General features: G+C 51.6%; 4 protein-coding genes across 6 annotated transcripts; 2 read left to right on the top strand and 2 right to left on the bottom strand.

Annotated features, from left to right (window-relative positions):
• Positions 1 to 10451: 10451 nt before the first annotated feature.
• MPST (mercaptopyruvate sulfurtransferase) lies at positions 10452 to 14971 on the bottom strand. The gene is made up of 2 exons (XM_038756415.1): positions 14169 to 14971; positions 10452 to 10957 (listed from the first exon to the last, which is right to left on the bottom strand). The coding sequence occupies exons 1-2, from the start codon at positions 14821 to 14823 to the stop codon at positions 10659 to 10661; spliced, it is 954 nt and encodes a 317-aa protein (XP_038612343.1). The 5' UTR covers positions 14824 to 14971; the 3' UTR covers positions 10452 to 10658.
• On the top strand, positions 14732 to 36617 carry TST (thiosulfate sulfurtransferase). 3 transcript variants are annotated; one of them, XM_038756412.1, is made up of 3 exons: positions 14732 to 14849; positions 21847 to 22512; positions 36106 to 36617. In XM_038756412.1, exons 1-3 carry the CDS (start codon positions 14822 to 14824, stop codon positions 36402 to 36404), a joined length of 993 nt encoding a protein of 330 aa, XP_038612340.1. In that variant the 5' UTR covers positions 14732 to 14821; the 3' UTR covers positions 36405 to 36617. The 3 variants fall into 3 exon arrangements, with proteins under 3 accessions (XP_038612340.1, XP_038612342.1, XP_038612341.1); XM_038756414.1 differs by lacking the exon at positions 14732 to 14849 and adding an exon at positions 14972 to 15067; XM_038756413.1 differs by lacking the exon at positions 14732 to 14849 and adding an exon at positions 18979 to 19022.
• Positions 36618 to 37453: 836 nt separating this feature from the next.
• TEX33 (testis expressed 33) lies at positions 37454 to 45282 on the top strand. The gene is made up of 6 exons (XM_038756812.1): positions 37454 to 37573; positions 40837 to 40912; positions 41613 to 42112; positions 43024 to 43168; positions 44892 to 45002; positions 45120 to 45282. The coding sequence occupies exons 1-6, from the start codon at positions 37553 to 37555 to the stop codon at positions 45212 to 45214; spliced, it is 948 nt and encodes a 315-aa protein (XP_038612740.1). The 5' UTR covers positions 37454 to 37552; the 3' UTR covers positions 45215 to 45282.
• Positions 45283 to 48789: 3507 nt separating this feature from the next.
• On the bottom strand, positions 48790 to 68057 carry CSF2RB (colony stimulating factor 2 receptor subunit beta). Its single transcript, XM_038756077.1, has 15 exons — positions 67997 to 68057; positions 63368 to 63482; positions 63022 to 63110; positions 62152 to 62275; positions 60795 to 60985; positions 58255 to 58397; positions 57326 to 57494; positions 56331 to 56466; positions 56004 to 56170; positions 54281 to 54420; positions 53023 to 53194; positions 52695 to 52785; positions 52276 to 52345; positions 51433 to 51536; positions 48790 to 50824 (listed from the first exon to the last, which is right to left on the bottom strand). Exons 1-15 carry the CDS (start codon positions 68055 to 68057, stop codon positions 49726 to 49728), a joined length of 2871 nt encoding a protein of 956 aa, XP_038612005.1. The 3' UTR covers positions 48790 to 49725.
• Positions 68058 to 69413: the final 1356 nt, after the last annotated feature.

Genomic DNA, 69413 nt, shown 5'->3' with positions numbered 1-69413 from the left:
TGGGAAGTCCAAGTCGCCAGCATCTAGAGACGGTCCCTACCCAACAGCGGGCTCACAGTCTAGAAGGGGGAGACAGACAAGACAAAACATATTAACAAAATAAAATAAATAGAATAAATATGTACAAATAAAATAGAGTAATATAAATAAATAGAGTAATATTAGTCCTGGGTCCTAATCCCTATTCCGCCACTTACTTGCTGTGTGACCTTGGGCAAGTCACTTAAATTCTCTGTGTCTCAATTCCTCATCTGAAAAATGGGGATGAAATACCCATTCTCTCTCCCTCTTTGATTGTGAGCCCTATCTGGGGACAGGGGCCGTGGCCAGTGTGATTACCTTGTATCATCATCAATCGTATTTATTGAGCGCTTACTGTGTGCAGAGCACTGTACTAAGCGCTTGGGAAGTACAAGTTAGCAACATATACCACAGCAGTATCAGCTCCAGTGCTTAGCACAGTGTTTGGCATATAGTAAGCGCATAATAATAATGATACTTGCTATAATAATGGCATTTATTAAGCGCTTACTACGTGCAAAGCACTGTTCTAAGTGCTGGGGAGGTTACAAGGTGATCAGGTTGTCCCTCATGGGGCTCACAGTCTTAATCCCCATTTTACAGTTGAGGTAACTGAGGCCCAGAGACGTTAAGCGACTTGCCCGAAGTCACACAGCTAAGTGGCAGAGTCGGGATTTGAACCCACGACCTCCGACTCCAAAGCCCGGGCTCTTTCCTACTGAGCCACGCTACTTGTTAAGCACTTATTATGTGCCAAGCACTGTTCTAAGTGCTGGGGTAGATAAAAGTTAATCAGGTTGGACATAGTCCCTGTCCCACATTGGGCTCACACTCTTAATCTCCATTTTTTACTGATGAGGTGAACTGAGGCACAGAGAAGTTAAGCAACTTGCCCAAGGTCACCCAGCAGGCACGTGGTGGAGCCGGGACTAGAACTCGTGAACGTCTAACTCTTTGGTCCGGGCTGTATCCGCTACGCCATGCTGCTTACTAAATATTATGGTTATTATCATCACTGTTACCTCAGGGCCCGGGCAGAAGAAGGGCAGGTGGAGGGGAGGTTCCAGGGTCAGCGGGTAGAGAAGCAGCGTGGCTCGGTGGAAAGAGCACGGGTTTGGGAGTCAGAGGTCATGGGTTCAAATCCCAGCTCTGCCAATTGTCAGCTGTGTGACCTTGGGCAAGTCACTTCACTTCTCTGTGCTTCAGTTACCTCATCTGTCAAATGGGGATTAAGACTGTGAGCCCCACGTGGGACAACCTCATCACCTTGTATCCTCCCTAGCGCTTAGAACAGTGCTTTGCACATAGTAAGCGCTTAACAGATGCCATTATTATTATTATTATTATTATTACACGTGGGGTGGTGTCTACAGTCTCCCTCTGGGCCCGAAGCGGGCAGGACGCCACCCCTGCTTTCCTATCAGCGCCCGGCATGGCTGCTGGCTATCGGGGCAGAAACCTTGAAACTCCGTGGCAGTAGCCAGTCCCGGCATATTTTGGTTTTTAAAATAATAATAATAATGGCATTTGTTAAGCGCTTACTCTGTAAAATGATCTCTGACTCCAAAGCCCGTGCTCTTTCCACTGAGCCACTCTGCTTCTGTATTTGTTAAGCACTTACTACTATAATAATAATAATAATGATGGCATTTGCTCTCCCCCTTTTAGACTGCGAGCCCACTGTTGGGTAGGGACTGTCTCTATATGTTGCCAACTTGTACTTCCCAAGCGCTTAGTACAGTGCTCTGCAGACAGTAAGTGCTCAATAAATACGATTGATTGATTAAGCGCTTACTATTTGCAAAGCACTGTTCTAAGCGCTGGGGAGGGGAAACAAGGTAACGAGGTTGTCCCATGTGGGGCTCACAGTCTTAATCCCCATTTTGCAGATGAGGTAGCTGAGGCTCAGAGAAGTAAAGTGACTTACCCAAGGTCACACAGCAGACATGTGGTGGAGCCGGGATTCGAACCTATGATCTCTGACTCCAAAGCCCGGGCTCTTTCCACTGAACCACGCTGCTTCTGTATTTGTTAAGCACTTACTACTATAATAATAATAATAATGATGGCATTTGTTAAGCGCTTACTATGTAAAATGATCTCTGACTCCAAAGCCCGGGCTCTTTCCACTGAGCCACGCTGCTTCTGTATTTGTTAAGCACTTACTACTATAATAATAATAATAATAATGATGGCATTTGTTAAGCACTTACTATGTAAAATGATCTCTGACTCCAAAGCCCGGGCTCTTTCCACTGAACCACGCTGCTTCTGCATTTGTTAAGCACTTACTACTATAATAATAATAATAATGGCATTTGTTAAGCGCTTACTATGTGCAAAGCACTGTTCTAAGCGCTAGGGAGGTTACAAGGTGATCAGGTTGTCCCACGGTGGGGCTCACAGTCTTTCATCCTCATTTTCCAGATGAGGTAACTGAGGCCCAGAGAAGTGAAGTGACTTGCCCAACGTCACACAGCTGACAATTGGCGGAGCTGGGGTTTGAACCCATGACCTCTGACTCCAAAGCCTGGGCTCTTTCCATTGAGCCACTCTGCTTCCGCTTCCCTGCTTCTACTTCTTCTATAGTACTTGATAAGCACTTACTAGGTGCCAAACACTGTTCTAGACACCGGGATAGATACAATAATAATAATAATAATAATAATAGCATTTATTAAGCACTTACTATGTGCAAAGCACTGTTCTAAGCACTGGGAAGGTTACAAGGTGATCAAGTTGTCCCTCGGGGGGCTCACAGTCTTAATCCCCATTTTACAGATGAGGTAACTGAGGCACAGAGAAGTTGTGACGTGACTTGCCCAAAGTCACACAGCTGACAATTGGCGGAGCCGAGGTTTGAACCCATGATCTCTGACTCCAAAGCCCGGGCTCTTTCCACTGAGCCACGCTGCTTCTCTAGTTAAGTTAATCGGGTTGGACAAAGTCCCTGTCCCACACGGGGTTCACACTCTTATTCCCCATTTTACAGATGAGGTAACTGAGGCCCAGAATGATGATGATGAGAATGGCATTTGTTAAGCGCTTACTAGGTGCCAAGCACTGTTCTAAGCGCTGGAGTAATAATGATGGCATTTATTAAGCGCTTACTATGTGCAAAGCACTGTTCTAACCGCTGGGGAGGTAAAAAGGAGATCAGGTTGTCCCACAGGGGGCTCACAGTCTTCAACCCCATTTTACAGATGAGGTAACTGAGGCCCAGAGAAGTGAAGTCACTTGCCCAAAGTCACACAACAGACAATTGGCAGAGTTGGGATTTGAACCCGTGACCTCTGACTCCAAAGCCCGAGCTCTTTCCACTGAGCCACGCTGCTTCTCTATGGAGTAGATAGAAGGTAATCAGGTTGTCCCACTTGGGGCTCCCAGTCTTCATCCCCATTTTACAGATGAGGTAGTGAGGCCCAGAGAAGTGAAGTGACTTGCCCAAAGTCACACAGCTGACAAGTGAGGGAGTCGGGATTAGAACCCACGACCAAGCTAAGTGACTTGCCCAAGGTCACACAGCAGGCAAGCGGCGGAGCCGGGATTAGGACATTCTGGTAACGGAGCGGCCAGTGGTGGCCCGTGGCGACAGACCCACTCGGGCCGTACTATGCAGCACGTTGGACACAGTCCTTGTCCCGCGTGGGGTTCACAGTCCCAATCCCCATTTTTCAGATGAGGTAACCGAGGAACAGAGAAGTGAAGTGACTTGTCTAAGGTCACCCAGCAGATAAGTGGCGGAGCCGAGATTAGAACCCCACTCCTGAGCCCTACTGAGAGCTCACCTCCTCCAGGAGGCCTTCCCAGACCGAGCCCCCTCCTTCCTCTCCCCATCCCCCTGCCTTACCTCCTTCCCCACAGCGCCTGTATATATGTATATATGTTTGTACGGATTTATTACTCTATTTATTTATTTCATTTGTACATATTTATTCTATTTATTTTATTTTGTTAATATGTTTGGTTTTGTTCTCTGTCTCCCCCTTCTAGACTGTGAGCCCGCTGTTGGGTAGGGACCGTCTCTATACGTTGCCAACTTGTACTTCCCAAGCGCTTAGTACAGTGCTCTGCACACAGTAAGCGCTCAATAAATACAATTGAATGACAGAATGAATAAATGTTCTCTGTCCACCAAGCCACGGGTCTGCTTCCCCCAGATCTTTCCTCCCCTCAGAATGGGGAACCAGGGGGATTGAAAAGTGGAAGGAGTGTGGGCCTGGGACTCGGAGGACCTGGGTTCTAATCCTGCCTCCAACTACCTACCTGTTGTGTGATTTAGGGCAAATCACTCAACATCTCTGTGCCTCAGTTCCCTCATCTGCAAAATGGGGTTTCAATATGTCTTCTCCCTCCTGCTGAGAATGTGAGCCCTAGGGGGAAACTGATGACCTTGTATCCACCCCAGAGCTTTAGTTCAGTACTCGGCACATAGTAAGCACTTAGCAAATGCCAATCAATCAGTGGTATTTATTGAGCACTTAATAATAATAATAATAATGATGGCATTTATTAAGCACTTACTATGTGCAAAGCACTGTTCTAAGCACTGGGGAGGTTAGCAGGTAATCAGGTTGTCCCACGGAGGGCTCACAGTCTTCATGCCCATTTTACAGATGAGGTAACTGAGGCACAGAGAAGTGAAGTGACTTGCCCAAAGTCCCACAAATGCATGCAGAGCACTGTGCTAAGCGCTTGGGAGAGCGCTATACAATAGAGCTGGTACATACAATCTCTGCCCACGAGGAGCTTACAATCTAGGAGCAGCGTGGCCTAGGGGCAAGAACCCGGGCTTGGAAGTCAGAGGTTGTGGGTTCTAATCCCGCCTCTGCCACTTGTCTGCTGTGTGACCATGGGCAAGCCACTTAACTTCTCTGTGCCTCAGTTACCTCATCTGTAAAATGGGGGTTGAGACTGTGAGCCCCATGTGGGACAGGGATTGTGTTCAGCTTGATTACCTTGTATCTTTCCCAGCACTTATATCAGTACATAGTAAGCGTTTAACAAATACCATAATAATAAGTATTATTATTATCTAGTGGAGGAGCTCATCAGTTCCTAGAGCTGATCTACGATCTACCTGATTTACCATCTGTAAAATGGGGATGAAGACTGTGAGCCCCACGTGGGATAACCTGATCACCTTGTAACTCCCTCAGCACTTAGAACAGTGCTTGGCACATAGTAAGCACTTACAAATGCCATCATCATCATTATTATTATTATTATTATCAGTTAGCGACATCTGCATCTGCCTGGGCATCCTAAGGACTCTGATGGTCATATACTACAGTTTCCTTAAGGGCTGTGGTGTAGTATACCACAGTCCCCATTCTGGTCGATTGGAGGGTGATGATGTGAATAATAATAATAATAATGATAGCATTTATTAAGCTCTTACTATGGGCAGTCCCCATTCTGGTTGATTGGAGGGTGATGATGTGACTAATAATAATAATGATAGCATTTATTAAGCTCTTACTGTGGGCAGTCCCCATTCTGGTCGATTGGAGGGTGATAATGTGAATAATAATAATAATGATAGCATTTATTAAGCTCTCACTATGGGCAAAGCACTGTTCTAAGCACTGGGGAGGCTACAAGGTGATGAGGTTGTCCCACGGGGGGCTCACAGTCTTCATCCCCATTTTCCAGATGAGGGAACTGAGGCCCAGAGAAGTTAAGTAACTTGCCCAAAGTCACCCAGCTGACAAGTGGCGGAGCCGGGATTTGAACCCATGGCCTCTGACTCCAAAGCCCGGGCTCTTTCCACTGAGCCACGCTGCTTCTCTGCCCCCGTAAATGCCCCCGTCCCGGGCTCCGTCTGGGCATGGAGCCTACCGTATGGTGGGAGCCGGGCAGCGTGGCTCAGTGGAAAGAGCCCAAGCTTGGGAGTCAGAGGTCATGGGTTCAAATCCCGGCTCCGCCAATTGTCAGCTGTGTGACTTTGGGCAAGTCACTTCACTTCTCTGGGCCTCATCTGGAAAATGGGGGTTAAGACTGTGAGCGCCCCGTGGGACAACCTGATCGCCTTGTAACCTCCCCAGCGCTTAGAACTGTGCTTTGCACATAGTAAGCGCTTAATAAATGCCATTATTACTACCTTGAGTTGTTCCTTAACATGTTGTTCGTTAACATGGGCAAAGCCTGTGAGAGTTAATGATTCTGTGAGCAGAATTGGCCTCTCCTTGGGAGCAGCGAGCAGGTTGGAGCCAGTTTGATCGCCCTATTGCCAAACCACTAGACATTGGCCCGTCCTGCCGGAGAATCATTCATTCAATCGTATTTATTGAGCGCTTACTGTGTGCAGAGCACTGTACTAAGCGCTTGGGAAGTCCAAGTTGGCAACATCTAGAGACGGTCCCTACCCAACAGCGGGCTCACAGTCTAGAAGGGGGAGACAGACAACAAAACATATTAACAAAATAAAATAAATAGAATATGTACAAGTAAAATGGAGTAGTAAATACATACAAACATATATATATATATATATATATTCATTCATTCAATCGTATTTATTGAGCGCTTACTGTGTGCAGAGCACTGGACTAGAATCCTTGAAAGAATTACAAGTAGAAGCAGCCTGGCCGAGTGGAGAGCGCACGGGTCTGGGCATCAGAAGGACCTGGGTTCTCATACCAGCTCCTCCATTAAAGAAGCAGCGTGGCTCAGTGGAAAGAGCCCGGGCTTGGGAGTCAGAGGTCATGGGTTCAAATCCCGGCTCCGCCGCTCGTCAGCTGGGTGACTTTGGACAAGTCACTTCTCTGGGCCTCAGTGACCTCATCTGGGAAACGGGGATTAAGATTGTGAGCCCCACATGGGACAACCTGATCACTTTGTATCCTCCCCAGCGCTTAGAACAGTGCTTGGCACATAGTAAGCGCTTAACAAATTCCAAAATTATTATTATTGTCTACTATGGGACCTTGGGCAAGTCATTTCATCTGTGCCTTATCTGTAAAATGGGGCTGAAGAGTGTGAACCCCATGTGGAACCGGAATGTGTTCAACCTAATTAGCTTGCATCCATCCTAGCGTGTAGTACAGTGCCTGGCAGTGTGGCTCAGTGGAAAGAGCCCGGGCTTGGGAGTCAGAGGTCATGGGTTCAAATCTCAGCTCCGCCACTCATCAGCTGTGTGACTTTGGGCAAGTCATTTTACTTCTCTGTGCCTCAGTCACCTCATCTGTAAAATGGGGATTGACTGTGAGCCCCACGTGGGACAACCTGATCACCTTGTATCCTCCCCAGGGCTTAGAACAGTGCTTTGCACATAGTAAGCGCTTAACAAATGTTTTCAAAAACGAAAGCGGTCCATCTTCTAGACTGTGAGCCCACTGTTGGGTAGGGACCGGCTCTATATGTTGCCAACTTGTACTTCCTAAGCGCTTAGCACGGTGCTCTGCACACAGTAAGTGCTCAATAAATACGATTGTATGAATCCCCCTGCCTCCAGGTAGCAGATCAGTGCAGTGCTTGGCACATAGTAAGTGCTTAAATGCCGTCATTATTATTATTTGGGTGACTCTGCTGTTCTTAAAGGCCTCCAGGGGCCCCACCCAGAGCTTGGCCCTGGTAATATTATGGAGTTGAGACCACTAGACTATAAGCTCTATGTGGGCATATCTACTAACTCTATTGTCTTCTCCCAAGCGCTGATTGAGTGCTTCACTGTGTGCAGAGCACTGCAGCGTGGCTCAGTGGAAAGAGCATGGGCTTTGGAGTCAGAGGTCATGGGTTCAAATCCCGGCCCCGCCAACTGTCAGCTGTGTGACTTTGGGCAAGTCACTTAACTTCTCTGGGCCTCAGTTCCCTCATCTGTAAAATGGGGATTAAGACTGTGAGCCCCCTGCGGGACAACCTGATCTCCTTGTAACCTCCCCAGCGCTTAGCACATAGTAAGCACTTAATAAATGCCATTATTATTATTATTACTAAGTGCTTAAGAGAATACAAGAGTTGGTAGACCTGTTCCCTGCCCCCAAAGAACTTACAGTCTAGAGAGAGCAAACAGTCTGTTGTACTCTTCAATGCTCTATACACAGTACATGCTCAATAAATACCACTGATGGATTGATTGATTGTACTAAGCTCTGGTTACAAGATAATCTAGTCAGTCACATTCCCCGTCCCACGCAGGGCTCACAGTCTAAAGGCGGGAGAACAGGTATTGAATTCCCATTTTACAGATGAGGAAACTGAGGCACGTATAACAGTAACAGCAATGATGGCATTTGTTAAGTGCTTGCTATGTGCAAAGCACTGTTCTAAGTGCTGGGGGGGATATAAGGTGATCGGGTTGTTCCACGTGAGGCTCACGCCTGTCCCACCGTCAAACCCTGTCCCACGGCCCTCCCTCCTCAAATCTGCCAATCACACTTTCCCCCCTTCAAAGCCCTACTGAAGGCCCACCTCCTCCAAGAGGCCTTCCCAGGCTAAGCCTCCCTTTTCCTCAGCTCCCCCATCACCCCAACTTACTCCCTTTGCTCTATTGCCCCACAGCACTTGTATATCTATGTACAGATCTATAATTCTATGTATTTATATTAATGTGTTTACTTGTTTTGATGTGCATATATCTATAATTGTTTATATTGATGCCTGTTTACCAGTTTTGATGTCTGTCTCCCCCCATCTAGACGGTGAGCCCGTCTTGGGCAGGGATTGCTTAATTGCTTAAAGTGACTTGCCCTTATTGCTGAATTGTACTTTCCAAGTGCTTAGTACAGTGCTCTGCCCACAGTAAGCGCTCAATAAGTACGACTGAATGAATGAATGGGCTATGCCCTCCCCGGGTCTTGGGTTCACCTCTGGTCCCAAGTAGTCCAGATGACAGCAAAGGTGCTGGGAACCCCGGGAAGGCTTGGGGGTCACTTTATACATTCGATCGTATTTATTGAGCTCTTACTGTGTGCAAAGCACTGTACTAAGAACTTAACTGAGCATCCCACCAGCCCCCGACTTTTCCTTTGGCCCAGGGAAGGATAGGAGAGAAGCAGCGTGGCTCAGTGAAAAGAACCCGGGCTTTGGAGTCAGAGGTCATGGGTTCAAATCCCTGCTCCGCCGTCAGCTGTGTGACTTTGGGCAAGTCATTTAATAATAATGATGGTATTTATTAAGCGCTTACTATGTGCAAAGCGCTGTTCTAAGCGCTGGGGGGATACAAGGTAGGCAGGTTGTCCCACAGGGGGCTCAGTCTTAATCCCCATTTTACAGATGAGGTAACTGAGGCACAGAGAAGTTAAGTGACTCGCCCAGTCACACAGCTGACAATTGGCAGAGGCGGGATTTGAACCCCTGATCTCTGACTCCAAAGCCTGGGCTCTTTCCACTGAGCCACACTGCTTCCCTCCCCCCCAAAAAAATTTATTAAGCGCTTACTATATGCAAAGCACTGTTCTAAGCGCTGGGGAGGTTACAAGGTGATCAGGTTGTCCCACGGGGGGGGCTCACAGTCTTAATCCCCATTTTACAGATGAGGGAACTGAGGCACAGAGAAGTCAAGTGACTTGCCCAAGGTCACACAGCAGACATGTGGCGGAGCCAGGATTCGAACCCATGACCTCCAAAGCCCGGGCTCTTTCCACTGAGCCACACTGCTCTCTGGGCCTCAGTTACCTCATCTGGAAAATGGGGATGAAGACCGTGAGCCCCCCGTGGGACAACCTGATCACCTTGTAACCTCCCCAGAGCTTAGCAGTGCTTTGCACGTAGTAAGCGCTTAATAAATGCCGTCATTATTATTATTATAGGTTGCCTCCCTTCCCACCAACATCCCGCCCCAACACACACCAAGGTTGTCAAGAGCCACGTGCAGAACATGGCATTTATTGTCGCGGCAGTGTGAAGTATGAAGCGTGGCTGGAACAAGCTGTGGTCCAACAAAGCCCACCCCAAAAAGCAACCCAAGCCGTTTCGCCGCCCTGCTTCCCCTCCCACCCCCGTCTCATATGAAGCAGCCTGGCTCCCTCCCGTCCTGCCCCTATCCCAGTGACCCTGCACTGACAGGCTCCACAGCATCTTCTACGTAATCTTCTAGAGAAGCAGCAAGGCTTAATGGGCAGAGCACGGCCCTGGGCATCGGAAGGACCTGAGTTCTAATCCCGGCTCCGCCACTTGTCTGCTGTGTGACCTTGGGCAAGTCGCTTCACTTCTCCGGGCCTCATCAGTAAAATGGAGATTAAGAGCGTGGGCCTCATGTGGGACAGGGACTGTGTCCAACCTGATTATTTTGTATCTGCCCCAGCACTTAGAACAGTACTTGGCACACAGTAAGTGCTTAACAAGTACCATAATTAATATTGTTATCTTCTTCCCTCGGAGGTCGCTTTATCTTCTATTTATTTTGTTAATATGTTCTGTTCTCTGTCTCTCCCTTCCAGACTGTAAGCCCACTGTTGGGTAGGGACCGCCTCTATATGTTGCCAACTTGTACTTCCCAAGCGCTTAGTCCAGTGCTCTGCACACAGTAAGCTCTCAATAAATACGATTGATTGACTGATTATCCTGAGGATGGAAGGTAGTGGTCCCAGGCAGTGGGGGAGAATGCCGCAGTCGGAAGGCAAAGGACTGGAATCCAAAGCTTTGGCCTTGCAGAAGAAGAGAATTTGAAAACCCAGCCCAGCTGACCCCCACCCTCAGAGGGTCTTGCCCCTGCCCTCCGAGACCACGTCTTCGGGCCGGGCCCGCATGAACCACTCCACCCAGGCCCCGTCGTAGATGGCCACGTCCGGCTTCCCGCACAGGTAGGCGGCCAGGGCCACGTGGCAGGCGGTCACCCCCGAGCCGCAGGTGGCCACCAGCGGCTGGGAGAGGTCCACCTTCTTCTCCCGGAACAGGCCGCGGAGCTCCTCTGGGCTCTTCTCCAGGCCCTGCTCCGTGAGGAAGTCCGTGAAGGGCATGTTGAGGCTGCCGGGGATGTGGCCCGGTTCTATCCCTGGAGAGGGGCAAGAAGGAGGGGAGACAGCGGGAGGGGAGGGAGGGGCAAGGAAAAGGAGAGACTGAGTTCGATTCCCTCTGGACCCTAAGCTCCTTGTGGGCAGAGAACCCGTCTTCCACCTCTTACGTTGTCCTCCCCCAAGCGCTTAGTCGAGTAAGTGCTCAATAAGTGCAGAACGAATGATTGATTCCCATAATAATAATAATAATGACAGCATTTGTTAAGCGCTTACTACGTGCAAAGCACTGTTCTAAGCGCTGGGGAGGATACAAGGTGATCAGGTTGTCCCACTTGGGGCTCACAGTCTTAATCCCCATTTTACAGATGAGGTAACTAAGGCACAGAGAAGTTAAGGGACTTGCCCAAAGTCACACAGCAGACATGTGGGGGAGCTGGGATTTGAACCCATGACCTCTGACTCCAAAGCCTGTGCTTTTTCCATTGAGCCATGCTGCTTCTCTATGTCTCCTGGGTTGTCCCAGCTCACCCTCCTAATATAATAGTATTTGTTAAGTGCTTAATATGTGCCAGTAAGTGGGCCAGCCAGCTTAGGGGGGCCACCAGGGCCCAGGAGGACGCTCCAGTTCGGCAGCGGGAACCCAGGCGGGAGTCCCGGCTCCCAACCTTCCCCCTCCCCATCGCCCCCGCCTTACCTCCTTCCCCTCCCCACAGCACCTGTCTACACTGTGAGCCCACTGTTGGGTAGGGACCATCTCTATACGTTGCCAACTTGTACTTCCCAAGCACTTAGGACAGTGCTCTGCACTCAGTAAGCGCTCAATAAATACGACAATGAATGAATGTATATATATATGCTTGTACATATCTATTACTCTATTTTACTTGTACATATTCTATTCATTTTATTTTGTTAATATGTTTTGTTTAGTCGTCTGTCTCCCCCTTCTAGACTGTGAGCCCACTGTTGGGTAGGGACCATCTCTATATGTTGCCAACTTGTACTTCCCAAGCACTTAGTACAGTTCTCTGCACACAGTAAGCGCTCAATAAATACAATTGAATGAATGAATGCATACATATATGTATATATGTACATATTTATTACTCTATTTTACTTGTACATATTTATTCTATTCATTTTATTTTGTTAATGTTTTGTTTAGTCATCTGTCTCCCCCTTCTAGACTGTGAGCCCGCTGTTGGGTAGGGACCATCTTTATATGTTGCCAACTTGTACTTCCCAAGCGCTTAGTAGTGCTCTGCACACAGTAAGCGCTCAATAAATACGATTGAATGAATGAATGTGTATATATATGTATATATGTTTGTAGATATTTATTACTCTATTTTACTTGTACATATTTATTCTATTCATTTTATTTTGTTTATATGTTTTGTTTAGTCGTCTGTCTCCCCCTTCTAGACTGTGAGCCCGCTGTTGGGTAGGGACCGTCTCTATATGTTGCCGACTTGTACTTCCCAAGCACTTAGTCCAGGGCTCTGCACACAGTAAGCGCTCAATAAATACGACTGAATGAATGAATGAATGCCAGGCACTGTACTAAGTGCTGGAGTGGATACAAGCAAATCGGGCTGGACGAAGTCCCTGTCCCACATGGGGCTCCCAGTCTCAATCCCCATTTTACAGATGAGGTAACTGAGGCCAAGAGAAGTGAAGTGACTTGCCCAAGGTCACACAGCAGACAGGTGGCAGAGCTGGAATTTGAACCCATGACCTTCTGACTCCTGGGACTGGGTTCTAGCCACTATGCCATGCTGCCCAGGAGAGCCCCAAAGGCTGATTCCCCCTGCAGTGCCACCCCAGATGAGAGGGCACGAGCCCAGAAGGCTGCAGTCAATCGATCCATCATATTTAGAGAGCGCTTACCATGTGCAGAGCATTGTATTAAGCACTTGGGAGAGTCCACTATAACAGAGTTGGTAGACACGTCCCCTGACCACACTGCATGTGGAGCGCGGGCCTCGGAGTCAGAAGGACCTGGGTTCTAATCCTGGCTCTGCCACAGGTCTGCTTTGTGACCCCGGGCAAGTCACTTAACAGAGAAGAAGCGTGGCTCGGTGGAAAGAGCACGGGCATTGGAGTCGGAGGTCATGGGTTCAAATCCTGACTCCGCCAACTGTCAGCTGTGGGACTGTGGGCAAGTCACTTCACTTCTCTGGGCCTCAGTTACCTCATCTGTAAAATGGGGATTTAAGACTGTGAGCCCCCCGTGGGACAACCTGATCACCTTGTAACCTCCCCAGCTCTTAGAACAGTGTTTTGCACATAGTAAGCGCTTAGTAAATGCCATCGTTATTATTATTATTCTCTGGGCTTCAGCTCCATCATCTGTAAAATGGGGAGTAAGACTCTGAGCCCCATGTGGGACAGGGACTGTGTCCAACCTGATTGGCTTGTCTCTACCCCAGCGCTTCGTACAGTGCCTGGCACAGAGTGAGCGCTCTCCCCCTCTCTGTCCCCCCCGCCTTACCTCCTTCCCCTCCTCACAGCACGTGTATATATGTATATATGTTTGTATGTATGTATTACTCTATTTTATTTGTACGTATTTATTCTATTCATTTTATTTTGTTAATATGTTTGGTTTTGTTCTCTGTCATCCCCCGGGCCTGGAATGCCCTCCCTCTGCCCATCCGCCAAGCTAGCTCTCTTCCTCCCTTCAAGGCCCTACTGAGAGCTCACCTCCTCCAGGAGGCCTTCCCAGACTGAGCCCCTTCCTTCCTCTCCCCCTCGTCCCCCTCTCCACCCCCCCGATCTTACCTCCTTCCTTTCCCCACAGCACCTGTATATATGTATATATGTTTGTACATATTTATCACCCTATTTATTTATTTATTTTACCTGTACATGTCTATTCTATTTATTTTATTTTGTTAGTATGTTTGGTTTTGTTCTCCGTCTCCCCCTTTAAGACTGTGAGCCCACTGTTGGGTAGGGACTGTCTCTATGGGTTGCCAATTTGTACTTCCCAAGCGCTTAGTACAGTGCTCTGCACATAGTAAGCGCTCAATAAATACGATTGATGATGATGATGATGATGTCTCCCCCTTCTAGACTGTGAGCCCACTGTTGGGTAGGGACCGTCTCTATATGTTGCCAACCTGTACTTCCCAAGCGCTTAGTGCTTTGCACACAGTAAGGCTCAATAAATACGATTAAAGTACCATAAAAAAAAGAATGGTGCAGACAAGGGGGGGCCCAGCAGTAGTCTCGGCTGCGGGTTACCTTCTCGGGGCTCCGCCTCCGTCCCCCTGAACCGCCCCGAGGCCCGGGCATCCACCACCTGGAACTGGCGAGATTCCACGTTCTCCTTGATGTCCTCGTAGCTCTTCACGAACGCGGGGTCCAGGGTGGCGTGGAACTCGGCGGGCACCGGGCGGCCCCGGCCCGAGCCCAGCGGGCGCCCCTCTCGCTGCCAGTTCCGCAGCCCGCCGTCCAACAGGGAGACGGCCCGGTGCCCGAAGGCCCGGAACATCCACCAGACCCTCGGGGCGGAGAAGAGGCCCTGCTCGCTGGCGTCGTACACCACCACGTGCGTGTCTCCGCCCACGCCCAGCTTGCCCGCGTACTCGGCGAAGCTCTGGGCGGTGGGCAGCATGTGGTCGTAAGGAGAGGTCCGGTCGCTGCACAGGTCGATGTCGAAGAAGGCCGCGCCGGGGATGTGCCGGTCCTCGAACTCCTTCTGGGGGTCGCGCTTCAGCTTCGGCAGGTACCAGGAGGCGTCCAGCAGCTGCACCCGCTGCCCCGTCCCGGGAGACCTCAAGGCCTCCGCCACCCACTTAGCCGACACCAGGGCCCGGAAGAGGAGCTGGGAGGCCATGGCGTCGGGGCCCCGCCGGGTTGACTGACAGCGGGGATGCCGGGCCCCTCCGGGCTGCATGAGGAAGAGCCGTGCGGCGGGCACAGGTGGGGTTATCGGCCCGGGACGGCAGAGATTCCAAGGGCGGAGGCGGGGGAGGAATGGGACACGGAAAGAGAGAGAGGTCAGAGTCCACCCAAAATACCACACCGCTAACAACGGCCCTCGGTGGACCGAGTGAACCCAACTAGGAAAAACAATCTCTTCTCTGGCCGGGCCTTAGGTACATATACAAGGTTCAGAGATCCTGCACCCACTGGGAGAGGTAAGTGGCTTCTCCCGTCAGCTGGGTGGGAGGGAAGGGAAAGCCACAGAATCCATGAGGGCCGAGGGAGCAACACCCTGGTGCCCCTGTGCCAATAAGACCATCATCGCGGCGAAACCGTTGACGGTCGGGGCGCCCCACGACCCCTGACCCCTGGGGAGGGAGAGGGGCTGGAGGCCGGTCCTGAAAGGCTGGGGGAGAGTTAGGCTCTTAAGAATAATAATGGTGATAATGATGATAATGATAAGATGTCCCATCTTACCTCCTTCCCTTCCCCACAGCACCTGTATATATGTATATATGGTTGTACATATTTATTACTCTATTTATTTATTTTACTTGTACATTTCTATCCTATTTATTTTATTTTGTTGGTATGTTTGGTTCTGTTCTCTGTCTCCCCCTTTTAGACTGTGAGCCCACTGTTGGGTAGGGACTGTCTCTATGTGTTGCCAATTTGTACTTCCCAAGCCGCTTAGTACAGTGCTCTGCACATAGTAAGCGCTCAATAAATACGATTGATTGATTGATTGATTGGTATTTGTTAAGTGCTTACTCTGTGCCAGCTTCTTGCCCTGTCCGGAGTTAGTGACGTGGCCCTGGGGGTCGCAGGCCCAACTGGACCACCTCCAACCCCCACCGGGCCACCCCGGGGTGGACGCCGACCTCCACCTGCAATCCCCCTCCCCCGGACGAAGCCCACCAGCCTGCGGAGGGGTGGCTGGGCGACCGTCCCTGGACCTGCGGGCTCCGTGGAGGGAGGCGGCCGTGCCCTCAATCGTTTTTACTGGGCACTTACTGGGTGCTGAGCGCTCATAGGGAGTAATAATAATAATTATGGTATTTGTTCAAGCGCTTACTATGTGCCAAGCTCTGTTCTAAGCACTAGGATAGACACAAAGTTATCAGGTGTCCCACGTGGGGCTCACAGTCTTCATTCCCGTTTTACAGATGAGGTCACTAAGGCAGAGGGAGTAATAATATTATGGTTTTGGTTAAGCGCTTACTATGTGCCAAGCTCTGTTCTAAGCACTGGGATAGACACAAAGTTATCAGGTGTCCCACGTGGGGCTCACAGTCTTCATTCCCGTTTTACAGATGAGGTCACTAAGGCAGAGGGAGTAATAATATTATGGTTTTGGTTAAGCGCTTACTATGTGCCAAGCTCTGTTCTAAGCACTGGGGTAGACACAAAGTTATCAGGTGTCCCACGTGGGGCTCACAGTCTTCATTCCCGTTTTACAGATGAGGTCACTAAGGCAGAGGGAGTAATAATATTATGGTTTTTGTTAAGCGCTTACTATGCGCCAAGCTCTGTTCTAAGCACTGGGATAGACACAAAGTTATCAGGTTGTCCCACGTGGGGCTCACAGTCTTCACCCCCAGTTTACTGATGAGGTCACTGAGGCCCAGAGAAGGGAAGTGACTTGGCCAAGGTCACACGGCTGAAGCAGCGTGGCTCAGTGGAAAGAGCCTGGGTTTAGGAGTCAGAGGTCATGGGTTCTAATCCCGGCTCCGCCACTTGTCAGCTGTGTGACTTTGGGCAAATCGCTTAACTTCTCTTAACTTGCTTAACATCAGTTACCTCATGTGCAAAATGGGGATTAAGATTTTGTGCCCCATGTGGGACAACCTGATTACCTTGTGTCTCCTCCAGCGCTTGGAACAGTGCTGTGCACATAGTAAGCGCTTAACAAATCCCAACATGATTATTATTAAAATAGGGATGAAGACTGTGAGCCCCACATGGCACATCCTGATCACCTTGTATCCCCCCCCGCTGCTTAGAACAGTGCTTGGCACATAGTAGGCGGTGCTTTGCACATAGTAAGCGTTTAACATGCCATTACTATTATTATTATTATTAACAAATTCCAGCATGATTACTATTATTAAAATGGGATGAAAACTGTGAGCCCCACGTGGGACAACGTGATGACCTTGTGTCTCCTCCAGCACTTGGAATAGTGCTTTGCACATAGTTAAGCGCTTAACAAATCCCAACATGATTATTCTTAAAATGGGGATGAAGACTGTGAGCCCCACGTGGCACAACCCGATCACCTTGTATCCCCCCCGGCGCTTAGAACAGTGCTTGGCATATAGTAAGCGCTTAACAAATGCCATTATTATTATTATTATCAAATCCCAGCATGATTATTATTACTAAAATGGGGATGAAAACTGTGAGCCCCACGTGGGACAACCAGATTACCTTGTATCCCCCCCGGCGCTTAGAACAATGCTTGGTACATAGTAAGTGCTTAACAAATCCCAACATGATTATTATCAAAATGGGGATGAAGACTGTAAGCCCCATGTGGCACAACCCGATCACCTTGTATCCCCCCAGCGCTTAGAATCAATCAATCGTATTTATTGAGCGCTTACTGTGTGCAGAGCACTGTACTAAGCGCTTGGGAAGTGCAAGTTGGCAACATATAGAGACAGTCCCTACGCAACAGTGGGCTCACAGTCTAAAAGAACAGTGCTTGGCACATAGTAAGCGCTTAACAAATGCCATTATTATCATTATTATTAACAAATCCCAGCATGATTATTATTATTAAACTGGGGATGAAAACTGTGAGCCCCACATCCTGATCACCTTGTATCCCCCCAGCGCTTAGAACAGTGCTTGGCACGTAGTAAGCGCTTAACAAATCCCAGCATGATTATTATTATTATTAAAATGGGGATGAAGACTGTGAGCCCCACGTGGCACATCCTGATCACCTTGTATCCCCCCCGGCGCTTAGAACAGTGCTTGGCACATAGTAAGCGCTTAACAAATGCCATTATTATTATTATTACTATTAACAAATCCCAGCATGATTATTATTATTAAACTGGGGATGAAAACTGTGAGCCCCACATCCTGATCACCTTGTATCCCCCCCCCCCCAGCGCTTAGCACAGTGCTTGGCACATAGTAAGCGCTTAACAAATCCCAACATGATTATTATTAAAATGGGGGTGAAGACTGTGAGCCCCACGTGGCACAACCCGATCACCTTGTATCCCCCACAGCGCCTAGAACAGTGCTTGGCACATAGTAAGCGCTTAACAAATGCCATTATTATCATTATTATTATTATTAACAAATCCCAGCACGATTATTATTATTAAACTGAGGATGAAAACTGTGAGCCCCACATCCTGATCACCTTGTATCCCCCCCAGCGCCTAGAACAGGGCTTGGCACATAGTAAGCGCTTAACAAATGCCATTACTATCATTATTATTACTATTAACAAATCCCAGCATGATCATTATTATTAAACTGGGGATGAAAACTGGGAGCCCCACATCCTGATCACCTTGTATCCCCCCCCAGCGCTTAGAACAGTGCTTGGCACATAGTAAGCGCTTAACAAATCCCACCATGATTATTATTATTAAAATGGGGATGAAGACTGGGAGCCCCACGTGGGACAACCTGATTACTTTGTATCCCCCCAGCGCTTAGAACAGTGCTTGGCACATTGTGAGCGCTTAACAAATACTATTATTATTATTAATAATAATAATAATTATTATTATCTGCCCCTTGGCACCACGCTTACCAGCAAGTCCTAGCTTGGGGGGGAAGGAGAAGAAGGCCACGTCCAGACTCCGCCCCCTACCGGCGGTACGGGGCGAAGCTCAACCCGACCCGTCCACTGCCCCGCAAGAGGGGAGTCCATCCAAACTCAACCTATTGGGGAGCCTCCCCTCCTCATCCTTCAACTCTCCCTGACTGACAAAAATACTTCAAAATTTAGATAAATTGTGAAGGAGCGAATGGTCCCTGGGATCGCCCAAATATAGAAAGTTGGGGTTTTCCCTAGTCCCCGTCCCCCCCTTCGAGGGCGCAGTGGGCCGCTCCGGGGCTTTCTTTTTGAACGGGAAAACTTTATTAGTCGCCAGTGCTTAGCAACTGCCCCTGCTGCAACCCCTGGGCAATAAGGAGCTGGTAATGCTGGACATGGGGCGAGTGGGAGGGGAGCAGGGTCGCCCCGGGCCTCCCTCCTCCTCCACCCCAGGACTCTTGGATCCTTTGCTGCTTCCTGGGGGGGCTGGGGGCTTGCAGCATTGTAGCAAGAGGGGTTTTGGGGGGGGGATGAGGCCTCTTGGAGCTGGGCTCTCCTGCTCCTCTCCAGCAAGCAGGATGCATTCCCCAAATCTGCAGTGTTTGCATTCTCCTCCTCCTCCTCCACGCCGCCCTCCCTGATTGAACCTCCTCTATTAGGTGGCACCCTTCCCCAGGCTTCCCCAGGCACTGAATAAGTCCAAGCGAGCCCCCTGCCCCAGCTGGCCCTGGGCACCCTGGATTGGTTGCCAAAGAGAGGGGTTGGGGAAGAGGAAGGGGGGTGAACCCCATCTCTCTGCTCCCCAAGTTAGCTGGAGAGCAGACCCTGGAGTTGGGGGAGAGGGGCTGGGAGCTCAGGTCCTGCCTTCCTGCTGGCCCTGGGCACCCCAAATTGGTTGCCAAAAAGGGAGGGGTTGGGGGAGAGGAAGAGGGGGCCGAAAAGCCCCATCCCTCTGCTCCCCAAGTTAGCTGGAGGGCAAACCCTACTGTGTTCTGCACACAGTAAGCGCTCAATAAACACGAATGAATGAATGGGGGAGAGGGGCTGGGAGTTCTGGCCCTGTGCACCCCGAATTGGTTGCCAAAGAGAGGGATCTGGGGGAGAGGAGCGGGGGTGAACTCCATCCCTCTGCTCCCCAAGTTAGCTGGAGAGCAGACCCTGGGGTTGGGGGAGAGGGGATAGGAACTCAGGTCCTGCCTTCCAGCTGGCCCTGGGCACCCCAAATTGGTTGCCAAAGAGGGAGGGGTTTGGGAGAGGAGGGGGGTGAGCCCCATCTCTCTGCTCCCCAAGTTAGCTGGAGAGCAGACCCTGGGGTTGGGAGCTCAGGTCCTGCCCTTCAGCTGGCCCTGGGCACCTCGAATTGGTTGCCAAAGAGGGAGAGGTTTGGGAGAGGAGGGGGGTGAGCCCCATCTCTCTGCTCCCCAAGTTGGCTGGAGAGCAGACCCTGGAGTTGGGGGAGAGGGGCTGGGAGTTCTGGTCCTGCCCTCCTGCTGGCCCTGGGCACCCCAAATTGGTTGCCAAAGAGGGAGGGGTTTGGGAGAGGAGGGGAGTGAACCCCATCTCCCTGCTCCCCAAGTTAGCTGGAGAGCAGACCCTGGGGTTGGGGGAGAGGGGCCGGGAGTTCTGGTCCTGCCCTCCTGCTGGCCCTGGGCACCCCGGATTGGTTGCCAAAGAGGGAGGGCTTGGGGAAAAGGGGGAAGGAGCAGAAAAACCCCATCCCTCTGCCCCTCAAGTCAGCTGGAGAGCAGACCCTGGGGTTGGGGGAGAGGGGCTGGGAGCTCAGGTCCTTCCCTCCAGCTGGCCCTGGGCACCCTGAATTGGTTGCCAAAGAGGGAGGGGTTTGGGAGAGGAGGGAGGTGAGCCCCATCCCTCTGCTCCCCAAGTTAGCCAGAGAGCAGACCCTGGGATTGGGGGAGAGGGGCTGGGAGTTCTGGATCTGCCCTCCAACTGGCTCTGGGCACCCCGGATTGGTTGCTAAAGAGGAAGGGCTTGGGGAAAAGGAGGAAGGGGCAGAAAAACCCCATCCCTCTGCCCCTCAAGTCAGCTGGAGAGCAGACCCTGGGGTTGGGGGACAGGGGCTGGGAGCTCAGGTCCTGCCCTCCAGCTGGCCCTGGGCACCCTGAATTGGTTGCCAAAGAGGGAGGGGTTTGGGAGAGGAGGGAGGTGAGCCCCATCTCTCTGCTCCACAAGTTAGCCGGAGAGCAGACCCTGGGATTGGGGGAGAGGGGCTGGGAGTTCTGGATCTGCCCTCCAGCTGGCTCTGGGCACCCTGAATTGGTTGCTAAAGAGGGAGGGGTTTGGGAGAAGAAGGTGGTGAACCCCATCTCCGTGCTCCCCAAGTTAGCTGGAGAGCAAACCCTGGGCTTGGGAGAGAGGGGCTGGGAGTTCTGGTCCTGCCCTCCTGCTGGCCCTGGGCACCCCGGATTGTTTGCCAAAGAGGGAGGGCTTGAGGAAAAGGAGGAAGGGGCAGAAAATCCCCATCCCTCTGCCCCCCAAGTCAGCTGGAGAGCAGACCCTGGGGTTGAGGGGGAGGGGCTGGGAGCTCAGGTCCTGCCCTCCAGCTGGCCCTGGGCACCCTGAATTGGTTGCCAAAGAGGGAGGGGCTTGGGGAGGGGGACCCCATCCCTCTGCTCCCCACGTTAGCCGGAAAGCAGACCCTGGGATTGGGGGAGAGGGGCTGGGAGCTCAGGTCCTGCCCTCCAGCTGGCCCTGGGCACCCCGAATTGGTTGCCAAAAAGGGAGGGGTTTGGGGAGGGGGACCCCATCCCTCTGCTCCCCAAGTTAGCCGGAAAGCAGACCCTGGGATTGGGGGAGAGGGGCTGGGACTTCAGGTTCTGCCCTCCTGCTGGCCCTGGGCACCCTGGACAGGTTGCCAAAGAGGGAAGGGTTGGAGAAGAGGAGGGGGCGGAAAAACCCCATCCCTCTGCTCCCCAACCCAGCTGGCCTGTCGGAAAGTAGACCCTGGGGTTGGGGGAGAAGGGCCTGGAAATCCCAGGGTTCAGGTCCTGCCCCCCAGCTGGCCCTGGGCACCCCGGATTGGTTGCCAGAGAGGGAGGGGTTTAGGGAGAGGAGCCAGAGGTGGAGGGGAGGGAAAACCCCTTCCCTCTGCTCCCCCAAGTCAGCTGGTCTGTTGGAAAGCAGACCCTGGGGCTGGGGGAGAAGGGGCTGGAAGTCTCGGGGTTCAGGTGGTCCTGTCGTCCTCCACAGCGATTCTCTGCCTCGTCCTCCCCCTCCCAACTCAAGAGTGCCCACCCTGCGTCTCCTCCGCCGCCGGGGCCATGGTGCAGCAGTTGCTCTACCGGGCTCTGGTGTCCACCAAGTGGCTGGCTGAGTCCGTCCGGGCCAACAAGATCGGGCCCGGCCTCCGGGTGCTGGACGCATCCTGGTACCCGCCCGGGGAGCGCAGCGCCCGGCGGGAGTACCAGGCGCGCCACGTGCCCGGCGCCTCCTTCTTCGACATCGAGGAATGCAAGGACAAGTCCTCGCCTTACGAGCTCATGCTGCCCAGCGAGGCCCACTTCGCCGACTACGTGGGCCACCTGGGCATCGACAACGACACCCACGTGGTGGTGTACGACGGAGACGAGCTGGGCAGCTTCTACGCCCCGAGGGCCTGGTGGATGTTCCGGGCGTTCGGGCACCGCACCGTGTCCGTGCTGAACGGCGGCTTCCGGAACTGGGTGAAGGAGGGGCACCCGGTGACGGCGGAGCCCTCCCGCCCGCAGCCCGCCGTCTTCAAGGCCACCCTGGACCGCTCCCTGCTGAAGACCTACGAGCAGATGGTGGACAACCTGGCGTCCAAGAGGTTCCAGGTGGTGGATTCTCGGGCCCGGGGCAGGTACCTGGGGACTGAGCCCGAGCCCGGAGGTGAAGGTAGGGCCCGGGACTCTGGGGTCCCTTTGGTGTGAGGGGAAGGGGCTGGGGGGCCCGGGGGCAGTCTGCCTTTCCTGCTCCACTGGTGCGATGGCCTAGCACGTATAGTAAGCGCTTAACAAATACCATTATTATCTCCCCATCTGCAAATTTGTGTTCACAGGCCCACTCAGTCAACTGTATTTATTGAGCACTTTCTGTGCTCAGAGCACTACACTGAGCCCTTGGGAGAGTACAACTACATAATAATTATGATGCTTGTGAAGCGCTTACAATAATCATCATCATAATGATGATGATGGCATTTATTAAGCGCTTACTACGTGCAGAGCACTGTTTCTAAGCACTGGAGAGGTTACAAGGTGATCAGGTTGTCCCCCGGGGGGCTCACAGTCTTAATCCCCATTTTACAGATGAGGTAACTGAGGCACAGGGAAGTGAAGTGACTTGCCCAAAGTCACGCAGTTGACAATCGGCGGAGCATTCATTCATTCAATCGTATTTATTCGGTGTGGCTCAATGGAAGGAGCCCGGGCTTTGGAGTCAGAGGTCATGGGTTCAAATCCCGGCTCCGCCAATTGTCAGCTGGGTGACTTTGGGCAAGTCACTTCACTTCTCTGGGCCTCAGTTACCTCATCTGTAAAATGGGGATTAAGACTGTGAGCCCCACGTGGGACAACTTGATGACTTTGTATCCCCCCAGCGCTTAGAACAGTGCTTTGCACATAGTAAGCGCTTAACAAATACCATTATTATTATTATTATTATTACTGTGCGCAGAGCACTGTACTAAGCACTTGGGAAGTACAAGTTTAAATGAATAAAGGCTTCGAGCAGAATAAGAGTCCATGAAGAAGTACTGTGAACGAGACCAAATACGGACAGCGGTTTGAGCCGCAGGCTGGATGATCCTACAGAAACACAATACTGGGGAGACTCTGTTTGCTTTCCCTCCTATCCCCACATACTCATGGGTTGCTTTCACCGTTAATACTAATACCACTACTAATAATAATATCTAGCAGGGATTCGAACCCACGAACTCTGACTCCAAAGCCCGTGCTCTTTCCAGATGTGCCAGGCGCTGTACTAAGCGCTGGGGTAGATACAAAATGAGAAGCAGCGTGGCTCAGTGGAAAGAGCCCGGGCTTGGGAGTCAGAAGTCGTGGGTTCTAATCCTGACTCTGCCACTTGTCAGCTGGGTGACTTTGGGCAAGTCACTTAGCTTCTCTGTGCCTCAGTTACCTCATCTGTTAAAGGGGGATGAAGACTGTGAGTCCCACGTGGGACGACCTGATCACCTTGTTTCTCTCCCGGCACTTAGAACAGTGCTTGGCACATAGTAAGCGCTTAACAAATACTGTAATTATTATTATACAAGCGGCGCTTACTCTATTTTACTTGTACATATTTATTCTATTTATTTTATTTTGTTAATATGTTCTGTTTTGTTGTCTGTCTCCCCTTCTAGACTGTGAGCCCGCTGTTGGGTAGGGACCATCTCTCTATGTTGCCGACTTGGATTTCCCAAGCGCTTAGTACAGTACTGTGCACACAGTAAGCACTCAATAAATACGATTGAATAAATGAATGAATGAACAGTGCTTCAGCGCTTAGAACAGTGCTTCACACATAGCGCTTAATAAATGCCATTATAAAAAAAAAATCGGGTTTGACACAGTCCCTATCCCATATGGGGCTCACAGCCTCAATCCCCATTTTATAGATGAGGTCACTGAGGCCCAGAGAAGTGAAGTGACTTGCCCAAGCAGCCAAGTGGGGAGCTGGGATTAGAACCCGTGACCTCGTGACTCCTACCATCGTGCTCTATCCGCTACTGCTGCTTCCCACTGTAATGGGTACATTAGAGAAGCAGCGTGGCTCAGTGGAAAGAGCCCGGGCTTTGGAGTCAGAGATCATGGGTTTGAATTCCGGCTCTGCCACATGTCTGCTGTGTGACCTTGGGTAAGTCACTTAACTTCTCTGAGCCTCAGTTACCCCATCTGTAAAAAGGGGATTAAGACTGGGAGCCCCAACATGGGACAACCTCATCAATCAATCAGTGGTATTTATTGAGTGCTTACTGTGTGCAGAGCACTGTACTAAGCGCTTGGGAAGTACAAGTTGGCAACACATAGAGGCAGTCCCTACCCAACAGTGGGCTCACAGTCTAGAAGAGTGGGCTCACATCACCTTGTGTTCCCCCACAGCGCGTAGAACGGTGCTTTGCACATAGTAAGCGCTGAACAAATGCCATTATTATTATTATTATTATTATTATTATTATTATTATTATTCCCTGCCCACAATGAGCTTACAGTGTAGAGGGGGAGGCAGGCATTATTATAAGTAAATAAATTACAGATATGGACGTAAGTGCCGTGTGTAGCTGCCTTTACACCCCTGGCCGCAGCGTGCTTACCTACCCACTCACCCACCATGGCTTCAGTGTACGCACCTCAGGCAGAGCCCACTCCCATGCCAGTGGGCACTCCAATGCCAACCTCTCACCCAGTGCACTCCCTCACCCCTCGCCCCCATCATACCAACCCCTCTCCGGCAGCCCAAGTTGGCTCCTCCGCTTGCAGCCTGCATTGGCAGCTCCCCCAAGCGCTGTTAGTCCGGTTAAACTTTTCCCCTTGTAACCAGAGAGATTTATTTTTTACTGAAGAGCGAATGGACTGCCGGCGGGGGAACTTGTTTGCCTCCATTTTTGACCTTTTCCCCAGGCACACTCCCCTTTCGGGAAGACTCTCAACCATCTTTCGTCCTCTGTCGGGATACTTTCTCCCCCCTGCCTCCCTCTTTCCCCCCTCTCCATTTCCCTAGCAGGCAGGGGGTCTCCTTACAGCCTTCTGGACCAAGAAGCAGCGCGAAGCGACGCTAACTGGGCCGGGTGGACCTGTGGTGTGAGCCGTCAGGACGGTGCTTATCGTTTATTTGATTTATTCAGAAGTGTCAGCCTTAGCCAGGAGTCAAGGTCTGGGAAACGTCTCGTCCAACTTGACTGTCAATGATCTAGACTCCGAAGACCAAGAGCTTGAGCCCTGAGGCATCCCCGTCTCACTTTGCCCTTTGGTCTGGAAAGTGCGTGCACTGGACACGCTTCTCTCCTCTCCCCAGCGCTTAGAACAGATCTTCGCACATAGTAAGCGCTTAACAAATACCATTATTATTATTATTATTCTCCTTTGGAAAGGCAACGGGTCTTTCTTCGGTCCCGGTCACTGCCCGAAGCAGGCAATCAATTAATGGTATTTATAGAGCGCTTGCTACAGGCCATGTCTGTCCTTCATATCAAGTCTGTCTTCCCTATCAAGTCAAGTCTTCTCGCCTGTCCCGCCGTCGACCCATGACTTCTTGAATCAATCGTTCAGTGGGATTTATTGAGCGCTTACTGTGTGCAGGGCACTCTACTAAGCGCTCAACCTGAGTTTTAAATGGCAGATTTACTCTATATATACACTTTTGCCTTTAGCCATTTATTGCAGTTGACTTCCCAGACTGAGCCCCCTCCTTCCTCTCCCCCTCCACGTCCTTCCCCTCCCCACAGCACATGTGTATATGTTTGTACGGATTTATTACTTTATGTATTTGTATATTTGTACGTATTCTATTTATTTTGTTAATATGTTTTGTTTTGTTCTCTGTCTCCCTCTTCTAGACTGTGAGCCCACTGTTGGGTAGGAACCGTCTTTATATCAACTTGTACTTCCCAAGCGCTTAGTACAGTGCTCTGCACACAGTAAGCGCTCAATAAATACGATTGAATGAGTGAATATGCAGAACACTGTACTGAGCACTTGGGAGAGTCCAATACAACAGAATTAGCAGACCCGTTCCCTGCCTAAAAAGAGCTTACAGGCTAGAGGAGGAGACAGACATTAACATGTCTTAATAAATGCAGTTGCCAGAGGACTGAAATGCCCCTGTGATTAAACAAGAATGGCAAATTGACGGTGCCGCATGTATTGCTGGTTTAGGCCTGAGTTTCCCCTGGCTCAGGGCTCTTTCTCTCGTTGTGGGCAGGGAATGTATCTGTTTGTTATTCTATTGTACTTTCCCAAGCGCTTAGTACAGTGTTCTGCACATAGTAAGCAGTCCATAAATATGACTGAATGAATGTCTCTGGTGGCCACGGTAGGCCTGTGACGGTCACCTTCCTGGGCATCCGTCCTCGTGGCTGGAGAAATTTGCTCTCCAGTAAGCGCTGAGTATCACTCGATGCTATTTATTAAACGCTTACAGTGTGCAGAACACTGTAATATAACAATTGTAATAACTGTGGGATTTGTTAAGCGCTTACTAAGCACTGGGGTAGATACCAGCTAATCGGGGTTGGACACAGTCCCTGTCCCCCATGGGGCTCACAGTCTTCATCCCCATTTTACAGATGAGAAAGCTGAGACACAGAGAAGTGAAGTGACTTGCCTAAGGTCACACAGGAGGCAAGTGGCAGGGGCTGGGATTAGAACCCAGGTCTCCTGACTCTCAGGCCCGTGCTCTTTCCACGAGGCCAGACTGTACTATACACATTGGAAGTACAGAGCTTAGTACAGTGCACTGAACACAGTCAGCTCTCAATAAGTACCACTGATGGGTTGAATAAACATGCCCTCTGTCCACCGCCAATGATTTGAAAGGCAGCATGGCTCAGTGGAAAGAGCCCAGGCTTGGGAGTCAGATGTCATGGGTTCGAATCCCTGCTCCGCCACTTGTCAGCTGTGTGACTTTGGGCAAGTCACTTCACTTCTCTGTGCCTCAGTTCCCTCATCTGTAAAATGGAGATTAATTAATTAATGATGGCATTTATTAAGCGCTTACTATGTGCATAGCACTGTTCTAAGCGGTGGGGAGGTTACAAGGCGATCAGGTTGTCCCACGGGGGGCTCACAATATTAATCCCCATTTTACAGATGAGGTAACTGAGGCCCAGAGAAGTTAAGTGACTTGCCCAAAGTCACACAGCTGACAATTGGCAGAGCTGGGATTAGAACCCATGACCTCTGACTCCAAAGCCCGGGCTCTTTCCACTGAGCCACGCTGAAGACTGTGAGCCCCCCATGGGACAACCTGATCACCTTGTAACCTCCCCAGCTCTTAGTACAGTGCTTTGCACATAGTAAGCGCTTAATAAATGTCATCATTATTATTTGCCCTTAAAAGTTGGTTTAGGGAAGAATTCCCCATTTGCAGATTTCAAACTCTTGGCCAGAGCAGACAGTGTAGAAGAAATCCCTTTGTGGGCAGGGATCATGTCTACCCACTTGGTTGTAGTTCCCTGCCCCAAGCGCTTAGTCCATTGCCCTGCATACAGTGAGCACTCAGTAAATACCATGGATTGATGAGCTCATTTTGCCAAGAAATTGGATTTAGGGAGTAGCTGAAGCCCCAGCCCCAGGGCACTGAGCCGAGGGCGTAGTCCTCCATAGCTGCCCCCTGCTCCCTGCCCCCCAGGGGGGCCAAGCTCTGCACTCACCATTGCCCAGTGCCAAGATGAGTTATAACAATATAACCCAGATTATGGATCTGGAGTAATGGATGAGCTTGGAAGAGTATAGCAACAAACACACACAGTCCCTGCCCATAATGAGCTCACAGTCCAGACAAATACCACTTTATGTATAGAGATAAATATATATATATGTGTCTATATATATGTATATATATGTTAAATGATATTTAATATAAGTATGCATATAATGGCCCCTGGCCTGGAATGTCCTCCCTCCGCCCATCCGCCAAGCTAGCTCTCTTCCTCCCTTCAAAGCCCTGCTGAGAGCTCACCTCCTCCAGGAGGCCTTCCCGGACTGACCCTCCTCCTTCCTCTCCCCCTCATCCCCCTCCCCATCCCCCCCGCCTTACCTCCTTCCCCTCCCCACAGCACCTGTATATATGTATATATGTTTGGACGTATTTATTTATTTATTTATTTTATTTGTACATATTTATTCTATTTATTTTATTCTGTTAATGTGTTTTGTTGTCTGTCTCCCCCTTCTAGACTGTTAGCCCGCTGTTGGGTAGGAACTGTCTCTATATGTTGCCAATTTGTACTTCCCAAGCGCCTAGTACAGTGCTCTGCCCTCAGTAAGCGCTCAACAAATACGATTGAATGAATGAATGAAAAGATGGAGCCTTCCACTGTGTGTCCTCAGGACTGGAGGAGCCCAGGGCCATCGATATTCATTCGGTCGTATTCGTCGAGCGCTTACTGTGTGCAGGGCACTGTCCTAAGTGCTTGGGAGAGTATAATATAATCAGTCGTATTTATTGAGCGCTTACTGTGTGCAGAGCACTGTACTAAGTGCTTAACAATATAACAATATAACAATAAACAGACATATTCCCTGCCTAACACGAGCTTCCAGAGTGGAGGTGTGGGTTGGGGGCAGAGGCCTGTGGGCTTCCTGACTGGGAGAAGCTGCAGAGGTCCGGGCTGAGGGAAGGGTCAGCCCTATCCCTGGGGAAAAATTGACCCAACTTCTGTTCACATGGCTTCTCACCAAAACCTAGTTGCCCTGGGGGGCTGGCAGGCCTAATCTTACCGCCTGTGGGTGTGCCGAGGGTGATGGTTTCTGCTGTCCCCAGCCTGAAACGAACACGTGTGGCCCAGCCCTCTTCCTCTGTATCTACCCAAGCCATCAAAGAAACAGCAAACTCATCCCTTCTCTCCCTCCCTCCCAACCGTCACCAAGAAATGCTCACGGGAAAATGTAGATCCAAGCCAGAAGTCCTCTTCACCTCACACTGAAGCCCACAGATCGCCCCATCAGGGGAAGCCTTAGAACCTTAGATCTTCCTTCACCTCAAAAAGACATCCACTTTCCTCCTGTTGCAGTATTTAAAGGAACGTCATGACAGGAAGCTCTTCTTTAGGTCTAATCCCGATCCCTCTTGCTGCCACTTAAATCCCTTTCCTGCCAGTGGCGTGGGCAGCGTGCTTGAAGCTGAGAAGCCATGAAGCCAGGAGCTTAGGACAAAGGTCCTCTCACAGTCAGCTCCTGCCCTATTTACATATCTGTTAGTTATTTATTATATATTTATATATGTATTTATGCCTGTTCTCTCCCCTCCACCCCCAAGCTGGTTGTGTGTAGGAAATGAGTCTATTTATTTTTGCACTGTACTCTCCCAAGCGCTTAGTACAGTGCTCTGCCCCCACTGTGCACTCAATAAATGTGATTGAATGAATGAGTGATAGAGCACGGGCCTGGGACTCAGAAGGACCTGGGTTCTAATCCTGGCTCCACCACTTGCCTGCAGTGGGATCTTGGGCAAGTCATTTCAGTTCTCGGTGCCTCAGTTCCCTCATCTGTAAAATGGGGATTAAGCCTGCGAGCCCAATGCGGGACAGGGACTGAGTCCAACCTGATTAGCTTGTATGTACTGCAGTAGATACAGCGCCTGTACAGTGCCTGGTACAGAGTAACAAAAACAAGCAAATGCCATAAAATAATAAAAAAAAAGGAAATAAACATGGCAAAAATGCCATCGAGAGAAGTGGTTCTCTTTAAGCAAAAGCTTAATAAAGACTGATGGACAAGGAGACCAGAGAGAAAACAGGTCTAGATTCTGCAAACGTTAATAAGTCAACAATGATATTTGTTCATTCATTCATTCAATCGTATTTATTGAGCACTTACTGTGTGTGGAGCACTGTACTAAGCACTTGGGAAGTCCAAGTTGGCAACATATAGAGACGGTCCCTACCCAACAGCGGGCTCACAGTCTAGAAGGGGGAGACAGACAACAAAACAAAGCATATAAACCAAATAAAATAAATAGAATAAATATGTACAAGTAAAATAAATAGAGTAATAAATCTGTAGAAACATATATACATAGAGGTGTGCAGAGCACTGTACTAAGCGCTTGGGCAGTACAAGTTGGCAACATAGACAGTCCCTACCCAACAGTGGGCTCACAATCTAGAAGTACCTCGTCTGTAAAATTCATTCATTCAATTGTATTTGTTGACCGCTTACTGTGTGCAGAGCACTGTACTAAGCGCTTGGGAAGTACAAATTGGCAACATATAGAGACGGTCCCTACTGAACAGCGGGCTCACAATCTAGAAGGGGGAGACAGACAACAAAACATGTGGACAGATTTTGTTAAAGCCTTTCTATGTGCCAAGCACCATTCTAGGCACTGGGGTAGAGACAAGTTAACCACGTTGGATACAGTCCCTGTCCCACATGGGGCTCACACTCTTAATCCGCATTTTAATAAAATAATTGTGGTATTAAGAGCTTACTACGTGTCAAGCACTGCACTAAGCGCTGGGGTGGATTCAAGAAAATTGATGTGAATGCAGTCCCTGTCTCCCGTGGGGCTCGCAGTCTCGATCCCCATTATAAAGATGAGGGAACTGAGGTGCAGAGAAGTGAAGTGACTCGCCCAGGGTCACACAGCTGATGAGTGGCGGAGCGTCCGACTCCCAAGCCCGTGCTCTGTCCGTTAAGCCGCACTGTCCGAGTCCTGACGGGAAGCTCTTCCTTAGGTCTAATCCAGATCCCTCTTGCTGCTGCTTAACGTGCGTAACGTGGATTGTGGATCCCGCAGTGGCCTCCTCAGCCACCGCGCTTTCACTGTTGAAGTTCCACCGTCGGGGGTGACGTCTTCCGACGCAAGGGACAACTTGGTGTAGACGTTGAGCGGCGGGGAGCAGGTGTGACGGATTGGAGCCGAGGGTGTGGGTGGACAGGACCGGGATAACGGAGAGCTGAAGACTCTAGGTTGGAAGTCTTAGTAAGGTTGCTTCTAGACTGTGAGCCCACTGTTGGGTAGGGACCGTCTCTATGTGTTGCCAACTTGTGCTTCCCAAGTGCTTAGTACAGTGCTCTGCACACAGTAAGCGCTCAATAAACAACAATAATGATGGCATTTGTTAAGCGCTTACTATGTGCAGAGCACTGTTCTAAGCGCTGGGGGGGATACAAGGGGATCAAGTTGTCCCACGTGGGGCTCACAGTCTTAATCCCCATTTTACAGGTGAGGCAACTGAGGCTCAGAGAAATTAAGTGACTTGCCCAAGGTCACACAGCAGACATGTGGCGGAGTGGGATTCGAACCCATGACCTCTGGCTCCCAAGCCCGTGCTCTTTCCACTGAGCCACGCTGCTTCTCGATTAAATCGAGATCTCAATAAATGCGATTGATTGATTGTAAAATAGAGATTAAGACTGTGAGCCCCCCGTGGGACAACCTGATCACCTTGGAACCTCCCCAGCGCTTAGAACAGTGCTTTGCACATAGTAAGCGCTTAATAAATATCATCATTATTATTATTATTATTATTGATTGACGGGGAATATGTCAGTTCTTTTGTTATAATAATGTTGGTATTTCTTAACCAAGCCAATCACCGTTCTAAGCGCTGGGGAGGATGCAAGGTGATCAGGTTGTCCCACATGGGGCTCACAGTCTTCATCCCCATTTTACAGATGGGGCAACTGAGGCCCAGAGACGTTAAGGACGTGCCCAAAGTCACCCAGCTGACAATTGGCGGAGCAGGGATGCGAACCTATGACCTCTGACTCCCAAGCCCGGGCTCTTTCCACTGAGCCATGCTGCTGCTTGTTATGTTGTACTTTCCCAAGCCACCTCAGAGTCAATCAATCAATCAATCAATCGTATTTATTGAGCGCTTACTGTGTGCAGAGCACTGTACTAAGCGCTTGGGAAGTACAAGAGTCTCTCCGCAGAGTTTCCAGTCCTCTGCCGGTGTCGACTGTGGGAGGGAGAGTCAAGCAGAGGTCTACCCACTCTTAGCTTGGGCAGTGGCTAGCAAGTGGAAGGCAATCTGTTACAAGCCAAAATTCATCCGTGCTGGGCAGCAGCGGCATGGGAGTGATTCGAGGGCAGAGACTCAGGTTTACCGAGCGGAAGGAGGCAGTGGAAAACTCCTTCCGTATTTTTCCCAAGAAAATTCTATGAATACTCTACCAGAACGATTACCCCACATAGCACATATGTATATATGTATAGGAGAAGCAGCGTGGCACAGTGGAAAGAGCCTGGGCTTTGGAGTCAGAGGTCAGGGGTTCATATCCCAGCTCCACCAATTGTCAGCTGTGTGACTTTGGACAAGTCACTTCACTTCTCTGGGCCTCAGTTCCCTCATCTGTAAAATGGGGATTAAGACTGTGAGCCCCCCGTGGGACAACCTGATCACCTTGTAACCTCCCCAGAGCTTAGAACAGTGCTTTGCACATAGTAAGCGCTTAATAAATGCCATTATTATTATTATATCTGTATATATGTACTTTATATTCATTCATTCAATCGAATTTATTGAGCATTTACTGAGCATTTATTGAGCATTTACTGTGTGCAGAACACTGTACTAAGCTTGGGACTTGGGAAGTCCAAGTTGGCAACATGTAGAGACGGTCCCTACCCACCAACGGGCTCACAGTCTAGAAGGGAGAGGCAGACAACAAAACAAAACCTGTGGACAGGTGTCAAGTCATCAGAATAAATAGAAGTAAAGCTAGATGCACATCATTAACAGAATAAATAGAATAGTAAATATGTACAAGTAAAATAGAGTAATAAATCTCTACAAACATATATACAGGTGCTATGGGGAGGGGAAGGAGGTAGGGTGGGGGGGTGGGGAGGGGGAGAGGAAATGCCATCATTAATTAATTAATTGATGATTAGGATTAAAAGGCTTTGGTCTAGCGCCGGGGCGGGGAAGTGGTTGCCGTGACAGCGGCCCGGTTGGGATGATGGTGGCCGTTGCCATGACAATGAGGCATTCATTCAATCGTATTTATTGAGCGCTTACTGTGTGCAGAGCACTGTACTAAGCGCTTGGGAAGCCTAACTTGGCAACATCTAGAGACGGTCCCTACCCAACAGCAGGCTCACAGTCTAGAAGGGAGAGACAGACAACCCTAGAGCTGGGAGCTGGTTGTGGGCAGATGGAGGTGGGGCATTCTGGAAGAGACGTGTCCATGGCATCGCTATGGGTCGGACACGACTCGACAGCATAAGACAACGACAACAATTCTCCCAAGCACCCAGTACAGTGATCTAAGCACAGTAAATGCTCAATAAATGCTACTGATTAGTGAGAACCACCGTAGATTTCCTGAAAAGCGGGGCATAATGACTCTTGAGTAAGATTAGTCAATCAAGGTGTTTGATTTAAAGTGTCGAACTAATCATATTTACTGAGCATTTGCTGTGAGCCGAGCGCTGTACTAGGTTCTTGGGAGAGTATGATAGACGCATTCCCCGCCCACAACGAGCTTACAGTCTAGTGGGGGAGATGAGACACTAAAATAAATTATGGATAAGTCCTGGGGGGCTGAGGGTGGGGTGAATGAAAATCCAAATAATAATAATAATAATAATGGTATTTGTTAAACGCTTACTATGTGCAAAGCACTGTTCTAAGCGCTGGGGAGGTTACAAGGTGATCAGGTTGTCCCACGTGGGGCTCACAGTCTTAATCCCCATTTTATTCATTCATTCATTCAATCGTATTTATTGAGCGCTTACTGTGTGCAGAGCACTGTACTAAGCGCTTGGGATGTACAAGTTGGCAACATATAGAGACGGTCCCTACCCAACAGTGGGCTCTGAAGCACAGAGAAGTGAAGTGACTTGCCCAAAGTCACCCAGCTGACAATTGGCGGAGCCGGGATTTGAACCCATGACCTCTGACTCCAGAGCCCGGGCTCTTTCCACTGAGCTGCTTCCGAACGCAAGGGCGACGCAGGAGGGAGAGGGAGAAGAGGAAACGAAGGCTTAGTTGGCAGTGTGATTTTAATAAGGCTTTGAAGGTGGGGAGAGTGGTCGTCTGTCAGCAAGGGGGAGGGAATTCTAGGATGCGGGCAAGGGGGCGAGGGTCAGATGAGGTGGAGGTATAATGAGTAGGATGGCATTTGAGGATGGAAGCGTGCGGGCTGGGTTGTAGTACGAGAGCAGGGGGGTGAGGCAGGACGGGGCAACGGGATTGACCACGTTAAAGCCGACGGTGAGGAGTCTCTGTTGCGGAGGTGGAGGTTCGTGAGAAGTGGGGACACACGGACTGAAGGTGAACGGGTGATGACTCAGAATGGCAGGCGGCTGGAGGCGGCTGCGGACGGGCCGCACGGGGAGGACGGCCTGGAACTGAGAAATGCGACTTCAGGCGTCTTTTCACTGGAATCCGATTCTCGATGGCCTTGGGTCTGCCTCCCTCCTAGCAGTCAATCAGTCGTTAATAATAATAATGGCATTTATTAAGCGCTTACAATGTGCAAAGCACTGTTCTAAGCGCTGGGGAGGTTACAAGGTGATCAGGTTGTCCCACAGGGGGCTCACAATCTTAATCCCCATTTTACAGATGAGGTAACTGAGGCGCAGAGAAGATGTGACTTGCCCAAAGTCACACAGCTGACAATTGGCGGAGCGGGGATTCGAACCCATAAACTCTGACTCCAAAAAAACCCAGGCTCTTTCCACTGAGCCACGCTGCTTCCTTCATTGGTATTTATTGAGCACTTGCTGCGTGCAGAGCACCGCACTAAGCGCCCGGGAGAGTACAGGATAATAGCGTTGGAAGACACGTTCTCTGCCCACAAGGAGTTTACAGTCTAGAGGGGGAGATGGACGTTAATCTAAATAAATAAATTACCGATATGAACATAAGTGCTGTGGGGCTTAGGGAGGGGTGAAAAAAGTGTGGCATATCCAAGTGCAAGGGTGACACAGAAGGGAGTGAGTCATATCAGACAGATAATTGCTCTCCCGCTCTTCAAAACCTTATTGAAGGCACATCTCCTCCTCCATTCATTCATTCATTCAATCATATTTATTGAGCGCTTACTGTGTGCAGATCACTGTACTAAGCGCTTGGGAAGTACAAGTTGGCAACATATAGAGACGGTCCATACCCAACAGTGGGCTCCATTCCCTGACAACGCCTTCCTCTCCTCGTCTCCCACTCCCTTCTGCACTGCCCTTACTTGCTCCTTCTTTCATCCTCCCTCCCATCCCCACAGCACATATGTATATATCTGTATATATGTAATTTATTTATTTTAATATCAATCTCCCCCTCTAGACTGGGAGCTGGTTGTGGGAGGGAATTGGTCTGTTGAGAGGAAATGTCTGTTTGCTGGAAAAGGAAATCCCCAGAGGCAGGTGCAGGTTATAAACTTGTTGTGGGTAGGGAATGTATCTATTCTTATACCGAACTCTCCCAAGCGTTTAGGACAGTGCTCTGCACACAGTAAGTGCTCAAGAAATGCGATTCATTCATTCATTCAGTCATATTTATTGAGCGCTTACTGTGTGCAGAGCACTGTACTAAGCGCTTGGGAAGTACAAGTTGGCAACATATAGGGACGGTCCCTACCCAACAGCGGGCTCACAGTCTAGATTGAATGAAAGAATGAAAGCCCAGGGGAATTTGGCCTCTAGAGTTCAGAAATGTGGTCCAAGATTGAGCATCTGGCCCTCCGTTCTGCGTTCTCCGTTCCCTGGGGCCGGGGGTTTCTGCTCTGAGGGCAGCGTGCCAGCAATAGCTCTCCCATCGGTTGATGCTCTCCTTCTGTCCCTCCCTCTCCCATCCCTCCTGCCCCTCTCCAGGGCTGGAACCGGGCCACATCCCCGGCACCCTCAACATGCCCTTCATGGACTTCCTCACGGAGCAGGGCCTGGAGAAGAGCCCGGAGGAGCTCCGCGGCCTGTTCCGGGAGAAGAAGGTGGACCTCTCCCAGCCCCTCATCGCTACGTGCCGCAAGGGGGTGACCGCCTGCCACGTGGCCCTGGCCGCCTACCTGTGCGGGAAGCCGGACGTGGCCATCTACGACGGCTCCTGGTCGGAGTGGTTCCGCCGGGCGCCTCCTGGACTCAGGGTGTCCCAGTGGAAGGGGGACCAGTCCTGAGTTGGTGCCCTCGCCCCTCCCCTTCTCACCTCACCCATTCTGGCCCCTCCCCTGTGATCTCACCCATCCTTGCCCCCCCCCCATCCCAATCTGTCCCATTCTGGCCCTTCCCCTTCCGATCTCACCCATTTTTGCCCCCTCCTCCTGACCTCTCCCATTCTGGCCCCTCCCAACCTCACCGGTTCAGCCCCCTCCCCTGCCCCCCTCCATTCTGGTGCCCCTCCCCCCTCCCCAACCTCCCCCCTGGCTGGCCCCTCCACCCCCACAGGTCTGGGCCAAATCAGCAAGCCCAGACATTTTATATTTTTCTCACTGGTTTTTGTACATGGCGAGCAGAGGGTTCCTGGTGCGACTACGTGAATGCCCCCCTACCTTATATCTCCTCCCCACTCCCCTAAAATAAAGCTCCCCCGTCAGACTAAGCCGTGTCAGAGTCACTCCCACCGTCTCCCCCGGAGTCCCTGCCGTCCTTGACCTGTGTGTGAGGTTGGGTGGAGGGCAGGGGGTGGTCTCTGAGGAACCCTGGAAGGGGCTGCCAGTTGTCTGCTCCCTTACCCTCTCCCCGGCTCTGATGGTTTTTCCTCCCTGGTTCCCCCAGGCCCCAAGAACCCTGGAGCCACGTGTTCCCCTTGGGAGTGGAGGGAGGCCTGCCCTACTGAATGCTTATGAGGGAGGGGCCTGAAGCCAGCCCTCTTCCAAGGACTCCGTCTCTCCCCTCTTGGAGCCGAAGAGATGAAGCTGAAGGCACTTCTCCCAGCCTTTAAAGATGTGCCACTCACTGTCTTATGGGTGAGACCCGGCCTCACCACCCCTTCCCACCGTGCCCCAGGGGACCCTCCCTTCCACACCTGCTAGCCCACTGCCTCGGGGAGTCCCACCAGAGCCCAGATTTCACCAGCCTCTGTGTGTGTGTGTGTGTGTGGGGGGGGGGGGGGGCAGGGGGCTGGGGGGGTGGGAGGGGGGGAGACGATTCCATCACAAAGGTACTTGGAGCCCTGTGTGTTGTCATCACCGTAGTAACAGCCAAGCCTCAGCCTGCCAGTGATCTGGGGGGGCCCATTCAGAGCCCTGGCCACTGCCTGCTCTCTAGGGGGCTAACCAAGACCCGGAGGCTCCGAAGACTCAGTCTTGTCAGCTCGCCTGCAGCTATGAAAGAACCTGTTGTAAAGGTGAGATAGGAATTAGGGGACAGTGGGGCGGGGGTGGGCAGCGAGCTCTTTCTGTTTTTGGATCAGGCCTTCCACGTCGGCACACAGATTCACCCTTCTCCCCTCTCCTCACACTTCAATCAATCAGTCGATCGTATTTATTGGGTGCTTTCTGTGCGCAGAGCACTGTACTGAGGGCTTGGGATCCTGCCAAAGTGTGTGGCCCCTGGCCCCGGAAACACAACAGGGAAATGGTTTTCAGGGCATCCGGTCCCGAGGCGGCTAGAGGTCAGCTGCAGTTGCCCGGGTCCACCTCTGATGTCCGTGTCTGCGGCCCAGCCCAGGCCTCGCCTTCAGATCAGGTGTCCGGGATATCGCAGAGCCTGGCTCAGTGGAAAGAGCCCGGGCTTTGGAGTCAGAGGTCATGGGTTCAAATCCAGGCTCCGCCACTTATCAGCTGTGTGACTTTGGACAAGTCACTTAACTTCTCTGGGCCTCAATTACCTCATTTGTCAAATGGGGATTAAGACTGTGAGCCCCCCGTGGGACAACCTGATCACCGTGTAACCTCCCCAGCACTTAGAACAGTGCTTGGCACATAGTAAGTGCTTAATAAATGCCATTATAAAATTGGGAAGCAGCGTGGCTCAGTGGAAAGAGCATGGGCTTTGGAGTCAGAGGTCGTGGGTTCAAATCCCAGCTCTGCCAATTGTCAGCTTTGTGACTTTGGGCAAGTCACTTAACTTCTCTGGGCCTCAGTTACCTCATCTGTAAAATGAGGATTAAGACTGTGAGCCCCCCCGTGGTACAACCTGATCACCTTGTAACCTCCCCAGTGCTTAGAACTGTGCTTCGCACATAGTAAGTGCTTAATAAATGCCATCATTATTATTATTATTATCCAGCGCTAAGAACTGTGCTTTGTGTATAGTAAGTGCTTAATAAATGCCATCATTATTATTATTATTATTATCTCTGAGCTAGGTTTCCACTGGGGAAAGTCTGGGCTCTAGGCTAAGGAGACCAGTTGGTAACCAGGAGCTGAGGTTGAGAGATCAATCAATCAGCTGTATTTATTGCTCAGTGGAAAGAGCTTGGGAGTCAGAGGTCAAGGGTTCTAATCCCGGCTCCACCACATGTCTGCTGTGTGACCTTAGGCAAGTCACTTAACTTCTCTGAGCCTCAGTTACCTCATCTGTAAAATGGGGATTAAGACTGTGAGCCCTTTGGGACAACCTGATCACCTTGTTTCCCCCCCAGTGCTTAGAACAGTGCTTTGCACATAGTAAGCACTTAATAAATGCCATCATTATTATTATTACTATCTTTAAAACGGGGATTAAGACTGAGCCCCTTGTGGGACGTGGACCGTGTCCATCCTGCTTATCTTGTATCTATCCCAGCACTTAGTACGGTGCCTGGCACAGAGTAAATGCTTAACAAATAGCATTAAAAAAACCCACAGTGATGATGATGATTATTACAGTTGGCATTCCAAGGGGAAGAAGGCAAAACCTGGTGGGAGCGCACATCTGGTTGCTACTTCAGGCAGGAGCATTGTGGCCTAGTGGATAGAGCACAGGCCTTGGTGTCGGAAGGATCTGGGTTCTAATTCCGGTTCCGTCACTTGTCTGCTGGGTGACCTTGAGCAAGTCACTTCACTTCTCTGTGCCTCAGTTCCCTCATCTGCAAAATGGGGATGAAGACTGTGAGCCCCATGTGGGAAACAGACTAGCTTGTACCTACCTCAGGGCTTAGAACAGTGCATGATGCAAAGTATGCACTTAACAAATACCATTATTATTATTGTTTATGAGGGAGGAGGATGTGGAGGAAGATATTGGAGGGAAGGCAAGAGGGGTGATTGGCCTTTTTCTGGGGAAGCAGCGTGGCTCAGTGGAAAGAGCATGGGCTTTGGAGTCAGAGGTCATGGGTTCGAATCCCATGGTGTCAGAAGGACCTGGGTTTGAATCCTGACTCTGCCGATTGTCAGCTGTGTGACTTTGGGCAAGTCACTTAACTTCTCAGTGCCTCAGTTCCCTCATCTGTAAAATGGGGATTAAGACTGTGAGCCCCCTGTGGGACAACCTGATCACCTTGTAACCTCCCCAGCGCTTAGAACAGTGCCTTGCACATAGTAAGCGCTTTATAAAGGCCATCATTATTATGATTATTATTTATGTACATATCGTTGAATTATTTATTGTAAAGGACTCTTTTGTCTTAATGTCTGTCTCACCCTATAGACTGTAAGCTCACTGTGGGCAGAGAATGTGTCTGCTACCTCTGTTGTACGGTAGTCTCCAAAGAGCTTAGTACAGTGCTCTGCGCAGTAAGCGCTCAACAAATACCAGTGATTGATTGATGGATTGGGGTGACTGGGGCAGGGAGGGAAATCGGAAGCTCTGCTGCTCAGTCTGGAGGCGAGAAGTAACCCAATGACCCCCTCAACCCCCTACCTTGAGGATGGGCAGTTCGCTCTTCGACATCCGATCCTCAGCTGAGGGGAATCTGCGCCTGCCTAGGCCTCTCCCCAGCAGCTGCTGTAACCGGAGGAGGCTGAAGGACTCCCTTCTTCCACCCCCAACCCAGGCCCGACCTTGAATTTAGTGACCCCTGGACCGCTCCCCATTTGTGTCCAGCTCCCATCCTCCCTTGGGGCAGCCATGGGGAGGATCGATCGTCTCCAAATCGCCCCCAGTCAGGGAGACAGCCAGCCTCCCATGTATCAGTGTGTTTCCACTCCTTGGGACGGCTCAGTGGAGAGGGAATGGGCATCTTCTCCCCATTTTACAGATGAGGAAGCTGAGGCTCGGAGAAGTTAAGGTTCTTGTCTAAGTTCACACACGGTAGGTTACAGGGGCGGCGGCAGGAGGGGTCACCAAGTGCAGCCCTGGTCGGGAAGAAGATGGGAAGGGGTGGGTGAGGGCAGAGGGCAGGTGCCGCTGCAAGTTCCATAATTACTGAGCCGATGGGCAGCGCAGAACTTTGTGCCTGGTGGGCAGCGGCACTGGGCCGCTGAGCTGCCTGACATGACTCCGCTGCTCTAGCCTGCTGTGTAATTTCGGGCAAGTCATTTAACAGCTCCATGCCTCCATTTCCCCATCTGTCATATGGAGTTTCGATACTGTTCTCCCTCCCCTTCAGACTGAGCCCCATGTGGGACAGGGGCTGTTTATGTTCAGATTGTATCGGATCTACCCTAGTCCTTGGCACGTACTAAGCGCACAACCAATGCCACTATTTCATTATTATCATTACGCGACCTTGGTTTCCTTTTGCAGGTGTTGGCTGGGGCTTCACAAACCTCTACAGCCCACCCCAAGAGAGAAGGCTCTGGGATGCCCTGCCCTAGCCCAGGTAGGGACCCCGGAGACAAGGGAGGAGATGGGGCGGGCAGATCCTGGTTCTTCTCAAAACCTCAACTGCTTTTCCCTCAATCGCTGTTCATCCAGGTTACTTGGGGTCCCAGAGGATTGAGGGCCCCAGGGGTGGGAACAAGTTGCCAGGATGGGGTGGGGGGTGAAGCCAGGGTGGGAGATGGGGGCGATGGGGAGGGGACGATTGGCTTAGCCATTTGGCTGCCCTGAAACGACGTAGGGTAGGTCGCTTCCGGCCCCTCTCTGTGCGGTGGCATTACATCATGCCGCGTGTCTACACAACGTAGCACAGCAGCACCACACGCAGCAACTGGGGGGAAAGCGTGTCTGTGCCACCGCTTCTGCCACGCTGTGCTCTGAGTGGTTGCTTACTCTTTCAAGCTGGCCCTGGTCACACGTGTGTGTGCATGTGAGAGAGACAAATACTTCCCTGGAAGTGAGGACATGCAGGTGGGAGGGTAGGAGGTGGAAACCCTATTGTCCCTCTGGAGGGGTCACTGGGTCAGGGCAGCCATGGAGCTGATGTCGGGTCGTGGGGAGGGGTGAGCCCGGACCCTTGGACCGAGGCTAGGGAGGGAACCAGCCGCCGGCCTCTCTCTTCCCTTCCCGCCACTAACCCTCTGCCTCTTGGGGTTGGGTGTCCCCTCTCTGTGGGCCTCTGCCCCCCTCTCCCTCCTCAGCTAATGCCAACCAGGCTGGGATCTCCCCGGGTGGCAGAAGAAGCTCTCGAGCGACCTGGAAGTCCCCTGCAAGCCCCCCGGTCCTCACGGCCCGCCCGGTAGCCACCCCGTCCCCACCTCCCTCGTCCCGGTGCTCCTTACGCAGAGCCTCCCAGGCGTCCTTCAGCTGGCCCAGGAGGCCCTCGCAGCCCGAGGGCCTTGCGGCCTCCTCCAAGACCACCCCTCCACCGAAGGAGACCACACCCAGGGGATTCCGGACGAAGCGGTCGCCCCAGCCACCCGCCAAGCCGGACCGGATGGATTTGAGCAAGGAGCAGAAGCAGGCAACCCCCAGCCCCGGACCCAGCTCCCCCAAGCCCAAGGAAGAGGAGGACCGAGAGCAGAAGGCCAGAGGGAGGGCCGTGGGCAGGAAGAAGAGCAGCCTGGTCCCCAGCACAGCCGTGCAGCGGGCTGGTGGCAGCGCGGTGGAACAGCTCAACTCCAAAGCACAGGAGTGCAAGGCAAGGCCGGCCTGGGGCCTGCTGGGGTCAGAGGTGGGCGGCGAAGAAGGAATTGGGGCCACTGAGAGAGTCCCCCAGGCTGCAGAAAGCCTAGCTGTCCCTTCATCTCTCCCTTCAGCCATACAACTAAGGTTTCCAGAACTTCTCAGCCCAACGAGAACAGCTGGTTCATTCAGTCGTATTTATTGAGGGCTTGCTGTGTGCAGAGCTCTGTACTTAGCGCTTGGAGCCCACTGTTGGGTAGGGACCGTCTCTATATGTTGCCAACTTGTACTTCCCAAGCGCCTAGTACAGTGCTCTGCACACAGTAAGTGCTCAATAAATATGATTGAATGAATACAATCTAACAACAGACACATTCCCCACCCACGTATCCATGGCGGATGCAGCCACAGCTGCTCTGCCACTGCCCAGCTGTTTCTTCTGGGGCTGTTTGCCCCTGTCCCTTCTCCTGTCCTTGCCCCTGGTCCTGCCAATGCCAACATCTTCCTGGAATTTGTCCCCCGGAAGAGGTGGGGTCTCAGGATTTGGCGGGCCCAGAGGGATCAACTTCTTCTGTCACCTGCCCCAAGTGATTCCCCAACCCCCCAGGAGAAAGAAGCTGGAGAAACCTTTTTGTTTGGTTGGGGACAATCATACAGGGGGAGTCCTGGAACCCAAGGGAATTGTCCCTCAGTCCCCCGCAGCCGGGGCCGAGATCCAGCCCCCTCGCGTGTCCCCGCTTCGGCCCCCTCCCCTTCCACCTTGCGACCCAGTCACTTCTCCCTCCCCTGCTCCAGGACTCAGGGGGGCCGCGGGGAAAGGCTGATTGGGGAGAGGCTGAGAGTTGGGTGACGGAGTGGGGGTGTCATCCCCCGACAGTGAACTTGACAGTGCCCCCCACCTCCGCCCCCACCCCATCTTGTCCCCAGGCCTGGCGGATCCTAAACCAAGTGAGCGAGGGGCAGAGGAGGATGGGTAACATCCTGCCCAATGCCACCCTGAACCAGTCTGATGCCTCGAGCACTGGCGCTTTCCACGACCTGAGCTACAGCATGAAATCTGACCTGTTCCCGGGTAAGTGGGAGGCACAGAGAGGAGAGGGGAAGGAGAGGCGTGAACCACAGGGCCTGGTGAGGCTGAGAATTCATCTCTGCCAAAGGTCTGTGGGCAGTTATGGTGGGGGCCACGTTCCCTGGCCCTGCCCGGGGGGTTTCGGGGGCCCCGCTCTAGAGAGGACATAGGCCTGGCTTGGCCAGCCCCCGCTGGCACCCAATGGGCCACAGTCAGTCATATTTATTCAGCACTTACCGTGTGCAGGGCACTGTACTAAGCGCTTGGGAGAGTACAATTTAACAATAAACGGAGACAGTCCCTGCCCACAATGAGCTCCCAGCTCCCAACAGCCAATGGGGACAACTACTCCAGGTTAGGCGGCTCCACTGAAGAGAAGTCTTAGTACAGTGCTCTGCATCCAGAGTAAGCACTCGATTAGTAAGATTGATTGACTTGTATCTACCCCAGCGCTTAGTACAGCACACAGTAAGCACTTAACAAATACCATTAAAGAATGAGTCTGTCCATCTGTGTGTCCAGCCAAACTGCTACAGAGTTGTTTTGTTGCCTGTCTCCCCCTTCTAGACTGATAGCCCATTGTTGGGTAGGGATTGTCTCTATCTGTTGCTGAATTGTACTTTCCGAGCACTTGGTACAGTGCTCTGCACACAGTAAGCACTCAATAAATACGGTTGAATGAATGAACGAAAGTCTGCGCCCAGCATTCCCCCTCCAGATTCCACTTGAGGGCTTGGATCTCCGGCTGTAGACTGTAAGTTCATTAAGGGTAGGGAACATGTCTGCTAATTCTATTGTATTGTACTCTCCCAAGCGCTTAGTTCAGTGCTCTGCACACAGTAAGTGCTCAACAAATATGATTGATTGGTTCCCCTGGCTCCTCCAGGCTGAAGGACTGTGAGGTTTTCCCCCAGACCCTCTCCCAGGGAGGACCAATGCATCCTCCTATCCCCAGGAGAAAGAAGCAGGAGGAATCTTTTTGTTTGGTTGCTTTAATGGTATTTGTTAAGTGTTTCCTATTAATCAAGCACTGTCCTAAGCACTGGGATAGATTCCAATCAATCAGGCCAGACACAGTCACTGTTCCACACGGGGCTCCCAGCCTAAGTAGGAGGGACAGCAGGTGCTGAATCGCTGTTTTACAGCTGAGGAAACTAAGACACAGAGAAATGAAATGACTTGCCTGAGGTCACAGAGCAGACAAGTGACAGAACAGGGATTAGAACCCAGGTCCTTTGACTTTCGGGCCCGTGCTCCTTTCTGCTGGTGACCTTGGGCAAGTCACTTCACTTCTCTGGGCCTAAGTCACCTCATCTGAAAAATGGGGATTAAGACCGCAAGCCCCACGTGGGAGCGGGAAATGTGCCCAATCCGATTTGATTGTATCTGTCACAGCGCTTAATACAGTGCCTGGCACCAGTAAGTGCTTAACAAATACCACAGTTATTACTGTGTCTGAACTGATTACCTTGTATGTACCCTAATGGTACTGTGCCCGACCAGATTAGCTTGTATCTACCCCAGTGCTTAGAACAGTGCTTGGCAGGTAGGAAGCATGTAACAAGTACCACCACTCTTGTTTATTGTTATTATTATTAATAAATACCACCACTCTTTGGTGTCAGTCAATCGGTGGTATTTACTGAGTGCTCATTGGGCTCAGAGTACTGTATTAAGCACTTGGACGAGCACAACATGACAAATGACGCGATACTGTGTCCGACAGGTCCCCCGATGGAGCTGAGGAGCCTGATGATGGACTCCTACACCCCGGACGTGTTTGAGCGAGCAGTGAGGGACCTCAGCAACTGGCATGGAAGGAAGACTGACGAACTGGGTAAGGACGGGGGTGGAGCCGGGGGCGGGCACAGCGGATCAAGCCCGGATCCCGGTGGGGGGATGGAAGAGGAGTTGGGGGCAAACACCGGGGCTGACCTGTTACTTGTCTTCACAGGACGCTGGCATCGGAAAAATGCCCTTGACCGTAACCTCCGGCGGGCATTGTTTCAGAGGTTTGCGGACAGGCGCAAAGTCAGCAAATCTGCCTAATCTTAGTCCCCGAGTTAAGGGACCCGCCCTTAGGGCAGGCTGCAGCAATAAAGAGGGAGACACCCCAACATCGCCACCTCCAATCCGTCTCGGTGGGATGGGCCAGGGAGGGTACAGAGAGCACCAGAGAGGAAGCCAGGTGGTCCTCGGGAACTCAGAGTGGGGCTGTGGAGCTCGGAGCAAGGGTCTTTTGCCCAGTGAGGGGCTCGGGCCCGGTAGAGAGAGCAACTCTCTGCCAACGGGCCTTTCCCACCTCCTTCCCTGCCAGGCGGCCCCTTGAGGAAGCATGAGGAGCTCTCCCCATTTCCCAGAGGGAAAAACTGAGCCTGCAGGGATGGGAATGAAGTCCCTCCAACCCCAAGTGGGGCTTCTTTTCCAGCAGAGCACAGCTGCGTGACGGGGCTCAGCTGGGGTTGGGGCTGGGGTCCCAGCTCTGGCAACCCCCGGGAACTCTGGTTTTCTCCTTCCCTGCCTGAGGTGTGAGGCCGGGCACCCAGATCGTTACAGGTCAAGAGAGGCGGCCGCTTGGCCCTACCGGACAGCTGTGCTAGCCAAGGCTCGGGGATTTGGGGGCAGGGGGAGAGAGAGAGAGAGAGAGAGAGAGAGAGAGTGAGAGAGAGAGATTGTGTGCTTGTGTGTGTGTGTGTGTATGCACGCACTCACTGACTAGATCTGATCTGGGAGTGTGTGGGGCCTGGGAGGAGCAATGTGAGGGAGATATTCGTTCAGTCGTATTTACTGAGTTCTTACTCAGTACTGAGTACTAAAGGCTTGGGAGAATACAATACAAAAATAAGCAGTCACATTCCCTACCCACAACAGGCTTACAGTCTAGAGTGGGGGAGAGAGACAGCAACACAAATAAATAGAATTACAGATATGCATAAGTGCTGAGGGGCTGGGAGGGGGGAAGAGCAAAGGGAGCAAGTCAAGATGATGCAGAAGGGAATGGGAGTTGAGGAAAAGTGGGGCTTAGTCTGGGAAGGCCTCTTGGAGGAGATGGGACTTCAGCAAGGCTTTGAAGATGGGGAGAGTCATTGTCGGATCAGGGGAAGGACAGAGGCAGGACGTGGGCCAGGGACTGGCAGTGAGACAGGGGAGATAGAGGCACAATGAGGAGGTTGGCACTGGAGGAGCGAAGTGTTTGTGTGTCTGTGTGTGTTTGTGTGTGTGTGTGTTGCATGTGTGCACACATGCACTCACTGCCCAGGTCTGCCCGATTTTATCACCTGATTGCCAGATTCTCTTTCCTCCCTTTCTTAGCGAACCACACCCCTTCAGAGTTAGTCAATCCGTCAGTGGTATTTACTGAGCACCTACTGTGTGGACCTCTGTAGCAAGCGATCGGAAGAGTCTGATAGGGTTTAGCAGATACAAGCTCAGCCCTCTCCAGGACTAACTGAAGCATAGCCTCCTGATGAATGGGGAACAGGGAATGAGGGATCTTGGGACAGGAGGAGGAGGAGGAGGGCTGGGGGGAAGTTGGAGGCATTAGGCCTCAAGGCCTAGGGAGGAAGTAGCCCCCAGGCCAGTCTCCCTCCCTGATCCTCCCTTTCCCTTCCCTCTCTGCTGTCCTGTTCTTCCCTGCCCTTGCCTCCTCTGCCTCCCACAACCCCTTCCTTCCCTGAACTCTGGTTTCTCATTCCAAGGCCACTGGACAGAGTCTCAGCTGAGGGGCTCCCGCCTGGCCGGGGCCCTGCAGCGGACCTGGGAGAGCCTGCCCCGGAGGGCCCCTGGCCTCCATCTGGATCCCCCTACCCGCCCGAAGGACCCCTTGGGGCCGCGGAGTCGGGATGCGTTAGGGGTCTCAGTATCCGGCCCGGGCTCCCCAGCTGTGGCAGCCCCCCTTGCTGGAAAGGATGATGACTTCTGGGATTTTTATGACAAACACTTCCTGCCCTCATCACCCTCCCTCTAAGGAGCAGCCCGCTGGACTGCGGCTGTGTCTGCGGCTGAGTCTGTAGAGACGGTCCCTACCCAACAACGGGCGCACAGACTAGAAGGGGGAGACACACAACAAAACAAAACATGGAGAAGGTGTCAAAATCGTCGGAACAAATAGAATGTTAGTTCTATCAGTGTATTTGCACTAGAATGGGGCAAGAACAGTTAGTTCCCTTCTCTCCCCTCCCCGCTCAACCTGTGAATGTGAGATTGGTGAATCCCTCCACTGAATCAGGAGGACTGGTGAGTTACTCTGTTGAGTGTGAGGGATTGGTGAGTCCCCCTGGGTGAGTGTGAGGGATTAGTGAGTCCTCCAGTGAGTGGTGAGGACTCTCATTACCACATAATAGACCTAGTACATCACAGTAGAGCGAGGGCCAGACTGAGCACTGAGCACTGAGATGAAACTTAGTGACATCCTCCCTTCCCTCCTCTAATGCCCTTTTAGGCTGGACTTGTACTTCCCAAGCGCTTAGTACAGTGCTCTGCACACAGTAAGCACTCAATAAATACGATTGATGATGTTGATGATGATGATGATTTTGATCCGCCCTCCCTACAGGCCACGGTTCTTCTGTGCCGTAATCCGGTTGCAGTCTTTTGGGCCTGAATCTTTTCTGTTCTTAATCTTTGTTTTTATCTGGGCTCTCTGACAGGTATTGTCAATCAATCAGTCAATCAGTCGTATTTATTGAGCGCTTACTGTGTGCAGAGCACTGGACTAAGCGCTTGGAAAGTCCAAGTTAGCACCATATAGAGACAGTCCCTACCCAACAGTGGGCTCACAGTCTAAAGTGGGGAGACAGAGAACAAAAACAAACATACTGACAAAATAAAATAAATAGAATAGATATGTACAGGTCCCGTATCTCCAAGTGCCACACCTATCAATCAATCGTATTTATTTTTTAGACTGTGAGCCCACTGCTGGGTAGGGACTGTCTCTATGTGTTGCCAACTTGTACTTCCCAAGCGCTTAGTCCAGTGCTCTGCACACAGTAAGCGCTCAATAAATACGATTGATTGATTGAGCGCTTACTGTGTGCAGAGCACTGTACTAAGCGCTTGGGAAGTGCAAGTTGGCAACATATACAGTCAATCAATCAATCATCCCCCTCTCCATCCCCCCCATTTTACCTCCTTCCCTTCCCCACAGCACCTGTATATATGTATATATGTTTGTACATATTTATTACTCTATTTATTTATTTTACTTGTACATATCTATTCTATTTATTTGATTTGGTTAGTATGTTTGGTTTTGTCTCCCCCTTTTAGACTGTGAGCCCACTGTTGGTTAGGGACTGTCTCTAGATGTTGCCAATTTGTACTTCCCAAGTGCTTAGTACAGTGCTCTGCACACAGTAAGCGCTCAATAAATGCGATTGATGATGATGATGATGATGATGACTTGCCCAGAAAGGCCCCTCCCCTGCCCTGAATTGAAAACCCAAAGAAGCCGCTGTTGCTGTTGGAAAGCAGTGCGGGAGCCCAGGCCTAGGAGTCAGAAGGTCATGGGCTCTAATCCCAGCTCTGCCACTTGTCTGCTGTGTGACCTTGGGCAAGTCGCTTCACTTCTCTGGGCCTCGGTTCCCTCATCTGTAAAATGGGGATTGAGACTGTGAGTCCCATTTGAGACAGGGGCTGTGTCCAACCTGATTTTCTTGTATCCACCCTAGCGCTTAGTACAGCCCAGTTTCTCATTTCATCTTCCAGCATGGCTGAACAAGATGAATTGAACAGGACCAGGCCCATAACCCATCCCTTCTCTACCCTGCTGGCGGTGGGATGAGACAGGCCCCCCCCCAGTTCTGAACCAGCCAGCCAAACTGTCCCCAAGTAGTCTTAGAATCTTAGTGAGCTTTCCAGGACATCCAAATTTCCTAAGCATTTTCCAGAGTCTAAGTTTTCTGACGGTGTCACGTGCTTCTGTGAGGTCTGTGTAATCCATACAAAGATCCCCGGGGCTGTCCCTTGCAATTTTTGCACAGCTGGCGTGCTGCGAAGATCACGTCCGTTTGACGGTAATCGGATCGGAAGCCGTGTCGTGTTTCTGGTAGCATTGGGTCGACGATCTTCTTCCTCGGGCTCTGTCAGCCACGGAGAGGAATGCGATGTCCTGATGACTTTAGGCACCCGATCTTTAACCCTTCCTCTCAAAGATGGCAGTGAAGGTGTCCCCTCCGAGACCCCAGGCGGTCTCTTCGGCGGTCCAGATGACGAGGACGTATCTAGGTGTTGAATCATGGTGTCCCCTCCAGGTCGGTAGAGCACATCAGATCCAGGTGCTGGGCCATTTCTCCCAGCTCCACCAGCCCTGGGCACTTCACTCCCCGGGGAACGTCATCCCCAGTGGGCGGCCTGCAGACCCGGCCCCAGTCCGCTCCCTTCTTGTCTCGTGTCTGTTTCTGTCCGCGGTGCCAGACCAAGCCCCGGGGGTGCTGGGAGGCAGCTGCCCAAAGAGATTGTTTGGAGGGCAGGGAAGGGAAAGGGAGAGGAGGAGGGGGCTTCCTTGGCGAGGTGGGAGAAAGGTGGAGGATCCAGGCGGGGATTCTGGAGATGAGACCTTAGCAAGCTTCGCTGGCTCTGTTTATGGCCCAGGGTGGCAGCATCAGGTAATCGTCCTGCTTGAAGGCCTTAAACAGCTGGATGGCGGGCGGCTGGGTCGGGGTCTGGGCCGGAAGCCGCTTGTCCGCCCCACCCTCCGGCTCCAGGGTGGTGTCCGGAGCCTGCCGTCCCCCGGCCTTGTCCAGGAGGGGCTCCTGGGTGGAACCAGGCCCTGGGAAGAAGCAGTAATCTCCCACCTGCTGGAGGAGGACGAGTCCCAGGCCATCAGGGTTAAACATGACATTGTGCTGAGGGTCTCCTAGGCTCCCCGCTGGGGAGCAGTCGCTCAACATGAGGGGGCCCTGGCTCAGGCCCGGAGGATGCTCCACGTAGTCCTCCAGGGCCAACGGCTGGGAGACCGGGGGGATCGCGGGCTCAGCCGCCGGCCTTCGGCCTGGACTGCCGAGCGAGCCGGCCAGAGGGACCACAAGAGTGGCAGGTTGCAGACCCCCGAACTTGGCCACCGGTGTCAGAATCAGATCCTTGGCCGTGACGTACTTGGTTCCCTCTGCCCAAGAGCAGGACCCTCCGGGGACAGCTGGCGGTGGCACCCCGATCTCCTCTCTCCCCAGGGGCTCACCTGGCCCGGCAGTTAGGGGCCGTAGGGGCCCAGCCTGGGCCGGGACTGGAGCCTGCTGGAGGAGTAGCATGGGCACTGGGCTTGGGCTAGCGGCCCGCTCCTCCGGGAAGCCAGCCCCTCCCGCCATAGTTCCAATGCCAGGCTGGGGTTGGCCACCCTGAGGCAGACATAAATAGTCCAGGGACCCTGGCGCCAGCTTGGTGCTGCGCTGGCCCGGGCGGGGCTCCGGCCCTTGAAGAACACTGGGTAGGGAGCCCGTGTGAGGCTCATGGAGATAGGGCCCGTTGAAGTCAAAGCTGACTGATGGTGCCTTGGAGGGACCGGTGGGCTCCGTGCTGGCCTGTGGGGGGGCCCGGCAGATGGGGAGGGCAGTGGTCTCACTGAGGTCTTGGCTGGGGAATGGTTGGTTCTGATCTTCGGGGACCACTGCGGTGAGGGACGACACCTCGCTCTTCTCCTCTGAGCCCCCAGGAGTCCCCCTGAGAGGAAAACGAGGTAAGTGAGGCAGGAGGGCTTGCCTGAGGGTTGTTCTGGAGGATACAGGCAAGCTCCATGCCTGCTTTTGATGGAAAGTGGCCCTGGGCAAAACGGGGGCACCCTGCACATCCAGACCCCAAGTTGGGGTCAACCAGAGGGGCCAGTGGAGCCCAGGTAGAGGGAGTCCTTGGGAGGAAAAGTAACGTAAATTTAAAAGTGAATTTGAGCTCCCCACTGATCTAACCAGGTTCAGCCAGGCACAGACTTCCCCTCAAGTCCTGAATCCCCCCACCCTCAAAATTGGGCCAGGAGGACAACTGTGAGGTCATGGGTGGGGCACTCCAGGGACACTGCAACCAGGGACAAAAGGGGAAACTACTCCAGGAGTTACTAGAACCCTTTGGCAGCCCAGAACAGGGGAGGAGACATAGTGGGGAGAGGGGAGCTATTGGGGAGGGGAGTGTCTCCAAATTCAATGTTTCATTGGTCCGATTTAGCTCAGCAGAGCTGGGGCAGAAGGGAAGATTCAGGAAGATTCAGGCAGGGCCAGGAAATCAGAAGACCCAAGCCCCCCATCCCTGCTCCCCTCGGGATCCTGCCCATCACTCACCCTTCCAGCTCTGAGATGCTACCATTCGACTCCCGCTTCCCCAAGGGGCTCTCCTTGCTGAAGGCAGCCAGGTTATTGGCCATCAGGGCCCCCCAGCCTCCGCTCTGAGGAAAGAAAGACACCATTCCAGAAGATTATGGGAGGGGAATGTGGGTAGCAGGGCAATTCTGTTCTGTTGTCCTCTCCCAAGTGCTCAGCACAGTGCTCTGTACACAGTAAGTACTCAGTCAATTGTGGCCTGGTGGATAGAGCATGAGCCTGGAGTCAGAGGAGTTTGGTTCTAACCCTGTCTCCACTACTTGTTTGCTGTGTGACCTTAGGCACTTAACTTCTCTGGGCCTCAGTTAGCTCATCTGTGAAAAATGGGGATTAAGATTGTGAGCCCACTGTGGGACAAGGCACTGTGTCCAACCTGATTAACTCGTATCTACCCCAGTGCTTACAATAGTACTTGGCACATAGTAAGTGCTTAACAAGTACCATTAATATTATTATTACAGAACTACCATCCTCCCTGCCTCAAAAGCCCATAACTTTAACGTTCTCCTTGACTCATCTCCCTCACTCAACCCACATATTCAACGTCACCAAGTCCTGAATCTTCACAACATCGCTGAAATCCTCCCCTTTCATCTCCATCCAAACTGCTACTGTGTTAATCCAAGCACTTTTCCTATCCCACTTTTATTAGCATCAGACTCCTTGCTGAGTTCCCTGTCCCCTGTCTCTCCCTTCTCTGGTTCTTACTTAACCCTGCTGTCCCGGCAGTGGGGTCGGGGATGGGCAGGAGGAGAATCCCCCAAAAGTCTCCTGCTGACTCTTGCCTGCCTCTGCCCAACCTACCTCCTTGTAGGTCTGGAACAGATGGCTCTTACTGGGGTTCGGGATCTTTTCTTCCCACTTCTTCCTCAACCTGCAAAGGCGAGAAGCTGCTTTTGGTGGGAGAAGCTTCTTACCCCCTCGGTGGCCAGGGAATGGGACCCGGAGAGAAAGAGTGTCTGCCCCTGCCCTCACACCCATATGCTAGAGCCCGGGGCTGGATGCCGGCACTCCTGGATTGTAAATGCGGCTTGCAGAAGCGGGCCCTCCCCATCACGTAAAACAAGGACCGCGATCTCTGTTCTGCCCCTGCCAGCCACCCTGTCAACCCCTAGGCACATCAGAGGGAAACCGTCTCCACCCCCCAGTTTCCAGCCGCAGGGCACTGGGGCCCAAGCCCTGCCCAAGGTGGGGGTGGGACCCCCTCACAGGCACCCGCTTACCTGGTCCCATAAGTGTGGCAGCACCAGACTCCGAAGAAGAGCATGACGATGAAGAACACCAGCAACAGGTAGAGGAACCAGGGAGGCAACTCTTTGAAAAAGGAAATGCCAGTGGTGTGAGAGGAGGAAGAGGGAGTGAGTAGAGTCTTAGGGGTCAACTCTTCTCTGTGACCCTAGGGGGGAACACCTGGCAGGGATGTGGGGGAGATGGGGATTGGGGAGAGACAGGCATCACCGAGCAAATTTCCGTTGGAAAATTCTACCGTCTCTCTCAGGACCCTGGGCCCCGCAGAGCCAGGGAAGACCCGTTAGGGGAGGGAAGACACACCACTTTTGGTTTCCCAGTGGACCTCGGAGCTCCACGGACTCCAATTCCCGCGGTAGCCATATTCAGAGTGGACCTTGGCCCGCACCCTCGCGCTGTAGGTGGACGAAGGCTTCAGCTTATACAGCGGGATGGAAAACTGAAAAAGGCCACTGATCACCTCTTCATGGGCTGCCTGGAGGAGGGGAGCAGGAGGAAGAACAAATCAGAGGAAGAAATCCAGGATTTCTCCCAACCTCAGGCCTCCCAATCCATCCATCAATTAATTGTATCTACTGAGCTCTCTTTGTTTCGTGGCATTTGTAAGTGTTTACTATGTACCAAGCATCACTCTAAGTACTAAGATTCTAAACAGGCTGGTTACACTTACCATCCCACATGAGCCTCACAATCTAAGTAGGAGGGAGAACTTAATGGAAGGCGCTCCTACTCTGCGCAAAGTACTAGGAGGAGCTCTTACTGTGTGCGAAGTGCTTGGGAGAGGACAATAGGGTTGGGAAGGGACAATCCCTACCTTCAAGGAGCTTACAATCTTGTGGGTGGGGGAGAGAGATGCTAGAATAAATTAGAGGTAGGGGAAGCTACAGAGTGTAAAAATCTGGATGAAATGCAGTGCGTGGAGGAGGGGGGCAAGAGGGGCTCTGGTGAGAAGCTAACTGCTCCACAGGTGAAGATTCCAGTGCCTAAATGATGTGGAAGGGAGGGAAAGTAGGGTGGGGAGATTAGAGGTTAGTCGGGGAAGGCTTCCTGGAGGAGTTGTGATTTGAATAGGGTTTTGAAGATGGGAGAGCAGTGGACTGAGGCCCAGTGAGTACGTTGGTATCAGAGGAGCTAAGAGTACGAGCAAGGAGAGGAGCAAGGATAGATAGTGGGAGGAGTCAATTGAGCGCCTTAAAGACAATGGTGAGGAGTTTCTGCTCAATGCAGAGAGAAATGGGAACCCATTGGAGGATTTTGAGGTGAATGGAGACATGCGCCTATTTCCCAAGAGTCCCTGCTGGCTCTCGGGTTTCTCAGAAAACACCCCCTCCCCAGCCACGCCACTCTGTCAGCTTATTGCGTACTCAGCTGCCCCGGCTTTGCTGAATGCCAGCTCCTCGACAGTCTCCACCTGCCCGGCCTCTCCTTGCCCCATCAGCCTCCTTTCGGCTGGTCTGCCTTTGTCCAAGTGTCCCAGCTCCCTACTGGCTTCCAGCCTCCCAGCTCTGCATCCTCACCCGTCCCCAGCCTCCGTTCCCTTCCCACCCCAACAGTTCCAGACCTCCCACGGCTCGTTGTTCCTCCTGAGCTCCACTTGAAAGGCCTGCCTGATGTCAAAGGATATCTTCAGGCTGTCCCATTGCAGCAGGTATTCATTGTTTTTTGGGGTCATCCTGACGTTGAACGGCGCGGGTGGTTGAACTGGAAGACAAAACGATATCGTGCCTGGGTGTCCCTCGCCCCCATCCCACGGGGTGCTTCTTGGGATCAGATTGGTGACCCTGAATGGCCCAGGTGGGCGACAGTCACACGATTTTGTCGCTGGAGGTGGCAATGGATGCTCACTGACACACGCCACAGTAGGGTCACCAATCCCCGTGTGGCTCAGTGGAAAGAGCACGGGTTTTGGAGTCAGAGGTCATGGGTTCAAATCCAGACTCTGCCAATTGTCAGAGTGTGACTTTGGGCAAGTCACTTAACTTCTCTGTGCCTCAGCTTCCTCATCTGTAAAATTAGGACAAAATACCTGTTTTCCCTCCCTCATAGGTGGTGAGCCTGGTGTGGGGCAGAAACTGAGTCAGATCTGATTACCTTGAACCTAGTCAGGTGCTCAGCACACAGTAAGCACTTAATAAATGCTACCACTTTTATTACAGAAAGGGATGTGCTTAGCAACTACGGCGATCTGATGAGCTCCACAAAGAACCTTTACATGGATCCTTATAACATCAGTACATTAGGCTGCTTACTTTTGCAGTGTGTGGAAAAAACAAAATTCCATTACAGGTTGGGTAGAAGATTGATCCTCACTCATCTTCCCATTAACAGACACTCACGCCCACCCAAATTATCCCTGGCCCCAAGCCAATGTTCCCTGAGGAGCAGCATGGCTTGGGAGTCAGAGGTCATGGGTTCAAATCCCAGCTCTGCCAACTGTCAGCTGTGTGACTTTGGGAAAGTCACTTCACTTCTCTGTGCCTCAATTACCTCATCTGTAAAATGGGGATTAAAACTGTGAGTCCCATGTGGGGCAACCTGATCATCTTGTAACCTCCCCAGCACTTAGAACAGTGCTTTGCGCATAGTAAGCGCTTAACAAATACCATTAAAAAACAATAATAATAATAATTTGTGAGCACTTATTATGTGCCAAGTACTCTACTAAGTGCTGGGATAGATACAAAATAATCAGGTCAGACACACCTCCTGTCTGATATGAGGCTCACATTTTAAGGGGGGAGAAGAGGCCCTATTTTACAGATGAGGTGACAGGCACAGAGAAGTTAAGTGCATTCAGAGTCAGGCAGTAGGTAAATGGGCAGAGTGGAGATTAGAGCCCAGATCTCCAGACTCCCGGGCTTGTGCTCTTCCCCTCCTGGCCCTCTGGTTTATAAATTAATCTGCTCTTCGGGTCTACCCAATCAAAGGAATTGGTGACTCAAGAGTGTGTGGTTCCCCAGTGGGCCTCCTCTATGAACGGTTTGGAAGTGAACAAAGGTGGGAAACTGGAGACGCTCTCTCTGTCCTCAGGTGTGAGGTCTCCTGACAGGGGCAGGCTGGCAGGGAGCCACAGGGCAGGACGCAGTGGGGCTGAAAAGGGAGGATGCGTGAGAAACCAATAAGGCGCAGGGAGGGAGGGAGACCAGGATGGATGGAGTAAAGGCATCAGGAGAGTAACTAATAGCTTCATCCCCTCCCACACCCCCTTCCACCTTCCTCCCTCCCCCAGGAGCCATGTTGTGGCGGGGCCCATGCAGTGCCCAACTGGACAAAGCTGTGCTCACTGTTGGTATAACTGAGGATCTCTTTCTTCTCCTCCTTGGGCCGGACGGTCACGAGGTAGTTGCTGTGCCTGTGGGGTTCAGTGACGAGCACCTGACAGTGCTGCAGGACCACACTGCTGTTGGCCTTTTCCTGCAACGGCTGTGACTCCGGGATGCATTCCTTCTCCCTGGGGACAGACGCGGTGAAGGGAGGCCTTGCCTGGGGTGTCAGGAGCAGAGGGGTGACTGCTGCTCCCACCAGCAGGATTGGGGGAATAGGGGACGGGAGGCAGGAAGGGCAAGGGGGAGGAGCAGCTTGGGGGAAGGAAGGGGAGATCGGTCACTCACTCAGCCCCCGGGCCCGGCTTGTAGAAGAGGCTGAAAGGGACGGAGTCATTAACTGCGGCGGTCACTTCCCAGCTGCAGCTGAGCAGGTTGGTCCCATCGAAGTGGCACTGGAGGTTCCTGGGTTGAGCCTCGTCACCTGGGGGGAACAGAGTGACACCCCAGGAGACCACTCATGTTCTGCACCCACCATTGGGGTGGAGGGGAAGCAACCATCCTGCTTGAGGGGGCGACCGGGTACCGGCTCCTGGGTCTCCAGGCTCACCCTGCCGTGGGTGCCAAGCCCAGCTGGGCCAGAGGAGAAGGGAGTTCGGGCCAGACTAGTTCTGTCTGGTGAAGCCCGGGCTCTGGAAGGCCAGGTCCTAGTCTTTCCTTTGCTGGAGCGGGCCACACTATTGAACGACTGCAGTCCGATTCAAAGTCACTATGGCATTTCTGGTGTTCTTTATCAAATGTGAGCCACTCCCATCGTACTTCCAGCCCCAGGGCCCCTTTCTGACAGTGAGACCCAAAGATGCTCCCAGGAGCCATTTCCCATTGCCCACGTGACATCTGTCTTCATGGTGAGAATTGGGTCATCCTTAACATTTCCCCTGCCCTTTCCCTCCAGTTCATCATGAACCTCTTGTCCCTGGACCTCTCTAAACCCCTCTTTTAACCAACAAGGTCTTTTCTGCCCCTGTGACTTGCTTGTAATTTCTCTGAGGTTTTTAATCCTCTGAGCAGGAAGTCCTAGGTGGTGGAAAGTTACTCAGGGGTCCTGGGGTCGTCAACCCATGGGGTTGCTTATGGGTTTGGAGAATGTAGTGAGTTTGGGGAATGGACAGGAGGATGGAGTCTAAACTGGGCCCAGCAGAGAGTGGAGAAGGTTGTTCCAGAATAATCCAAGATGGGAGAAAACCTGAGGGGAGGCCTGGGGGTCTCCCTGGAGCTCATAGAAAATTCCATCAGACCCCACCCTCCCCAGCACTACCTCCCGCCTCCAGCCCCAAAGTTACCTGCTTGTGACTGCCAGGTTTTCTCAGGACTCCATGCACTGGGGCGCCCAGAGAGTGTGCTGCTTGGGGCGATCCTGGTCCGAATTCTGGCTACGTAAGTGCTCCCAGGAATGAGGGTGTCATTTAAGATCATGTGGGTTCTGTTTAAGATGTACCTGGATGAAGCATCCTGCCCATGGAGAAGTGGCTGCCGTTAGATCAGGGTCAGACCAGGGTCGATGATGGGGAGGGAGGTTGGCAGAGGTTCATTCATTCATTCATTCAATCATATTTATTGAGCGCTTACTATGTGCAGAGCACTGTACTAAGTGCTTGGGAAGTGCAAGTTGGCAACGTATAGAGATGGTCCCTACAGTTGGCAACATATAGAGACGGTCCTTACCCAACAACAGGCTCACAGTCTAGAAAGGGGAGACAGACAACAAAACAAAACATGTGGACAGGTGTCAAGTCATCAGACCAAATAGAATTAAAGCTAAATGTGCATCATTAACAAAATAAATAGAATAGTAAATATGTACAAGGAAAATAAATAGAGTAATAAATCTGTACAAACATATATACAGGTGCTGTGGGGAGGGGAAGGAGGTAGGGCTGGGAGGAGAGGAAAAGGGGTGCTCAGTCTGGAAAGGCCTCCTGGAGGAGGTGAGCTCTCAGTAGGGCTTTGAAGGGAGGAAGAGAGCTAGCTTGGTGGATGTGTGGAAGGAGGGCATTCCAGGCCTGGGGGAGGACATGGGCCGGGGGTCGATGGCAGGACAGGAGAGAATGAGGTGCAGTGAGGAGGTTAGCAGCAGAGGAGCGGAGGGTGTGGGCTGGGCTGTAGAAGGAGAGAAGGGAGTGGGGTTGGAGTGGTGGAGGGAGAGAAAGGAGGGCACATCAGTTCTTAGATTAGATTGGGTCGGGTTGGGTTGACAAGCCTCATTTCCTACCTCCCAAGAGTCCTTCTGCCTCTTGTAGAGAACTTCGAACTCCAGGTCCCGCATTGGCACCTCACTGCTGACATTCCAAGAGAGTAGAAAGCCTTTCTCTCCAATGGAGGTGACATTGAGCTGCTTGGGGGCTGGAGGCTGGACTGTAAGGTCAAAGGACAGCAGGCTATTCATTATTAGACAAGATGGAGCAGGACACAAGAAGGAGACCTCAGTTGAGGTCAGGGATCAGGTCTTTCCGGTCTAACGGACCTTCCCAAGCACTCAGTACAGTGCTTGACACAGAGTTGGTAATCATTAAATAGTATTGGTGGATGGATGGATCGATTAAGGGTAGCTTTGCTTGAAGTCTGAGCCTAAGGTGGGGTAAGCGCTGAGGCCCTGTCCCTCAGCAGAAGTGGCTGTGCATCTGAGCGGCCCCTCTCAGCCACCTGCCTTGACTTCTGCTGGGACAACAGAACTAAGAGGCTGCCCATACCTGCAGCTCTATACCTTCATTATATGAAGATACATACGAGGTACATTTAAGGTAAGGTAGATATAGGTACATATATGAAGGTACAATGAGCAGCGTGGCTCAGTGGAAAGAGCACGGGCTTTGGAGTCGGAAGTCACGGGTTCAAATCCCTGCTCCGCCAATTGTCAGCTGTGTGACTTTGGGCAAGTCACTTCACTTCTCTGGGCCTCAGTTACCTCATCCGTAAATTGGGGATGAAGACTGTGAGCCCCCGTGGGACAACCCGATCACCTTGTAACCGCCCCAGCTCTTAGAACAGTGCTTTGCACACAGTAAGTGCTTAATAAATTTCATTATTATTATTATTATGATCTACTGGTCACGATCCAAGTCTTGCCAATTTGTTCCGTCCAGGCTGTCATGTGGACAGGGGACATGTCTACCAACTCCGTAAGCTCTTTGGGGGCAGGGAATGTGTCTATTGTTTTATTGTACGTTCCCAAGTGCTTAGTACTGTGCTTTGCATGCAGTAAGCGCTCAATCAGTACAATTGACTGACTGACTGTTACATGGTACTCTCCCAAGCGATTAGTGTAGTGCTCGGCACACAGCTAGTGCTTGATAAATGCAATTGATTGATCACTGGTAGATTGATTGATTTTGACCAGGATGATGTGGGCCTGAAAAACTTTTCCAAGCTCTGCCACTGGCCTGCTGTGTGACCTTGGACAAGTTATTGAACATCTCTGGGCCTCTGGTTCTTCACTTATAAAACACAGAAAATAAAACCTGCCTCTCCCTGCCTCTGAGAATGTGAACCCATGGGGGTCAAGGGACGGGGTCCAATCTGACTACTTTGTGTCCACCCCAGTGTTTAGTATGTAGTAAATGCTCTATCCGTGTCATAAATGTGTATTTCTTTCCCTCTAGATTATAAGCTTCTCGAGAGTAGGGAACGTTTTTCTTGCTTCCACTGAGATCGATCAATGGTATTTATTGAGCACTTACTGTGTGCTGAACACTGTACCAAGTGACTGGGGAGGGGGACAACACAATATAACAGAGTTGGTGGACATGTTCTCTGCCCACAAGGAGCTTACAGTCTAGTTGTAATAACTATGGTATTTGTTAAGTGCCAAGCACTGTACTAAGCACTGGGGTACATAAAAGATAATCAGGCCCCACATGGGGTTCACAGTTTAGGTAGGAGGGAAAGCAGGTTTTGAACCCCGAGTTTGCAGACGAGGTAACTGAGGCCCAGAGAAGTGAAGTGACTTTCTCAAGGTCACACGGCAGGTAAATTGTACTCTCCCAGGGAATTAATACAGGGCTCCAAACATAGGAGGTTTCCAAGCAAAACCATGGGTTGATTGACTGACCTCTTGAACTAATCCCAAGGGGAAAGAGAACATGTGACTAAACCACAGAAACTCCGGAATCAATGAGGGGGCTACTGGTCATCCAGACACCTGTTAGTCAATGGCATTTATTGAGCACTTACTGTGTGCAGAGCACTATACTAAGTGCTAGGGAAAGGACAATAAGATAGAGTTGGTAGATACATTTGCTCCCCAAAAAGAGTTAATGATGATCGGGAAAGTAGGCAATGGCAGGCAACTGGACTCCAGGGCCTCCTGAGTCCTGGGGTGGGCTCGTAAGTCGGGGGCTCAGTCCAGTTTCCTGTAGCACAGGTCCTAGGCCCCTCCTCCTTGTCTGGGCTACCCCAGGGGACTGCAGCCTGGGGATCCTGAACGGCCACAGGAGGCCCCTAATATAATAAATAATAATTAGGGTATTTGTTAAGCACTTACTAAGTGCCAGACACTGTTCTAAGCCCTGGGGCAGTTACAAGCAAATCGGGTCAGACACCATACTTGTCCCACGTGGGGTTCACAGCCTCAATCCCTATTTTACAGATGACGTAACTGAGGCACAGAGAAATGAAGTGACTTGCCCAAGGTCACACAACAGACAAGTGGCAGAGCTGGGATTAGAACCCATGACCTTCTGACTCTCAGGCCCGTGCTCTAGCCACTTCACCATGTTGCTTCTCTACCCCACCATGCTGCCCCTCCCTCCTCACCGCTCTGGAAGAGATCGACGCTCAGCTCTGCCTTCAGCTCCCGGGATGTCTGGAAAGAGTAGATGTCAACGGAGCTGCTGGTGAAGGTGGAAAAGTTCAGGACGCACTTCCAGGGCAGGCAAGAGGAATTGGCGCAGTCTGGGATGATCGGGTCAGGGTCCGGCTCGCAGGGAATCCGCTGGGGCATGTGGCTGGGCGAGAACGAGATCAAGAAGACCTCAGGGGCCGGAGCAGGGCTCCGTCACTCGCTGCCCCCACGGCTGACAGCCCGAACGGCCCGTGGGGGCATCCACTGGGGCCGACAACACCCTGGACGTCAACTTTCAGGCGGTACCGTTGTATCATCCCAGAAACCCATGGGGCACCTCCCCTGGGGTCATTTGAAACCATCATGGACTCCAGTCCATACTTCAGTCTTCTGCCCAGATCATTTTTCTACAAAAACATTCAGTCCATGTTTCCCCACTCCTCAAGAACCTCCAGTGGTTGCCTATCCACCTCAGCACCAAACAGAAACTCCTCTCCACTGGCTTTAAAGCTGTAGATCTCCTTGACACACATCCCCCGCCCCTCCCCACAACTCACCTTTCTGCTCTCCTACTACAGTCCAGCCCATTCACTCCTCTCCTTTAAAGCCAACCTACTTGCTGTACCTCAATTTTGTCTATCTCGACGTTTTTTGTACCAAACGGAAAAACAAATCAAGGTCCCTGCCCTCAAGGCTTACAATCAACTAGTAAGTACTCAATAAATATGATTGAATGAATGAATGAATGAGTGAACTAGGGGAAGACAGCCCGTTATGGGCAGGGATTGTCTCTCTTTGTTGCTGAAATGTACTTTCCAACTGCTTAGTCAGTGCTCTGCACACAGTAAGCACCCAATAAATATGCTTGAATGAATGAATGACAGGAGATGCAATTAGACAGAGTGCAGATTCCGGGAACCCAGAGCTCAGAACGCCTAACAGGACTCTAGACGCAGTATTTAAGAGCTACACATAAAATGTGGGACAGTGGAGGAGGGGGTGATCTAAGAAGGCTTCCTGGAGGAGGCTATTTCCAAAACAGCTTTAAGGAAGGGGAGGGTAAGAGATTGATTGGCTAGACTGTAAACTCCTTCAGAGCAGGGGTTGTGTTTGCCCTCTCTGTTGTTCTCTTCCAAATGTATTGGCTGAAGCGGAATTAGAACCCAGGCCTATCTGACTCTCAGGCCTGGACTCTCTCCATCAGACCGTGCTACTCTCTCTGTCTCTCTCTCCATCCCAGGAAAGGGCCGGTGGAGCCCGGACCTGATCTCGACCTCTTTCTCCCCTTTAACCTCAGGCCGTCAGAGAGCAGTCGGTTGGGACACTCACCCCGTGTAACTGTGGTAGAGGTTCATGGGGATGTAGCGGTGGCTGTCCGTCTTTTCTGCCCAGTGACAGACAATCTGGGTGGTGAAGTCATTGTGGCAGTGCAGGTTCTGCAGCAGGAAGCTTTCTGGGAACCACAGGGAAAAGCGGTTCCATCACAAGCAGCTCCAGAAGCTTGACCCCCCCACCCTCCCCCCATTCCCTAATCCCAGCCTACACCTACAAGAGACCTCCTCTCTCAGTCTTGGAAGGCCTCGAAGGGAGGAGAGGGGAGGGGGAGCCTCCCTGGAAGAGGTCAGTCCACCTCAAATATTCCTTCCCCACCATCCCCATCGCCCATGGGGCGGACGAATAAGCAGGAGCGGCCCCTGACCATGAATCCTGATACCGGGTTGTGGTTTCGCTAGGTCAGAAACTCGACCACATTTTCAGAGTCCTTTTGGGGCGATAGCAACCAGGGCGATGTGGGTCCCGAAGAAGTTGACCCCCATACAATCCCGCAGCAAAGATCCTCTCAAAATTCCCCCAAAAGAGACACATCTTACTGACTTGGAATTTAGAGAGACAAAATAAGGCTCCACTGAGGCCTGAAAAATTAGAAAGGTTATTGGTTTGGCCTCCCTGATAGTCTCTTTCCTCAGGTTAAATGGAGCCCGGTCCACCTTCCCACTCACCTGGCGGATCCGAACCCCTTCCTCCGGCCATGGGGGGGTCCTATTGGAGGCCCTATGGTGGATGACCAGGTAAGCCGGTGAGGTTTGTTGAGGGAGAGAGGAGAATTGGCCGAGAGAGATGAGGGGGGAGGTTGGTAGGCAGGCAACGGGAGAGAAGTGGAGAGAGGTTGGGCAGAACGGAGGGGAGAAACTCTCCTACCTTGGTCTCCCTCGACTGCAACAGCCCAGCACAGAGCGAGCAGGGTGAGGGAGAGAGCCTTCGAGAGCGGCGCCATCTCCTCACTCCAGCTGAGATCAGCAGCGAGACCAAGGGAGGGCCGAAGGCAGAGTCTGTCGCCTGTGGGAGCCGCTGGGCTGGCTGGTCACTCAATTGGGCCCTTCTCGGGCCCTGCTCAGATGTCAATGCCACCCGGGGTCCTAACCTCCGCCAAGAGCACGGACTCTCCTCTCCAGGCTCTCCTCTCCGGGTGCCCCTGGACAGAAGCAGACAACCTGGGACCTGGAGAGCAGAAGCACAGCACCGTCACCAAAAGGCAGGGTCTTACCCAGCTGTGTCCTGGTTTGACAGCTGCACGGCAGAAAATGGAAATCGAGAAGCCACTTGGCTCCGCTCCAGTGAACCGGGGCCGGATGGGGCTCCGCCCCTCCTGCACTCAGGACCTGGAGGGTTTCAGACTCTTCAACCCCCGGGGGCTGTCTCCTTCCCCTCAGCTCTCTCCTGGCTGGGCCAGAGCTGCCTGGTCCCTGGAAAAGGCAAAGGACGCTGCTATAAATGGCTGGCCCTCACTCACCTGAGCTACCCCCACTTGTCAGCAACCCAGAGACCCCACACAACGTCTTTCTTCTCCTCAATACCCTCACACGCTACACACACAAAGGACCGTACCCCAAAACTCCCACAATACACAGCTAAGCCCACGGACGTGTGAAAACACACAACCACACGCACACACACAAAACCTGTGGCTGGGCAAACCACCTTAAGATTTCTTGGGAGGGAATTCCTGTCACTCTTTGTCCTGGCCCAAGTTAAAGTACCTCTTCCGGAGAGCGAAGGAGCTGTCTCTAGCTCCCAAAGCCGACCCTAAATCATGGGTGTGTGAGTGTGGGGAGAGGTAAGTGTCTGTGGGAGAGTAGTAGCTCTCGCTCAACTGCTCATTTTTCTGGGACTCCAGAATGCAAGAGGCTGACCCCCGTCTCAGGCCCTCCGGCTAAGTTGAAAGAGGAGGTGGCGTTTGCAGATGTTTGCCCCCTTGGCAGCTGAGACAACCACAAATTGCCTCCCACCTGTTAAGGAAAGCATCCAAACACTTGGGCTCTTCCCACCCTGTTCAGTAAGGGATCCGCATCCTCCCTTCTCCCCCGACAACCTCCACCCCACTGTCGGGGCCCTCCCGCCCTGAGGCCCAGACGGTTCAGACAGGCTCAAGGCCCGGCCCAGCTCTCCCGCACTTCCTCCTGCCAGGAGGAGATGAAGCCACGGAGCATCTCCTCCTCTGCCCCTCCTCCCACTCCGAGCTCCCAAGTCACACCTCAGATGCTGGAAGGAGCTTTTCCACCGGGGCCCAACCGGTCATCTGAGGCGCTAGAACAGCAGAGACCAGGAGCAGGCTCAGGACTTCCTATTTTATCGTCGGCCCTTCTCACGGCAGTTGGAGTGACGTTGTTGTTGGAGAGCGAGGGGTAATGAAGAGGAAGTTTCAAACAATTGGCTAATTTCCGACCAAACTGCTTTCTGGAATTGGGAGTGGGACTGAACAAGAAGTCCAGAGAGACTTGGGGTGAGATGTGATTCAACCCAGCCTTCCCCTGAGAGCACGCCAATGGGGGATGAAAGGCGGGGTGTGGAGAAAAGAGGGGAGTCCTTGAGGGCGGGGATCATGCCTATTTGATCTAGTGTTCTCTCCTAAATGCTTAGTTCAGTGCTCTGTCAAATCTAACAGCCTCTATACATCTTAATCCTCCTCTATCTCTCAGCAGCCTTTGACACTGTTGGTCATCCTCTCCTCCTAGAATCTTGTCCAACCTCAGCTTCGCTGACTCTTTTCCTGGTTCATTCATTCATTCATTCATTCATTCAACCGTATTTATTGAGTGCTTACTGTGTGCAGAGCACTGCACTAAGTGCTTGGGAAGTACAAGTTGGCCATCTCTCTGGACGCTCATTCTCAGTCTCTTTTGCAGGCTCCTCCTCTGCCTCCCACCCCCTATCTGGTGTTCCCTTAAGGTTCAGTTCTGGATCCCCTTCTATTCTCCATCTCCACCCACTCCCTTGGAGAACTCACTGACTCACATGGCTTCAACTACCACCTCTTGGGTGGATGATTCCCAAACCTACATCTCCAGCCCTGATCTCACTCTCCGCAGTCTTGCATTTCGTCCTGCCTTTAAGACATCTCTATTTGGATGTCCTCCCATCACCTCAAACTTAATATATCTAAAACTGAAATTTTTATCTTCCCACCCAAACCTGGCTTCCCCCTAACTTTCCCATCCTGGTAGGCGGCACCCCCATCCTTCCTGTCTCACAAGCCCATAACCTTGGTGTTCTCCTTGACTCCTGTCTCTCATTCAACCCACCTGTTCAATCCCTCACTAAATCCTCTTGATTCCACCTTCACGACATTGCTAAAATCCACCCTTTCCTCTCCATCCAAACTGCTACCATATTATTATTAATCCAATCATTTATCCTACCCCACCTTAATTACTGTATCAGTCTTCTTGCTGACCTCCCTGCCTCCTCCCGCTCCCCGCTCTAGTCTACACTTCACTCTGCTGCCCAGATCATTATTCTACAAAAACACTCAGGCCATTATTTCCCCTCCTCAAGAAACTCCAGTGGTTGCCCATCCACCTCTTCATCGAACAAACACTCCTCACCGTTGGCTTTAAAGCAGTCAATCACCTTGCCCCCTCCTACCTCACCACTCTGTTACTACACCCCAGCCCGCACACTTTACCCCTCTAATGCTAACTTTCTCGCTGTACCTCCATCTCATCTATCTCGCCACTGACTTCTTGTCTGCATCCTACCTCTGGCTGGGAACACCCTCCCTTCTCGAATCTGACAGACAATTTACTCTCTCTCCCTTCTAAGCCTCACTGAAGGCCCATCTCCTCCAAGAGGCCCTCCGTGACTAAGCCCTCCTATCCTCTTTTCCCTCTTCTTTCTGCATTGTCTTTCCTTGCTCCCTTCATTCTGCCCCCACCAGACCCCCAGCACTTATGAACATATCTGTAATTTATTTATTTATATCAATGTTTATCTCCCCTTCTAGACTGTCAGCTAGTTGAGGGCAGGGAGTGTGTTTATTGTAATATTGTACTCTCCCAAGCACTGAGTACAGTGCTGTGCACACAGTAAGTGCTCAATATGCACGATTGAATAAATGAATGAGCGTGTGCTTGACAGCTACCATTATTTTTCTTGGTATTTGTTAGGCACTTACAATATGCCAGGCACTGTACTAAGCACTGGGGTAGAAACAAATTAATCAGGTTGTATACAACCATAGCCCATGTGGGGCTCACAATTTTTTTCTTAATGGCATTTATTAAGTGCTTACTATGTGCAAGCACTGTTCTAAGATCTGGGGAGGTTACAAGGTGATCAGGTTGTCCCACGGGGGGTTCACAGTCTTAATCCCCATTTTACAGATGATGGAACTGAGGCCCAGGGAAATGAAGTGACTTGCCCAAAGTCACACAGCTGACAATTGGTGGAGCCGGGATTTGAACCCATGACCTCTGATTCCAAAGCCCATGCTCTTTCCACTGAGCCATGCTGCTTCTCAGTTTTGAACCCCATTCTACAGATGAGGGAACCGAAGCCCAGAGAAGTTAAGTGACTTGCCCAAGATCCCACAGCAGACACGTGGTGATGCTGGGTTTAAAACCACGGTCCTTGTGATTCCTGGTTGTGATCCCTTTCCACTAGGCCAGGAAGGGAGGGAGGAAAGAGGAAGAAAGGGCAAGGTAAGGGGAGGCCAGAGTCCCAGGGGAGCCATGTTCTGGATTTCCCTTGAGATAGCCCTTGAATTTCTTCTGGAAAGTCAGGAAATACATAAGGGGCACCTAACCAGAAAACTCAACCCAGCCTGCCAAGAGGTGGGTAGAAAACAGCCTGGGCAGCGTAAGAGTTTTGTCAACCAGGCTAAAGGCTGTAGGTCAGATAGTCAATTGTCCGGTTTGATACTGGACAGTCCAGCTTTCAGACGATCTGTCCCCTGTCCAATAAAGATTCAAGCCAGGACGCCTTTAAGGCTGGGATCTTTTTATCCAGGGCCCATCCTCCGTCCTCGTTGGCTCCTGCTGCAGAGTTTCATGTCTCAGAAGCCGCTCCCATTTTCACGGGAACTGGGGAGGGGGACAAGCTGCCTCTGGAGCGAGCAGTGGAGATTAAGGGTACACTCAGAGAAGCTCTCTAGTTTTGGGGTATCATCACCATCCATGGAGAAGTAGCATGGTATAGTGGAAAGATCATGGGAATTGGAAGGATCTGAGTTTTAATCCCAGCTCTGCCACTTGTCTGCTGTGTGATCTTGGGCAAATCCCTTAACTTCTCTGTGCCTCAGTCCCCTCATCGGCAAACATGGGGCTTAATATAGTGAGACCCATGTGGGACAGAGGCTGTGTCCAACCTGATTAGCTTGTATTATCCCTAGTGCTTAATACAATGTCTGGCACACACTAAGCACTTAACGAATACTATTTTAAAAAAAAGGGAGGCAGAGATGCTGAGCCACCCACAGTTCTCTTCATCAGCCTCAAACCCCAACCCTGGGCCTTGGGAAATCTCGAAGGAGGGTACAGGATCTGATCAAACCCTTTCTGCAAAGACTCAGCGTGTGGAAAATGGGGCTTACTTCTGGAGAAGTTGGCTTAGAGAGGCCAATAGCTATTCATTGGATTAGCCCCTTCTAGACTGTGAGCCCGCTGTTGGGTAGGGACTGTCTCTGTGTGTTGCCGACTTATACTTCCCAAGCACTTAGTACAGTGCTCTGCACACAGTAAGCGCTCAATAAATACGATTGATTGATTGATTGATTGATTGACAGGGATCAGGGAATTGATCCTGGCCTGGGCTAGGCTGGGCTGGGCTGAGCTGAGTTGTGCATAATTGGAAGGCTCCCCACTGCAGGCTTCCTGGGGATAGAGTCGCGCTGAACTACCAGAGCGCTGAGCCTTTTCTTCCAGGCTGGGGAAGGAGAAGAAGGCATAGGTCTGGGCCATGGGAGAACCTGGGCCTTTCCTTCTTACCAGGGAAAGCACAAGGGAACTAAAACCAGCCTAGGGCCCTGACGGTGGCTTTTTCAGGGGAAAGCCTTTGTAGCCTCAGTCTACGGAGTCTGAAAGAGACATTTTATCATTTTCCACAGTTAGAGGGTTGGGCTGAACAGGGGGAGGTTCTAATCCCAGCTCTGCCACTGTTCTGCTGTGACCTTGGGCAAGTCACTTCAATTCTCTGTGCCTCAGTTACCTCATCTGGAAAATGGGGATTAAGACTGTGAGCCTCATGTGGGACATGGACTGTGTCCAACCTGATTAGCTTGTATCTACCCCAGAGCTTAGTACAGTGCCTGGCACATAATTAGTGCTTAGCATGGGCAGGGGAAGTCTGCTAATTCTGTTGAATTGCACTCGCCCAAGTGCTTAGTACAGTGCTCTGGACATAGTAAATGCTCAGTATTGATTGTGCACATTCAATGATTGACACATGCCAATAAAAAAAAGGATCTCTGAAGCAGCAGAGACCAGACTGGCTGGGATCTCAGATCCCTGGACTGCCAGGAATACGGTAAGAGCTGGAAGGAAATGCGGGATTCTGGAGTCCTATTCCGGAGCCCCCAGGCAGTCCCCTCTGGCATGGCTTCTGCCTCTCTGGAAGACGATGTGAGCTGGAAACCTATCTACCATTTCTGTTGGTTTGTACTCTCCCAAGCGCTTAGTACACTGCTCTGTACACAGTAACTGCTCAGTAAATACCACTGATTGACTTGGAATGAGAATAATAATAGTATTTGTTAAGCACTTACTATGTGCCAAGCATTGTTCTAAGCACTGGGGAAGATGCAAGGTAATCAAGTTGTCCCACATGGGGCTCACAGTCTTAATCCCCATTTTACAGATGAGGTAACTGAGGCACAGAGAAGTTAGGTGACTTGCCCAAAGTCACACAGCTGATAAGTGGTGGAGCCAGGATTAGAACCCACAACCTCTGGCTCCCAAACCCATGTTCTTTCCACTAAACCATGCTGTTTCTCTAGAATAGGATGTGTTCATAAGTGCTGTGGTGGTGGGGGTGGGGGTGTTACTAGGGGGAGGATGATGACCTGAAGGTATTTGGGGTTTAATAATTCCTATTATCCCCAGGATCCCATTCCGAGTGGGATGGAAGAGACTCTGCACAAGCCACAGGGATACCCTTATAGAAATGATTTCTTCTTTGGTCTATTCTCCTAAGGGGCCAGGGAGATTTGGGTTCCAATCCTGACTCTGCCACTTGCCTGCTGTGTGACCTTGGGCAAGTCACCTAACTTCTCTAGGCTTCTCGATTTCCTCTTCTATAAAATGGTGATTAAATATGTG

Source organism: Tachyglossus aculeatus, chromosome 14 (genome assembly GCF_015852505.1).
Source record: "Tachyglossus aculeatus isolate mTacAcu1 chromosome 14, mTacAcu1.pri, whole genome shotgun sequence".
Lineage (NCBI taxonomy): Eukaryota > Metazoa > Chordata > Mammalia > Monotremata > Tachyglossidae > Tachyglossus > Tachyglossus aculeatus.
The sequence above is the reverse complement of the archived record's forward strand: the minus strand, read 5'-3'. Positions and strand labels throughout refer to the sequence as shown.

Coding starts and splice junctions, on each gene's coding strand:
- TST (XM_038756412.1), top strand. CDS start 14,822: ATGAGGAAGAGCCGTGCGGCGGGCACAG. Junction 14,850..21,846: donor GAGCCGTGCGGCGGGCACAG/GTGGGGTTATCG, acceptor CGTCCTCCACAG/CGATTCTCTGCCTCGTCCTC. Junction 22,513..36,105: donor GCCCGAGCCCGGAGGTGAAG/GTAGGGCCCGGG, acceptor GCCCCTCTCCAG/GGCTGGAACCGGGCCACATC.
- MPST (XM_038756415.1), bottom strand. CDS start 14,823: ATGCAGCCCGGAGGGGCCCGGCATCCCCGCTGTCAGTCAACCCGGCGG. Junction 10,958..14,168: donor GGAGGCGGAGCCCCGAGAAG/GTAACCCGCAGC, acceptor GCCCCTCTCCAG/GGATAGAACCGGGCCACATC.
- TEX33 (XM_038756812.1), top strand. CDS start 37,553: ATGAAAGAACCTGTTGTAAAG. Junction 43,169..44,891: donor GAAATCTGACCTGTTCCCGG/GTAAGTGGGAGG, acceptor TGTGTCCGACAG/GTCCCCCGATGGAGCTGAGG. Junction 45,003..45,119: donor AAGGAAGACTGACGAACTGG/GTAAGGACGGGG, acceptor TTGTCTTCACAG/GACGCTGGCATCGGAAAAAT.
- CSF2RB (XM_038756077.1), bottom strand. CDS start 68,057: ATGGCCCAGACCTATGCCTTCTTCTCCTTCCCCAGCCTGGAAGAAAAG. Junction 63,111..63,367: donor TCAAACCAGGACACAGCTGG/GTAAGACCCTGC, acceptor TGCTGATCTCAG/CTGGAGTGAGGAGATGGCGC. Junction 56,171..56,330: donor AAGCCGGGCCCGGGGGCTGA/GTGAGTGACCGA, acceptor GTCTGTCCCCAG/GGAGAAGGAATGCATCCCGG.